The sequence below is a fragment of the Scophthalmus maximus genome, chromosome 14 (genome assembly GCF_022379125.1).
Source record: "Scophthalmus maximus strain ysfricsl-2021 chromosome 14, ASM2237912v1, whole genome shotgun sequence".
Taxonomy (NCBI): Eukaryota; Metazoa; Chordata; class Actinopteri; order Pleuronectiformes; family Scophthalmidae; genus Scophthalmus; species Scophthalmus maximus.
In genome coordinates this window covers 16,217,255-16,275,000 of record NC_061528.1, presented here as the reverse complement: position 1 = coordinate 16,275,000, position 57,746 = coordinate 16,217,255, and the positions used below count along the sequence as shown (strand labels likewise).

Sequence of the window (57,746 nt, the reverse complement as noted above, 5' to 3'; positions counted from 1 at the left end):
TTCGTGCCCTCGCCCCATATTGCGGCACCTTTCGGCAAAAAGCTGGACGAAAAGTTGTGGCTAAGACGTTGTATAAGCACAATTAGCATCATACAATGTAATGGTGGCATTAGGCAATCTGATGAGAGGTCATGAAGGGCAACGTGCGTGGGCGAAGTGATGGGGTGTGGGGGGGGGGGGCATTTCTCTTATTTGGGCCTTGGACACGTAAAAGAGGCCTCGGATGATGAGCGAGTCATTACTGTACAAAGACACAGCATCTCAGCAGTAAATCCGTTACCTATCAGCGACCCGTGCCAAGAGCTTTCCCAGTTGATCTCCCCCTTGTTCATTATTTTCTTTTCCTTTTTTTTTTTTTTTTAGTTGAAGCAAAGAAACCACGTAGCAAGTCACCGGGACTTGTTTGCTCAGCCACTCTTGTGTTTTTACAGTCTATTTCTAGGATGTACAATTAAAGATTGGTGTTTAGTTAATCCCCTCGTATTTTAAGGTCAGTGACCAACGTGATGCATCACGTTGTGTGTGCGTGGTTTCTTTATTTATTTTTGAAATGATTTGAATAAAGCACAGTCGGTGGGTCTCTCAGAGTGGACATATTTTGTTTCAAAAAACAAAGCGATAATGTTGCAATGTCTAACGCGCTTGCGAACACACACACACACACACACACACACACACATACACACACGCGCACACACACACACACACACACACACGCACACACACGCACGCACACGCACACACACACACACACACACACACACACACACACACACACACACACACACACACACACACACACACGCATGGATCCAGAGCTGCAGACTATGTCCATCTATGGTGGGGAGAGTGCACCAGCGTCTCCTCAACGTGATACAAAGGGGTGAATCATCGTTTTCTGCCCCCCCCCCAGACACATACCCCAACCACTGGATACAACAAAGACGAAACATCACATCGTCTGACAAAGAGAAAGAGAAAACCCTTGTACAGTCTTGTTGTCAAACTAACAGGGACAAACCCCATATGAATCCCATATGGTCTAGAACCTTGAAACACCATTAATTCCTCCAGTTTTAGAGGAGAGCGACATGGCGGACGAGACGGGATGCATGATCCGGCTCAACGCTGGCAACAACCAGTCTGACAGTGATCAAATACGACGGTTACACAAACTGTTGCTGGTCTCGCTCTCCTCTCTCCCCCACTTCTCTCCTCTCACCCCAACCGGTCGCGGCATGTTCCCACCCACAACTGAGCCTGGTTTCTTTTTCTGTTGAAAAGCGCAGCTCATTGCGGGCTCTCGAACTCACTACGTAAAGTGTCCTGAGGCCACGTGTGTCGCGATTCAAGGCTGTGCAAACGAAATCGACCTGAATCGAATCGGTTTCAGACACGAGTGGTTTTAGAAAGGGAATCAGTGGCTGTGAGCTTCTGGCCGGAACCGCTGTGAGCTGCGTCAGTGGCAGACGTGACGCGGGAGGTTGTTTGTCGTTTTCGTTGCATTGCCTTTGTTAATTCGTGGGGCACGTCGACATTTCTGTAGAAAATGCTTACTGTAAGTCAAACTACGCAGATAGACTGCAAGACCCTAATGGGTGGACGCACAGGAAACACACGAGGAAATGAATCAGTTTTTGTTGCTCAAGAAGGGACTTTTTTTTGGAGCCACAAAATGGAAAACAAATGACAACCCCCCCCCCCCCCCACCCCCCCTCAACCACTTACTTTAAATTGGCTTGTTATTTGAAATATTGCTTACTTGACTTTAACTGCATGGTTACAACATACTGTACTGGATTTTAGGGAACCACTGGTGTGCAGTTCAAGTCACATCCAGTGAGGGAAAGTGTTAAAACTGGTTAATGTTCACCGGTTAGCATTTTTTTTTGGCCCAGTATAACATGGTTAAGCGAACTAAAACTGTCCATCGCTGGACTTTTAAGACTCAACAAAAATATATATGAGGGCCTTAGAATCTATTAAAGTAATCTGACACATGAGCAGTTTGGGATGTAAACAGCGTCCCTTTTGTTTTTCAAGTTTCCTACATGTTTGCTGCACTGGCTCAAATGTACTATTTGCAGCTGCACTTGACCGTCACATGTATGATGTGGCATTCGTCCCCCTCTCATTTACCCGTCTCTCAGCAGCATGTATCATCGGGCGGATTAATAAAGGGCTTCGCGAGAGCGGGCCGCCCACACCGAGTGAAAACAGTCACTCTTCTGTTCTGACAGCCGCGCAGATATTTCAGGGCGGGTCACTGCACGGCATCAAAAGGAAAGGCCGTGATTTAGCCTGTCCTGGTTCAGTGGACAGGTAGCAGAGGAACAGGGGCTCCTCTAATAATGCAGCCCGCCCAAAGACATGAAAGGAAGTAAAAAGCTTCTCTTGATCTACCTCACATACACGTGCACATTACTTTCACGGTGTGGTTGATTTCAAATCCCCCCCTCCCCAACAAAGACCTGCAGGAATTCAAACAAGTAAGATCTGTTCAATCGCCATGACAACCTGTTATGATATTTATCACAATATTTAGTCCAATTATCGATCTATTCATCACTTCCATCCCACGTCAACCCACTTTCTTTGTGGTGTTGTACTAGTTCTCTTTTTCACTCATTCATTTGTAAAAACAAAAACTTGAAATTGCTCGACGTACTATGATTTTTTTAAATAAGGTGAACAAAGAATATTCAATGGCTTTGTAAACTACTGTACTGTATTTGCTTTAAGTAACTTAGTTTAAAAACTTTAAAACACAATTTAAGGTGGCAAAAGACAAAGTTGCACGTTTTGACCAGAGTGGAGGCCAGGAAGGTTAAATCCGGGGTCTACAGAGCACTTCTGCAGGGGTTCGAGTCCACGGGCTATAAGCCAACATGACCTATTAAAAGGTGAGTGCAGATATCCTGGCAGTACACAGTGCAGGCTGCTGTGGCTCAGGAGGTGGCGCGTGTCGGCCACTAACCAAAAAGTTGGTGGTTCAATCCCCGGCTCTTTCGGCCTCAATGCTGAATCGTCCTGGGGCAAGAGACTGAACCCTAAATAACCCGACAGCTGTGTGTGAGCGATGTGTGAAACGTGCTGTGTATAGAAGCTCTGTATGAATGTGTGCATGAACGGGTGAATGTGACTTTAAGTGTTTTGAATGTCAATAAGACTAGAAAAGTGTTGTATAATACATATTATATATTATATTCTAATATTATAAATATAATTGTGGTGAGTCAACTGGTTGAATCTTCCAGGCCCCTGTGAGCAGTGACACTAGAATTCTTAGAATTTAGAACTCAAAATATATATATTTTTTATAAATATAAAAGATTAATGATCACGACAAAAGAGAATTAGTCGGTTCAACCACAGGTGATTTTCTTCAACCTTTTCATTTATGCAGAGAACTTTTTATGGCATAGTCAACTAACATTTTTTTACAGCCATTTTAAATATATATATAAATACCGTACATGTGCACATCAAGACGAGATTATATATGATATTAAATAGATTCATAGAGAGTCAAACGCATGTGTTAATACACGTTACACACATTACCTCTATCCTCCCATCATTCCCTCATTCACTGGTGCCACTGTAATAACCGTCCAGCTGATGTATTTCCAATACTACTGGAGTGTCCAGTATACTGCTGTAGAGCCTTCTGGAAGCATGCGTGCGTGCGTGTGTGTGTGTGTGTGTGTGTGTGTTTGTGCGCGCGCACATGTCCATGTGTATGCAATTCCCTGTCTGTTTCCATTCACTGGTTTCCACTCAGACCAAACTGACTCATGCAGGTTATGATGTAACACTCAAAATTCAGAAAGCAGTAGAAGGAAAACAAAGCTGGAATTCCACTTTAAACTTCTTTCACAGATGAACCTAATGCATCACATAAACTAAAGCGATGAAACAGTGCCATAATAGCAGACGATGCGAAACTGGTAAGTAAACTGGTGTCTCCAACTTCAACATGATTAAAGAATCCGTTTACTCATATACAGTATATATAATTACCCAGTTACCTCTAGTGGTACTCCTCCATGCAGACAGTTTAGATTTGTGTCAGAGGCCCTGAACAGCCGTCTCGAGTGGTCCGATCAGGAGCGGACAGCACAATGCACTTCACATCATTCATTAGAATGCAGCTCAGCAATGTGTCTTTCCTGCTCTACTTCCAAATAACCACGCAACATTTTTGTTCGCAAAAACACTAAATGCTTTTTTGTGTGTGTGTTTGTGTGTGTGTGTGCGCGCGCGCAAGAATGGGTTTAATCCATACACTGCACAAGTCTACAACAGACCTATTTCATAGCCAGTCAAATCTGAATCCATCAACATGTACAAGTCATTGTCGATTGTGCGGCACCCCCGATGTGTCTCGGGTGTGTTCACGTCTGTACTTGGAACTGTTCACATACCAGGTCGGAACAGGGCCAGTAATTCGGGGGTTGTTTTTAACCTGTGTACAGTGTCCTTGTTAAACTACGAAAAAGTGTATTGTTATCAATATTATTATTCCCCCAAATATATAACGAGATTAAATAAATTTGATTTGTGGCACTCACAATTTGGGAGAAAAACCAACTCAGCATCTCCCGATAATCCACAGAGCTGTCAGATGTTTTTATAGGGACTACTACTAGTACTATTACTACTACTACTACTACTACTACTACTACTTTCTGTAAAGGAGAGAAGTTCCAGAACTGTGGGACTGTGCAATCTAGATATAGACGTAGTATATCTACAGATAATATTTTGGTTAATCTCAAATGGCTGCCACATTGTCAAACTGTCAAACTTGCATGAAATAATCTGTGTTCACTCTCCTCACTCTACACCAGAACTGTGCAATATCATTCATTCATTCCCTCCAGCTACTTTCATAAAGTGTTCAACAAGGGTGAAGGTGCTTCTATGACAAACAAAAACATGTGCACACACACACACAGACACACACACACACACACACACACACACACACACACACACAGGCACACACACACACACAGGCACGCATGCACGCACACACACAATGAAAAAGGAAAATGATGATAGAATAAGATGCTGCCGAAAGAAGTGGAACCAGAAGGTTTCTTTTATTCAGATGTGGCTCCTCACCAGCTCTGTTCTGTTCTGACATCTTCGAACTGTTACAGCTCTGTTTTCCCTCGTGGACGCGGGATGGAAAAAAATGTGATGCGAGAAAGGAAGATATTCCTCAACACTTGGTCCCACATCTCGGGGTATTGCAGCAATACACAATGTAGTAATCATACTTGACTCTGTGGCAGACAATAAAAGCATACAGTACGTGCAAATACACACGCACGCACACACACAAACGCACACACACACACGCACGCACACAGAGCCGTTCCCAAACATCTCCATCTTTAGTTATACAGTAGATACCTCTAATTAGAACAAGACCGTGTGTGTGACTCAGACGTTTCGGGGGAAGTCATCATTTCCCAGCTCTCCCGACTTTCCATGCCCTCTGTGTTTAGCGCCTGTTATTCTAGGATATTATAATGACTCAACCAAACGCATTAGGGCCTGATGCGGTTGCTTCCTTTTCATTCTTCTTCTTACGGTCTCTGTCTCTCTCTCTCATTCTCTTTGTTTTTCTCTTCTTTTCCCATTCACCCGCTCCGTCTGCCCCCCCCCCCCCCCTCTCTTCTTCTCGAAGCTTTCTATTCTGCGACCAAATGATGACTCTGGAATTCCTCACCAGTGTTATGGGGTAACCATGGTAACCCAAATCTGAATCTCCCTTGGTAACGGACATAAGTGTATATGTTTATATACTAGTCTTGACCGGACAATAGTGGCATCTGCGAGGTCCCTACATCTTACTGACATGTTTCACAAATGCATAGATCAAGCCTAATTGTAAGTCATTTTACACTGAGGAAAACGCCATTATTCTCTTGCCTCTTCTTATTTCCTTATTTATTGCAAGAGTCTTCAGAAACATCGCACAGATGCAAATGAGGACGTTGAAGGTTTCCAGGTCAGACCGGGGACAGCGGGGTCAGACGGCCCATTGTCTGGCCTCATGCATCTTTTAAGTTGTCCAAAGACTTTGTCCATTCAACCACCAAATACATGGTAACAATTTCCCATCTGCCAAGTTGTTGCCTAAACAAGCCCGGCCTTGGAGATTACCACAACAAACAAAGGCAGGAAAAGTAAATTACCGACATCTAGTCGACACTTTCACTGTGAACCAACACCGAAGGTTGATTCGTGTTCCCAGACCGCTGCCCAAATTTCAGACACGGGCCCCGACTTATGAAAACAAGTACCTCAGCCATATATAGTGATGGCCCATCGGAGAGGCCTTTTAACTCCTTTTCAGCCTGTGCACATAAATTAACAAAGTGTTTTTCCAGAGTCTGGGTCTGAACTATTACCAGGGCATGGTTAAGATTAGCCCCAATTTTTCTGTGTATTTAAGGAACAGCATGCACAGCATATGATCCCGCTCTAATGACATTGTGTCCCCAGGTGAAAATGTCATCAAACTGGTGTCGTCCTGAGTTTCACAGTAACTTTTCTCCGTAAACATTAGCATCGCACTCAAGCAGAAGCACAATAAAGATCGTAACATCTAAAGACTGACATCTATATTCTATTCATGCAATGTACGATCGTGAATTAGTCATACAAATAGGCATTGGGTATATTGCAGGGTATATTGCAGGTTGAAATAGAAATTGATTCATACTTTGCCGGACTTAATACTGTCATGCATGAATATCCAAACAAATTTAAATATCCATTATTAAATGCTTTTTCATATTGACCTTTTATGTTTATGTTATGTTTAACCTACATTTCACATTGTTGCTATGTTAACAATCAAAACCCCTTCTGGAAAGATGTCCTTCCATAATCAATTTGGTCAGAAATTGCCTAACATTCATAGTTAAAATAAATTTAAAAAAGGAATATTTTTCTACATTCTTAATTAACAAATAGTTATGCAAAGCCAATAAATGTCAAACACACGGGAAAACAAAAAGAAAAGTAATTATCATTCAGTTAACAATTATTTTACAAGGGTTTTTCCACAGTGGTAGCTCACTTCGTCACAAGAGGAACATTGTAGACTGCTGCTTCAAGAGGCTGTGTTGTATTTGGTTATTATTCGTTAAAGGTGTGTTCAATAACCCATAGGCTGCGTCCGCACTAATACGTTTTAGTGTTTGCAATGACGTCCACACTACTCCGGAGTTTATTTAACTGCCTATAACAGAGAACTTTTTGTAAAACGCTGACGCAAACGAGCAAACGACTGCAGGGCAGACAATCTTCTTCCACTTTACACCGGAACGCGCATTGTACGCGCGTACGCAGATGATCGCGCGTGACGGATTGAAACACAACCAATGGATGGAGTCTGGGAAAGTGGCTTGAAGAATATACGTTTATGGTGCTGTTAGGGCACAGCACAATTCACATCAGTCTGAGATGTACTGGCTGTATCCCACACACACACACACACACACACACACACACACACACACACACACACACACACACACACACAAACGACCACGCCCACTACCACGCCCCCTCGGGTGTCCACTAGCTTCCTCCCCTCCAGCTCGGGCCCCCTGCGGGCGTCGACAGCCCGCTGCACTGAGCTCCGTCACTAGGAGATAAACCAAATGTTGCGGCGATGACGTCATGCGCGTGTGTGTTTATTTACAGTGGGGAGGGTGAAGGAAGAGGCGGGGACCAGGGACAACTGAGGAAAGGGTAGAGAAAGGTGCAGAGAGAGAAAGGCAGCCTGAAGCCGCAGCAGAAAAAGAACGCAACAGGACGCATCCATAAGCCCGGAATAATCGAATTGAACCCCCCTCGCCCGCTCAGTTTGTTTAACGCGCAGCACGTTCGCTGAACAATCAAACACTCGCAGCCTGCACTCGCTGGCTGTTTGCTTTCACAACCCGGCTGCTTAGTCTACGGATGAGCTTTTCAATTAAGTGCAGCTTACGTCCGTGTATTATTCTTCGGCGTTAACAGATACAGACGCATCGCCACGTGGGGGTTTTTTTCCGCGCGTTTCGCGATTTGTGGCCACGCTCATGAACACGAGCACGTGGGCTGGCAAGTTTCGACAGCAGTAAAAAATGGATATATGACTTTTTAAGGAATTGCAGGTAACTATTTTTTCACCGGCATTCGATTGGTAGTCGCCCATCACAATGCATGACCTCGTCAAAGACTCAATTCGAGGGGCTCAACGTTAGCACTTGTCGCTGCTCCGGTCACGCTCAAAAGAGGGACACGACGGCTCAAATTAGGGCATCCGCAAAAGGTTATTCGACAGTCTTGCGTCAAACACATTCATGGTGTTGCACTTTTGTGTGTGACAGAAATGGAAAACAAGTGAGCTCGGGAGAGAAGCTCAAATCCTGCACGCGTCGACCCCCGGCCGAGCGTCGCACGCAGCAGGGATCACTCTCAGACTGACAGTTTCAGGAAGTTACACAAAATGAAAAAGAGGCATATTCCCCAAATAACCATTTCTGAAACAGCTGTTTGGCTTTTGATTTTAAGTCACTGAACAGTTAGGGAACTCATAAGTTGTCTTTCGATTTCCGCACATTTGTTTTTTGGACAGGCACCAAAACGCTGCCCACTCCCATGACGGTGCCAGTGGAAGTGGTCCGTGTGGCGTCCAGTACGTGACACATTTGGAAGTTCCCCCGTCTGGCCAAAAGAATTCATTGGCGAGCCATGTGATTCACTCATATCGGGGGTTGTTCTGCAGCCAACGGCTGTGGAGGTGGTTAGGGGTCACGTTGCTCCCGCAACAACTCTCCTGCACGTCTCCGACACCGAGTGGCCATGAGTGACGTCACACAGATGGGGCAGATATATCAGAACCTCCCGGGGGGGGGGGCAGGGGGCCATTTGTTTGTTTGAATGGAGATCTGAATCATATATATAAGCTGCAAAAAATAAGCACCAATCCATACCTCTGTGTTAAAGGCCACATCTAGTATCCGTGAAACAGCGAGACAAATGTCCACAGTAGCCACGTCAGAGCGGTCACTAAAGGGATGAAGAATTGCGGAACAATATGTTTTGCACGATGATTTATGCTGCACTTCAAACCGGCTCTGAACTGTTAGAAATACTGAGGAGCTTTTGAAGATGCCCAGAGCTAATCCGACCGTGCAAAGTGTGGAGTTTGAACTCCTAATCACTCCATCTTTCCTCAGACTGTGACCTCATCTCCCTTGAGGAGAGGGAGCCTGGTGGAGGAGGAGGAGGAGGAGGAGGAGGAAGAAGCACAGAGGAGGGCAGGGGGGAAGGAAATTAGAAGGGGGTTTTGTTTCATTTTGTGCTATTCCATTTCTTTCCTTCTAAGGCTCATGTAAGAATTCCTCGTTGTACATTGTGTGCACCTAGTGTGGAATGATAATGAGGATCTGTTTGCGGCTAAATAAGTAAAAGCCGATTAAAAACCAGAGAATAAATGACTAAACACACACAAACTCAGGTGGAGCACAGGGGTTGGTCGCAAACACTGAAGCATGTGCTCCATTTCATGGACTTGCAAAGTTGAAGGCGTCGCAGAAGTGAATGTTTCATAAGCACCCCTCTCCTCTTTCGCCCCTTTCCCTCTTCCAAATGGAGGTTCCCACCCCTTTTCCCCCCCACAGGGACAGAATCATGGTACAGCCTGTGGTGCCTCATAAAGTCCTCATAAACTCTATATTTCTAATTTTACTACCAGGAATTTGCTCCTGCATTCGACAGCGTGAGTTGACAAGTGGAGATGTCTTACTGGCGGAACAACTGGTAGTCGATTTGACTTTCGAAATCTAGTCCAGACCAGAGGGACGACGCGTCTCCACTTCCTGCCATCGGAGAAAATATCCAGGATACCGGCGCAGCCATCTTGCGTGGGTGACGCCTTCGGGAGACAGCGACTGCAAAGTAGTGAAGCCACAGTTTCAAAATTCCTGCTGATACACCCACCCGACCATTGGCAGTGCAATCCCGGCTATCAACAATGGCGTCTCATGAATTGAAACCGAAAATATCTGAAAACAATAGCACCTAAATCAGCGTGAGAAGAACCACCTAAAGTCAACTTCAACTTTTCAGTTTGGCCCATGTCCCATCTGCTAACATGGAGGTTTATCACTTACCAGCAGAGAGTGAACATGGTGTTTTGGGGAGCTGTCATTGGTCCCGACTGCTTACAGGAACAGTACGTGTTTACGTCTGTCTTCAAGTCTCCATCATCCAGTTGTGACTTTTGCATCTCTTGATTTAATCAGGATGTATTGAGTAGAAAATAGACTTCATTAAACACAGAGACATACAAGGACATTCAAGATGGGGGGGGGGGGGCGGGGGGGGTGTCATATAGAAGGTCACAAGTTATTTTAAAAGTGGGAAATAGTGTGTAAAAGAAAGTCAGGAAAGAGAGAGAGAGAGAGGGAGAGAGAGAGAGAGAGAGAGGGACTCCTCTGGGATGTTACAGTAACATGTGAGGAATGACCAGTTGTTCGGTGCCGGGACAAGACACTTCACGATGCCAGACCGCAGTACAAAAAAAAAAAAAAACAGGGCGGGAGAAGAAAGAAAGGCAGAAAGCAAGAACAGGCAAACTCCTGACCGAGAAACAGAAGATCAGTGAGTAAATGAGAGTAACATTCGAGAGGGCCGGGGAGGAGGGCTCGGGCCGAAGACGCCGGGTGCAACTGTGCAGCGGTCGTACAGAGGCTTTGCAGCTGTGACCTCTTCCTCCACCTCTCTCCCTCTTTCTCAGGATTCTGACGCAATCTCAAAGTCACAATGTGATTTCCCCACATCAGCATAATGCCTGGCTAACCGCCCGAATTTCTCAACTCTCCGATCACTCTCAGGATCTCCCCTCCCTTTTCACTCGCTTCTCCCACTGTCTGTTAATTCAGACCCAAAAGTCTCCTACAGAGACTGTCACACTTTCTTTCCACTCTCAGCTTTACAACTCGTTTGCTCCTGTAGTTCATGCACCTTTCCCGTCCTCTCTATTTTGTCTCTGTTTTCGTCCCCTATCCATTCAGACTTTTTCCAAACAAGGATGTAAATTGTACCGTCATGAATAATCTAGACCATGGTCTTTCTGCTGAAACCCGGTGGTAACATTCTTACCATAATTCATAACATACTGCGACATGGAGCGTTTGCGAGCCATTTGATTCCGTGACCATCTTTTCCTGTGGCTCATGATGCCGTTACTGCTATTCGATACCCAAGTTGCACACTGGAAATAATGCCCCCCCCCCCCCCCCGCCCCCAGCGTGATTTGCTTTTAATGGCCAATTACTATTTAAAACCTATTTAACCATAGGGACGTTGGTATATTTACGCATGAAGCCACAGCAGGCAGTTAGCTCGCACATTAACCCGATAATGGCTTTAACGTGGGATCTCCAGCTCCATCACCACTCATCACGTCGCTGCACTGGCAGGAGGGGGTTTATGGATGTTAGCCACAGCGGGGAAGTGATTTCAGTTTGAGGTTCCGAGGAGGGGGGGGGGGGGGGGGGGGGGGGGGGAGACAAGGTGAGACACTACGGGCAGATTGCTTTTTCTCATGCACTGATTTTTGTCTATTTTGCTTCCATAACATGTTTTCCCTCAGGCTAGTGGATGAAAACGTCCAAAGGTGTTCATTTTACTGAGTTTTGTCTATTTGCATCTATAGAGTTCAAGTACAGCAGATCTTTAAAGCTACAGGGTGTCACATTTAGGATAACTTTTATTCACAGAAATTGAATATATTGTCCATAACTATGTGTTCATATATGTATAATCCCCTGCAACAAAGAACCAATGTCTTTTCGTCAACTTTGAATGAGCTAAATATGGCTACATGAGATGGACCCGACCTCCGTGTGAGTCGCCATGTTTGCTACGTCGCGTTGAATTCGCTTGTTGCACAAAACGGTCCAGAATACGTTGCATTCACGTCGAATATTCAGCGCTGCCGGGATTGGAATTAGCGGTGTGCCACCATGAAGGGGGTCCCCTGTCGCGAGCTCAGTTGGTTGCAGTTTGCAACTTTACCACCAGATGCCGCCAGAAAAAGTACAAAAATTACACACTGGGGCTTACAAGGTTGTTGTCTCAAACAAGACAGAAATCTCCACTTCATTAGCATTGCACACACCCAACTTCTCCAGTTTTATTGGTTTTTTTCCACATGGTTTCGTTCGTATATCATTGAATTATGTATGTATATGTATACGTAAAAGAAATATCCTTGCGCAAAAATGAAACAAGAACTTTTACTTGTCTTGTCTTGATTATTTGGACACACCGTGAATCACAACGTATGAAATTCTTGTTGATAAAAGATTCAAAAAGAAGAAGAAGAAGAAGAAGAAGCCTCCACCCAGTGGAAGGAATGCACTCGGCTGGTCGGCACTTAGGGTTAGCGTCATTATCTCAGTACGTCCGACTGATAGAACCATGGCTACCTCATCACTGCAACCGCTCGTCTGCTACGAGGCCCTGCAGTTGACCGTCCCTCCGCCGCACAAGCCTCCCCCTGTCCTGTGGTCACGAGTTCGGGGGTCCCGAGTTCGGCACAGAAACATTTGAGGTGTAACATTGCTGACAGTAGCTCATCTGATGGCCTTTTCACCTCTTCACCTTTGACTGACATCGGCGTTCGACAAACACGTCAAGCACGGCCGAGTGTGTTTCTGTTATGTATGCTCACAGACAATCAGAATGCATTTACACCGAAGGTCCGCAACTCGAAACATATGTGGAGCCCCGTCTCCTCAGAAGTGGCCTTCCCCCCGGTTATTGCGCTGGATCCTGTTCGCACTACCTCATAAAAAGTGAATGCAGTGCTTCATAGAAAATCCTTTTACATAACAAGATTACAGGAATTTACAGTGGTTGAATCTGGTAAGCATGTATGTATTAGCTGCAGCAGAATGTTCGAGAGAAAATCCCGGATAGCCTGTGTTACAGCATGTGAGCAAGCCCCGTCGGCAGATTTACAGGATGTGTTGGGATATTTATAAATAATAAGATTGTTGTCTATTTGTGTGGAGCAAATGTGCAATAGTCATGGTTGAGCCGAGTCTACCATCTCTCTTTGACAGCTCACAAAATACGTCAGTGCACCGCACACTTCCTGACAAACGTAAAATGACCCACGGTGGTTTAAGTTATAACGTCTGCCCTCACATCCAATCAGGCTTTGATTCGTTCGATTAAGATGACTGACGATGAATCGCTTCTGCTGCTGAGCTCATGGCACTGCAGAGGAAATAGTCCTTTTCTTTCATCTTTGTTCAGGGTCGGATCACTCTTTGTAAAAAGAAAATGGTTTTACGATGTGAACCGCACGTCACGTATTGATGACAGCCCATGCCCACTATCTCTAATCCCCCTGCCTCAAAGGGAATTCACACAATGTTTTGACTTTGTTGGTCACTTCTTGCAGTGACATTTACTGTAAATTCAAACTCTGCTGATGCATCCATTGATTTAAAAGACGGTCTTACCAAGTACCAAGACCCCCGTTTCTGTTACCGAAAAGAAAATCCAGGGACTCACCCTGCATGACTGTAAATCACCTGGGGATGATGATAACGCCATGGAGAGAAGTTACCGCTCATTGGGAACACAAACAAATGTGTAAGTTTGGCAAACGCAGGAGCATCACCGGAGGTTTCTGTTTACAAAGTGGTCACTATTTACAGGGTTTTACGGCACAAAATGCAGCCAACGCGGAGGGAAAAGTCAATTCTATTCCAAATAATTACACCGTAAACACATTTCTAACTGACTTCAAAGGACTTTGCTTCAAAAAAATGTGTACACCTTAAATGAACCCCGTGCTTTCCCCACTATGTAATGCCGTGAAGCGCAGAAACAAGCCGTCACAAGAAACGAGCAGACTCGGGAGATGGAGTGCCCTCCTCTTTCTTTATATGGCGCCAAAGACTTAAACTGCACAACCAGGTGAGAGAGTGAAAAAATTATAGAAGACCTCTTGACTTGGACATCACAGAAGTTAAGTTTGTATCATGGAAGGAATCATTTCAATAAACTCCCCTCCCATACAAAACACTTTCCAGACATTGACACTTTAGGCTACTGGAGATTTTCCAGACGCTGACGCCATGTGACCTAATTCCCGCAGATGGTTGCGAGGGCCGTGTAACACCTATAGGCCGGTACGCTGCACAGCATCAGTGTCGTGCAGCGAGGGGCTGTCCGACTGGAATGAACACGAGCCAACAATAAGGCAACGTCATGTCAATATCACTCAGCAGTCGGGGTTACTGATGCTCGGTATGAACTTGTTGCAAAACGAAGTGGGAAATAAAGGCTTGCGGCCTTTCACACTCTGACTTTGTGGGATATCAGGGGGCACGGGCCCCTTTGGAAGGATAGAATGAAGCAACGCGGGGGGCTCAACATATATTAATAGAGTTTTTTAGCACAAAATAGTCACAGTTTCACACCAGAGAACTGGGGTAGAATCTCTTGAGTCTCTATCAGGCCACAGTGTGGAGCTGCAGCAGTTAATCGGTTAGTAATGGATTACCAAATTAATCGCCAACTATTTTGATCATCGATTTAAATTGGCACTGTGTTTTTTTATGGGGGGGGAAAGTCAAAATTCTCTGATTTCTGCTTCCTACAACTTTTTCTGGTTTCTTTGCTCCTCTGTGACAGTAAACTAAAAATCTTTTGGGGTGTGGAGAAAACAAATCATCATGTTTGGGTTTTGGGAAACTACGGTGGACACTTTTTAGTTTTTAGTGTTTTTTTTTTACCATTTTATGACATTTTCCGTCGCGAACAACTAGTCGATTAATCGAGAGACTAATCGACAGATTAATCGATTATGAAAACAATCTTTAGTTGCAGACCCTGCAACGGTGTTTATATATATTATATTACAGATGGTGGGTTGATTGCATAGTTGATTGCAGGGCTGCGCCCCCCATCGGCCTCCATGGTGCCAAAGACCGAGACATTGGAGAGGGTGCGCCAAATGTCGAGGTGCTCACAATCCTCTCAATGGGCCTTTGCCTCTGCATCCCGATTCCAGAGACGGTTTGTTTTCCTCCCCGTGTTGCGGGTCGCATGGATACAGCCACGGCGCATCCGCATTACATACAGCTCGTCTTACCTCATAGCGAGGGAAATGAGTTAGTGTGCGTAACCGTCTCCGTGTCGTAAAAAAAAAAAAAAAGTGTGTCTGGCCCCCCGGCTCCTGGTCGGGCTCTCTTCTGCCGGGACCTCCCACCTCCGGCTGAAAGCCAAGCCCGGATAAATCACAACCCCCAGACTGCGGAGCGGCACACTTGGGGCTGCAGCGCACCGGAGAGGAGCGGACTTTCCAAAGAGCTGCGGGGGGGGCAGGTCGAAGCGCAGCGCGGAAAAACCAAGAGTTGCACCGGAGCCCAATTGCCTCCGTCCCCGGAGACGATACAAAGAAGCCCGCACCTGTAACCGCAGCCTGCAGCAGTCGGCTGGAAGCCCTCGCCATTAGACAGTATGCCCGGCAGCACCATAGCCAGGGTGCTTGTTGCGCTCTGCCTCGGGAGCGCGGTGAACTGCATGCCCAAAGGGACGCACAGGAGTCGGAGGCAGGCGCGGCAGCATCACGTCCCCTCAGTGTCTCAGGGTAAGTGTTTTTTGATTTCAGCTTTGCTTTTTTTTTTAAAAATGTCTCCCTCCCAAGATGTTAGGTTGCCAAAGGCCCACCAGAGGATCCCTGTGCGTAAAATGGCATTCGCGATGGAATCGTTTTCCATTGTTGAGATGGGAAACCAATCAGTCGGGACATGTCATGGGTCCCCAAAGTAATGTGGGTCAAGATTGTGATCCCAGTTAATTCAGCTAACGCCCCGTGGGTTCATAATCGCCACACAAAAAAGTCCTCAATCAGTTGTTCAATCAGTAAATCCTCGACTGCTCCTTTAACTGTTTCCGTGTGTGAAAGTTCCAGTGATCAAATCTCCAGAGAGAGAAAAGAACCCCCAAATAAATAAATACAATTTCCTTCCACATGTAAACTGGAGGGGGGGGGGGGGACAAATTACAAAAAAAAGATGTTTTGGGCATGTGAGGTCATGAGATGTGAACAAAGACCACGCCTGGTGGTGGGGAGAGAAGAAAAAGAATATGTGTATATTATTCTCCATGTCTGTGCAGCAGATTTATTGCTCAGCCCAAGGGGCCCTTTGAAGTCAAGTTAACACACCCAGAGTTCAGTCTCACAGACTCTGGTGAAAACCTTGTGCCGCAACACGATGCACAATTCCCATTTTAGGCCCTTTGCTTATTTGTGGTACACGTTTGTGTTTGTGTCTGTCATCCCATCATGCTTATCACTGTGTTTCGGAGGGTTCTACTTATGGCGTCAGCATTTTTTTTCCAGTGGCTGCATTCGTCTGTCTATGTTTAAAAATAGGGACATGGTAAGCAGGTACAGCGTTTGTGGGTGGAGTGCGTGTGTTGTTTTTTTTCCACCCTCACATTTTCCATTTACTGTGTGTTTTGGAGTAAGAGCAAAGGCAGGGGGTGTGTTTTTTTCTTCTCCCTATTTCACCTCCTGCTGCTAGAATCCAGTTTAAACCAAAGTTCCATCAGCTGTGTTATCTTCCTCTAATCCCCTGCTCTCCTGTCAGATGGTTGTTTAGAGAATGGCAACGTCTATGGCATCAACGACCAATGGGAGCGGCCGTACTTGGGCAGCACGCTGGTCTGTACCTGCCACGGAGTCGCTGGCATCAAGTGTAAAAGCAAACCCGAAGGTGAGTTTTTTTTGTTTCCCGTGTTTTCTTGCATGGTTTCTGCGTCATTCGCCACGTCGGTCCTTGGCCTGCAAGAAAACGCACGTGCGGCACACACATTTTTCCCCCGCTTTGCTCTCTTTGCGCAGCCGAGGAAAGGTGCTTTGACAAGATCAACCAGCAGTACTACACCGTGGGGGTGACCTACGAGAGACCCAAGGACGGCATGATCTGGGACTGTACCTGCATCGGCTCTGGCAGGGGCAAGATCAGCTGCACCATTGCCAGTAAGTGTGTTTCCTTCATTAGCTGTCACTCACTGTACCGCAGACCACACCGCCCCCCCCAGCTCATGTGCGTATATCCCGGTCTGCCAGACTGATGCCATTAAACCGGTTGATCTGCATATCCTCCGCAGCCGATTAACAACCGGTGCCATGCGGCTGTTTGCGGTTAGCTGGGTGGTTAGATAATTGGATGAATGTCTGTGTGCGTTTCTTAGTTTGAGGTTGTGTTTTTTTTTCCTTTGCTTTCTCACTGTGAAAACACACACATGGTCATATCTCTCTCTCTCTCTCTCTCACACACTTATCTCCTTTTCCCCTCGTCTACTCAGATCGCTGTCATGAGGGTGGGGCTTCATATAAGATAGGTGACACCTGGAGGAGACCCCACGAAACAGGAGGCTACATGTTGGAGTGCGTCTGTCTGGGTAACGGCAAAGGAGAGTGGACCTGCAAACCTATCGGTGAGTCATCCAGACAGTCACTGACTAGCAGACGGCTGTGTGTGTACCTGGCCAATGACCGGCTGATTTGCTCTACTGGTTTGACTTAAAGGTCAGGATACTTTTACAGTATGCTTAGATTATTTCAAGGGTATCGTTTTGTTTTCGGGGTTGTACGGAAGAGTTCAATTGTGTCAAATATTAAATTTCATTTTGAATTGATTCAGCAGTTTACGAGTTTGTGTGTTCTTTTCCTGCAGCCGAGCGTTGCTACGACAACTCGGCGGGCACGTCCTATGTTGTCGGGGAGACGTGGGAGAAGCCGTACCAGGGGTGGATGGTGGTGGACTGCACCTGTCTGGGAGAGGGCAGTGGACGCATCACATGCACCTCCAGAAGTACGAAACCCTTTATTTTTTATTTCTTTTCATCAAATCTTCACCTCCCCATTAAAAAAAAAAAAAAGAAATCCTCCTTTTCTTAATTGACGTTGTGTCTTTTATTAATCTATTTCTTGCCACATTGTATCATGTGTTTAATACACAAGCGTGATTGTACTTCTCAAGAATATTCGATTCTTTGCTGCTCTTTTTGAACAAGTCACATGTGTCTGTAGACATGCAGCTAGAGATACAAGTCTCTAGCCTTTCTGGCAGGACTAAACCTAAAATGTAGCTCCTTTTGTTGGAGGAAATGTTTATCATATGTGTTTCTATTTGGAACCAATATTCAAGTCCATAATGAAATTGGCTGATGCAACAGATGATGACGGATGTTATTCCCCTTCGGCTTGTTGTCACATGCGACACTTCAGGGTGGCCTTGCAGGAATCCCCCCCCCCTGGAGATTTCCACCAAGAAAGCCACAGTGCAGCCTCAACTGTACGTTTGTATGTGTTTCATAATTGATCCCAGTCATTCCCTCCTCTCTCTAGATCGCTGCAATGACCAGGACACGCTGACCTCCTACCGCATCGGAGATACCTGGACCAAGACAGATGCCCGGGGCCACCTGCTCCAGTGTCTGTGCACAGGAAACGGCCGAGGGGAGTGGAAGTGTGAGCGACATGCCTCACTTCACACCACTGGCCTGGGTGAGAACTGATAACGTCCCTAACCATCCCCGACGCCCCCCCACCCCCTTCGCACGCCGTGTGGAGAGAGGAACGTACACCAGAGACAGATGCTTGTGGGGGGGGGGATAAGAGGTGCCAAGTGTCCAAGTGTTGAAGTGAGACAGAAACGGCATAAGGGAATGAAGCGAGGAATGAGACGCAGGAGAGTTGGGAGGGAGAAATGTGCCTGAAGTGGCGTTAGTTGATTACGGGGTGCGAGACGAACGCGTTTGCTCGTTGTGAGTCGGACAGTAAAATGAAACTTCTTTCACTAATGTTTGGTGGTTTTAGTTAACTTTTACCAAAAGTGACTGGCTGATTCTGAAAGAATATATTTTTTTTCAGTTGAATTTTTTGCATAGAGCTGTATTGCAGTTGCAGGTGTTCATTCAAAGGTGTTTTTTCTGGTGTATTATTGTTTGTAACTTCAGTACTTTTCCGTACATAACTGAAATAATTAGCTATTTTGTCGCCGCTTCGCTTTCTCTCAGATCACCTACATTTTAAACGGAACCAATTGTGTTGTTTGAGCATCAGCGTCACTCAAAACCAGCGTGGTGCAATTAATAGCCGAAACTTGAATTTGTATCCTTTCCTGTTTTTGCCGTATCTGACTTGCCTCCCGTGTGATGTTTTAGGCACCGGCTCCCGCGTGATCACTAACATCCAGCCCGCGGTCTACCAGCCTGCCGGCGTGCCCGAGCCTTCTCAGGAGGGTCCCTGTCGGACAGACGCAGGGCTGTCGTACTTCGTGGGCCAGCGCTGGATTAAGAGCCAGGGAGCCAAGCAGATGATCTGTACCTGTCTTGGGAGCGGAGTCAGTTGTGAGCAGTGGGGTAAGAGATGCTCTTTCGCTTTTTACACCCTTCAGAGAAGGTAATCCGGGGCACAGTCACCAATAATACAACTCAGCAGGGGAACGCAACGGTGTGAAGTGGTCCTACCTGTGTGTGATATTCACCTGTTTTCCTGTGTTCCTGTCCCGGTCCAGATGGACCAGCTCCAGTGTATGGCGGCAACTCCGGGGGCCAGCCCTGTGTGTTCCCCTTCGTCTACAAGGGGAAGACCTACCACTCCTGCATCTCCGACGGACGCAGTGACGGACAGCTGTGGTGTTCCACCTCCTCCGACTTTGAGACGGAGCAGAAGTATTCCTTCTGCACAGAGAAGAATGGTGAGCAGACGTAACAAATATTATTAAAGGTGGGAATTGTGTTGGGAACTCGGATTGTTGAGAAAGGGCGGAGAGCTGTTTTGTCTATGGCAAAACTGGAACTTTATGCGGCTGTAATGTGAGCCAATTGATGTTACCCCTGTTAATGCTCAGATGTTCTGTACGCAACATTATCATTTTGAAGTTTGAAGATAAGCTTTGTCTCATTTCTGGTCAGAACGACAGGCAATGGCATGGTTATTTAGGAATATTACACAGCAAGATATGTAACCTATTGTCATTGTGTGAGCTAAATTAGTCAATATCTGTACAATAAGTTTGCTGACTGACTAGTTAAAAGCGAAACCCTGGAAGAGTCTCAAGAAGCAGCTGCTCCGTATCTTCTTTAATACTATATACACGGGCCACTTACAGTGGAGTTGTGCTGTGGTTTGTATATTGATATAAGTCAAAGTGACAGCAAGTTTTTCTTCTTTGAACAGCGATGGTGACGACGCGAGGCGGCAATTCTAACGGGGCTCTGTGCCAGTTCCCCTACCTCTACAACGGCCGTAACTACACCGACTGCACTGCGGATGGACGCCGAGATGGCATGAAGTGGTGTGGCACCACGACCAACTATGACGGAGAACAGCATTTTGGCTTCTGTCCCATGGCTGGTAAGTGTGTGTGTGTGTGTGTGTGTGTGTGTGTGGACACTGAGACATACAACATATATCATACCCTCATTAAACAATTGATGGTCAGAGTGGATTCTTGAGATGGATTCATTTCTCCTAGCATAGCGATTTTTGTCCCGGGACATTGATATTTTCACTCAAATCTTCTCGCTTGTAGCGCAGGCATCCCATCAATGACGCATGTGAACCGAACTTGTCCAAACTTGGAACGTGTAAACTCTTAATAACAACAATCAGATGTCGTCATTATACAGTAGAGGCCTGAATAAGAGAGAGGTGTTTTAAGATCCGTTTAATGTAGTGTTTTTCAAAATGGTTCATTTTCACGGGTTAACAGATGACAACTTAACGTGGATAAATGGCCAAAATATAAGGAATTAAACTGGTGTTGAAGTGTGTCTGCGTTACTGTGGACACGCTCTCTCAGGCCCGGCAAACTTACCAACCGCAGATCAGCTCATCAGGGGGTGTGTGGGGGGGGGGGGGCAACTAATGTGATTAGCGCAACTAATTGCAAAGTCTCTCCCAGTCTTAAGTGAAACGCATCTCCGCCCCGTCTGAATCGCGGAGTTAACTTGGCCCTTTGTGCTCTCGCGATCCTTCCCGTCAGCAGTGAAAAGATTTTGACGGGTGATCTCATTCAATTTGCATAAAAGCTATTATCAGAGTGACGTTAAAAAGAAGGAAAAAAAAGGAGCCAGAGCTGATGGAACAGACACGATCTAGTTTACAGTTCTCACGCCTTGTTCTTTTTTTTTTTTTAGTGCTGCCAAATTCACATTGAAGTCACTGTTGCCCTCAGAGAAGACGTGCTGTTGTGTTGCATAGGTGTTAATTAGGTCCGCATGGTTAACAAAAGAGGCCGAAGCCATTAAAGCACCAGGGGGTCCCTGACGCTACACTAACGTCTGTGACGCAGTGGTGTCATGGTAATGATGGCACCATCAAGCTGGAAAGAGAGAACAAACGATGACAATCTACGGGAACGCTTTAGATGTTGCTGTTAATGCATGATCGAATCTAAGTCTAATTTAGAAAAAAAAAGGCCTAATTCAAAGATAAAGTTCATCGTAGATGCCACAGCCACTCGTAATACAAACACCATCACGACAAGCCAGCATATTTCCACCACCGTGTGTGATGTGCAGATTGCACGCTGGGCGTCTGCGACCTGTCCCGTCATGCCTGGCTGTGCCTTTTTGCGCAGATGCAGACCCCACCCCACACACCCGCATTGCCATGTTCGTACTTTTTATAAAAAAAAAAAAAAAAAAAGGTGAAGTGGAATGAAGGTGTGACATTCCCGCGCTGAGGTCTACGATGGCAGATCCAAGCTCGCAAAAGTCGCGGATGTGTAATTCTAGAGGAACATGGAGGCTTTTCTTCTCAGGCATTGCTTCAGTTCAGTAGCTGAAGGGTTCCAGTACGTCATCCCAGGGCAGGTTGATGTTCTGAAGAAGAAAGATTATGAGTCACACCTGCTTAAAGGGCCAGGCTCGGCTCGCGACACTGCGCTGAGCTTGTGACCTTTGAAAGAGTGACGGTGACAAGTACAAGATATAAAGTGAGGTTGACCACCGGCTCACTGGCGACCGTGCTTTCTGTGGTCTACTACACTGCTCTTCTTCTTTGCTTTACGGCGCGCGCCGCTCTCTGCCGCCCTCTATGGCCGCCAACTGTCACTGCACGTCCATCAGACCCTGGTCTGCTCGCAGTGTGAAAGACGCGGGTCGACCCGCGTTTAAAAAACCCGGGTCTACGTGGTTATTTTTATTGTGAAAGGGGTATTATCTTTTGTGAAAGACAGATAGGTGATCCTTTTAGGGAGTCAGGGGACCTGGTGTCGTGACCCACGGACGTGACCGCCTTGAGATTAGTCATCTTTTTATTTATTTTTTTGCCATTGCTAAATCAATTTTTTTTTTCTTTTGCTAACCTTTCTTCAGAATTTCTTTCTACGTCTGCGTCCGTCCCGGGGGGCGGGGGGCACCTTTTGAGCCAACGCCCTGTCGTTAGAAAACACTCCCTGTCAAGATTTCAACAAGGACCAAAAAAAAAAAAAGGAGCGTCCGTGCCCTTTAGCCAGTGTCGGAGCAGGTTGTCTTGTCGGTGCAGCGGTCAAAGCGGCAGGGGGTCTTTCATATTGACATTAATGACTTTCACAGGGATTGTCAAAACAAACATGCCAGTTGAGATGTTAATGGCGAAGTTAAACCCTGGTGTCTGCCGTGATGTGCTCTCGGCTCGGTAGACCAACGGCCTCCGGCTGTGAGCCGACAGCCGTGGGTACGCCTCCATTATGCAAAGTGCACCGTTTGCACAATTACAGCCACTGTTTTTTCTCCCCCTCAAACATAAAAAAAAATGACTTGTATATAAGAATCCCTCTACCATATCATGGCCCCAGATCTTTTGGTGCCTTCCCTTTCTAACATACCGTCAGGTAGTCATGAAGCTGTTTTGCCGCGGGGGTTGACTCCCACAGCTGTTGTCTGCTCCGTCCAAACAGCCAGTAAAATTTTAAAAGGCCACTTTAAAGGGCAATTAAATTAGCGGTTAAATTGCCCTTAGAAAGTATCGATTGCTTCTAAACAACGTGGACGGATTTGTAGGTTCAAAAAAAAAAAAAAAAAGGTGTTTCTCGACCCAAATACTTTCAGACCCTAGACAGCCCTTTGTACCTGGGACAGACGGATCACACGTGGGAAGATATTCCAGGGAACCGAAGGATTTCTGCGCCAGAACACAAGGGTTCAAGTTATATCTGACACGAGAGAAGCAATGAACAGCAACGAGCGAGGAGGATTTTTTCACTTGTGAAATCACGACCTAACATTCGGTGAAAAATGTTCACAGATATATTTAAAAGAAAATAACGCATGAGTGTTAAAGTGAACATTTCAGATAAAAACTTTTGTTTTTGTTTTTCATAGGCCGAGGTATTCACGAATATACACGTTTTAACTTCAGTTTAGGGTCTGCAACTAACGGTTATTTTCATAATCGATTGATTTGTCGATTATTTTCTCGATTAATCGATGACATGTTTGGTCCGGAAAATGTCATAAAATGGTAAAAGAAATGTTGATGTTTTGTTTTGTCCACACACCAAAGATATTTAGTTTACTGTCTTAGAGGAGCAAAGAAACCAGAAAATATTCACATTTAAGAAGCAGAAATCGGAGAATTTTGACTTTCCCCCCCATGAAAAACAGCTTGAACCGATTAATCCATTATCAAAATAGTTGGCGATTCATTTAGTAATCGATTACTAATCGATTAACTGTTGCAGCTCTACTTCGGCCTTAAGGTGCCTTCAGACATGCACTGAAGTCCGGACATTTCACGGAACTTTTCCAGAGGAGGTGTATGTGAGAAAGCAAATGTTTTTCCCACCAGCCCACTTGTAAAATGTGCGTAAAATGTCCGCGCGAGCCCGGGTGAGAGTACAGCAGGGAAAAATCTCTGGAAGCTTCGACTGTCCTAGACATCTCGAGTCACTGTATTTCTGTGCACGGCTATCAAACCGAGTCCAAGGGCCCTCTCACTTCTAGGAAAGCAGATGTCTGGCTCTGCTCCAGATTCTTCCTGACGTAGAAAAGGCCTGGATTGGCGCCCAGACAGCAGATCTGCCCCCCCCCCCCCCCTCTGTGCAGAGATACATAGATGCGTTCGCGGGGCATGCGTTCATATCAGTTTCGTCTGCTGCTGCTGCTCCATTAGCTCAACTGCGACAAGACCGAAGCAACGCGTCAGTCCTGTGATCTGCGAATAACTCCTTGAACCTTCGTCAACACTTTTTAGCTCGAGGACTTCATTGCAAGAGCTGCTTCAGCCCCTCACACATAACGTTAAAATCTGCTCTAATATATTATTATTTTCTACTCTGGGGGGTCTGGGGAGAATACGTGAGGCATGTACTTTCCCCACACACACACTCTCTGTCACGCTGCCGGGTCTCTGCTTGTCCACCTTTGTAATCATTCTCCGTTTCACTCTCTTTTAATTACCGGAGGACACACGGTGAACAAACAGTCGTTCATTCTCACAAGCAACAGCTGTTTCCGGTGTCAAAATTATAGGGTGGGATCGGTGATCATTCATTATAATGTGTCCCTTGGTTTTTTTTTTTTATTCCGATGCATGCCTGTGCGTGTGGATAAGATTATTTTGAGCGGGGTGTTTTGGTCTGTGTCGTGTACGAGTTAGCTGTAGTTTTCACAGAGCATTTTCAGGCACATTTAAAAAACTAAAAAACAAGAGAGGATCTTGGCGTCGGGCTGAATGAATGGCCCGGCACGTTCGTCCGTGCTTGTCTAACAGTTTTTTTTGTCTCCGGCGTGTGTTCTAGCCCACGAGGAGGTGTGCACGGCGAACGAGGGGGTGATGTACCGCGTGGGGGACGAGTGGGACAAACGCCACGACGTCCTCGACCACATGATGCGGTGCACCTGCGTCGGCAACGGTCGAGGGGAATGGAGCTGCGTCGCCTACTCCCAGCTCAAAGGTGTGTATCTGTGGCCAGGTGCGTGGCGTGATGACGATCGCCTGGGTAGCATTCGAATTCACCGAGTGACGGGGTGAAAGGTCGCGCGCGATACAATCCCTCAGCTGCCAAAAGGTCACGAGTGAGTCTGCACACCTGCACTTTACGGGGCTTTAGTTGCACCTGCAACTCATGCATACAGAGACGCAGGCGCACGCACGCGCACGCACACTCAGAAGAGCAGATGTGCAAATGCGCTGACGTATTCGGTTTCTTTTCGGGATACGCTGTGCCAGGTCTTAACATGTCTTGCAATATCCGCGTCTGTGTTTGGTTGCAGACCAGTGCATTGTGGACGGTCTCACCTACGAGGTGAACCAGACCTTCACCAAACAACACGAAGAGGGATACATGATGAACTGCTCCTGCTTCGGACAGGGACGTGGCCGCTGGAAGTGTGACGCCATCGGTGGGTTAACGCGCTACATAGGGTGCAAAACATAAATGGACTAAACTAAACTTTTTTTTTGGTCTTTCACCTACTCGAAGTCCACTTCATGCATGCAAGTTTATGCAATGCAAACAGCAGAGAGAAAAGTTGTGTACAGATTCATTTCTGTAAGCTTGCTGGTTGGACTAGTGATTCATTCTGTTTGTGTAAGAATGACATTTCAGGGGAGCAGCGGTCGCGCCAGCTCCGAAGCTCCTGTCGGTGACCTGGTTTCCGTGTCACTCTGCCCTCAGATCAGTGCCAGGAGCCCGAGACGAGAGCTTTCTATCAGATCGGCGAGTCTTGGGACAAAGTCATCCACGGAATCATGTACAAGTGCTACTGCCATGGCAACGGTCTGGGAGAGCTCAGCTGCGAGCCCCAGCAGTCGTACCCTGGTAAGATGTCGACCATAAAATACCTCATATACTGTAGGAGACAGATTTTTTGCTGTAACATAGACGTGTGCTCTCGGCTGCTGTTACTGCTGAGGGGGAAATGAGTTCACTTTTACAAACTGTGCTTCATTTTCTTGCCGGTGGAAAATGTTTGCTTAAGTCACCTCAAAAAATGAGGCCCACGACTTTGATGTGAAACAGACAGGGATGGGATGGGATGGGAGGGGGGGGGGGGGCGGGGCGGGGGGTGTGATTTCCTCTTTTACAAATACACCCCCCACCCAGGGGCCTTTGTTCTTGCGCGCATGTGGCACATCCCCTGTGCCGTTGCCACAGCTGTACCAAACACCACACGGCGCTGTGTGTGTGTGTGTGTGTGTGTGTGTGTGTGCATACTTCTCCCAGACACGTACACCCGACTACCCTTTGAAGCTCTCTGAGAAGCAGTTTTATAATTTTGTGGATTTTAGCAATCGTCCAGAACAGTAACCATATATGCCTCATTTGGAAACCAAACACGGCTTTAGGTCACGTCATGCCAACTTATTGCAACATCCTCTGTCTTACAGTTTTGTATCAACTTTAAGTTTCCTCCTCCGTACGTCTGTGTTCCTTCAAAGCCCGTTCAGATAGTCTGGCTTTTGTTTTCTCGTTGGACTTTTCCATTTGTTAGGTGTAGATACAACCCATGTTGAGATCTACAGTAAACTACTGTTTACTTTCTTGGTGTCTTGTGTTCTATGGAAACTCAAGTCCAACCTCCCCATTTTCTCTGAATCGTGATAGAAACTGATTCATGATGTTTGTTTGTGGGCGTGCTCTATTGAGTCAAAAACATTTTTTATCATATGGCACAGTGAACACGAATGTGTCGGTGTAGCTCAAGGCTCAGCTTCGGCTTTGACTGGTCTTCAGGAAAGGAACATTCAAACTAATACTTGTTTGTGAATTGCTGTGTGTGAAACAGGTTGATACAAAATGTAGGGCACTGCTCTCTGCCATAAGTGGCCGTAATAGCAACCAGCTGTGAACTTGGTGTGTGTGTGTGTGTGTGTGTGTGTGTGTGTGTGTGTGCGCGCGCGCACGTGCCTAGCCATACAAAATGCAGCAACACTAAGATTTAAGGGCAGCGAGGAGCAGATCCAGACGCCAAATCTCTTGGCTCGCTCGGTAAAACACCATAAAAGGTATTAAAAAAAAAAAATGGCACGGTCCGATTTAGCCCCACATTGATAAGATCTTTCCTTTTCTGCCGCCCGTGTTATCTTCTACTTGTTTGGGTTTTAATTTAATCTTTTGGGCCATTTCCTATTGTTAGGATGGCTCTCAATATTGCTTCCCTCCACTGGGGCCCTTATCACCGTCTAGTCATGCAGCCACCTTTATCGAGAATGAATGTTGTGTCTATATGGTTGCAAAGTAAAGGGGGCGTGCGTGCGTGCATGCATGAGACGTATGTGCGCATGAAGTACCGTGAGAGAGTGTGTGTGTGTGCGCGCACACGCATCCACTCTGCAAAGCGTGCTTCCGTTTTCATGCGCGTCGCACATCTGATTCTATGTAACCCTTACACTCGCCAGTGGCCTGCGGGTCTGTAATAAGACAGTAATTGGTCCCAGATTGTTTTTGAGGTTTGTGTATCTGCTCGCAACTTCTGGTTAACCAAGCCACTTGCTCTGATTACAGGTCTGCTATTTGGAAAAGTGGTTAGAAAACCTCAGTTCCTTTATGGAGGGCTACCAGTTTCTATCAGCACAGCTTATATGTCGGGATCCCGCTCGCCAAATGACTTCTGTTTGCATTAGAGCTGATTTGACACCCTCTCTTTGTTTCTGAACCCTGTACCGGGGACTGCAACTGTCAGCTAGTGCTGATCAGTTCCTTTTGTACATTCTAACTCGTACTGTCGGATGCTCACGCTTGAGCTCCAGTCCGCTGCAGAACTCTCCACAGCAAGGTTTTCCCAGGAATCCACTAACAGACGTGCCCAGATGTTAAAGACAGCTGTTAAACGTTTGGCAGCCTGTCGCGAGGCCTTGAGGAGATTAATTAAGCACCGAAACCCTCGCCTCTACAAGCAAAAAAGACTTTATCCCGCACAATGAATTCCTTGATGTTCTGTTTCGATGTTGTTTTTTTGCCTTAATTCCTTTCAACGACTCATGTCTCGACGTACTCCTCTCATTGGGTGCTCCTCGTTTCTAATGTCGTCACGTTCTTTTGCATAATGCGTCTGCGAGCGTTCGATCAAACCAATCCATCTTTATCACATGAGGCCATTCAAATATTTCATATTTGTAGGGTTCATTTGACAGAGGATTGAAATGCGTTGTACATTTTGTTAGCATTTATTTTTTTAACTATTATCTGTTAGATTCCTACAATGAAACCAAGTTTCTTCATCATAGGACTGCTAAACTGTTCTGATAACCAACTCCCTTGAGTTCCGTGTTTGCATTACTATCCAAAGCAGAGGAAAACCAACAGAGGTTAGACATCGCAATAAAAGGGCAGAGAATTATAGGAGCATTAATATGGGGAGCTTTTATTTTACCATCATGTGACCACTAAATGCTGCCTTGCGTAACAACAAACTATTTCTGCAGCAACATTTTAGTTCCAACAGAACAGGGGTGTGTTAGGAAACACGGTTTAATACAGAGAAGGTCAGCGAGTAGAGAAGGACGTGGGAAGAGGTGGTGAAATCTGCGCTGGAATCTCACGGGGATGTGCTATTTTTTCGTCCCCCGCGCTTTCTGCGTTCTGCTCGGCAAAATGCTGCTGCACACACTGACCTGGCATTAAGTCGGATTATGTTAAAGTGCAGGTGTATGAAATTTTCGTTTATAGAGAAATACATGATTTGCCTTTATGTTAGAGTTGGTGATGGTTTGGCACTTATCGTCATCATGATTTAACTCAAGATGTTGTCCGTTTTTCAGTTCATCCTAAATGATCACAATATCGGAAGATACAAGGTACAGAACAATGAGACTGATGTGCTCACCTATCACTCTCTCTCTCTCAGGTGGTACCCGTCCCGTCCAGGTGATCATAACGGAATCGGGAAACCAACCCAACTCCCACCCCATCCAGTGGAACGCCCCCGCGTCTGCTCACATCAGCCAGTACATCCTCAAGTGGAGAGTGGTGAGTTTTTTCTCATAGTTTGCAAAGACGGGACTTCTCTTCTTGCCCATCGCTCCCGTGGATGTTGAGATTTAAAAAAAAAAAAAAAGAAGCCCCACACGCCTCCCTTTAACGAACGCCCTTCATCGCATTTGACAGAAAAACACCCCCAGCCCTTGGAGGGAGGTGTTGATCCCGGGCCATCTCAACTCCTACACCATCTCTGGCCTGAAGCCGGGCATCACCTACGAGGGTCAGCTGGTCAGCGTTCTGCGGTTTGGACGCCGAGAGGTCACGCGCTTTGACTTCACCACCAACTATGGATCACGTGAGTTGAGGGAGTCGTCAGATGTCGGGGCTGGCCGAGCTGCAGGGCGCAGCTCGTGGCGACAGTATGAACCGCGTCCAGTTGATTTGGCTACTTTTTCCGCGTTGGGCTTTTTAGGCGTGGATGTTTTTCTTCGGCGTGGTCACTGCAAAAATATTTGTCCAATCCTGTCCACTGTCACTGGTTTGCCAAATATGGAAGGTGATACTGAAGACGGGGGGCCTGGGAAAGTGCTTGCAGCATCATAAAAGCGCAATAGTTTCTATTGGAGATTTAAAGACAGTGTGCTGTGTCCCGGCCAGTGTTGCCAACTAGTCAACTCTCGTTGTTTTTCCCCTTACCTTTCTCCTGTAGTGGCGACGTCCCAAGGGGAGACCACCCAGCCTCCACCCATGGTCGACATCTCCGAGTCGGTGACCGAGATCACCTCCAGCAGCTTCGTCATCTCCTGGGTCTCCGCCTCCGACACGGTTTCTGGTTTCAGAGTGGAGTATGAGCTCAGTGAGCAGGGGCATAGCACCGGGCAGCCCATTGTGCTAGGTAAGTGCATGTGCATACGTATACGTAAATACATTTTCATAGTTTTGGATTGGTTACAGTTTGCATAAGTATCACACATATTGTGCTTTATAATTTGTCTCAAATTAATACGTTATCTCCCCGCTGTCAGACCTTCCCCGCACAGCTACCTCAGTGAACATTAATGAGCTTCTTCCCGGGAGGAAGTACACCGTCAACGTCTATGAGGTTACAGATACAGGAGATGACAACCTCATTCTTACCACTTCACAAACCACTGGTGAATAGACACTCTCTCCTACTTCATATTCCCATGCACAAACAATGACTGCCGCTAAAACTGAAATATAGTTTTGCATCTGCAAGCAATCCAGCAAACGTGTGCCAGTGACCACAAATCAAGTCATCCGGAAAAACCCCTCTAATATCTCATTTGTTCCACAGCACCTGATGCTCCCGTGGAGCATGAGGTGGAGGAGGTGGGAGAAACGTCCATTCTGATCAGCTGGGACAAACCACTGGCTCCAATCACAGGCTATCGCGTCGTCTACACGCCATCGCTGGAAGGTGAAAGCACGGAGCTGACGCTCCCCGACACGGCGACGTCCGTGACCCTGAGCGACCTCCGCCCCGGGAGGCTGTACAACATCAGCATCTACGCCGTGGAGGACAGCCTGGAGAGCGAGCCTGTCTTTGTGCAGGTCAACACCGCCGGAGATCCACTGCCAGGTAAAGGACTTGAGATGTGATCTGCGTGCGAAAAAGGCTCAACGCTGTTCATTATAGTTTGTGGGGGAGAGAGTGAGACAGGGCCAGGGATAGATTGCTGAGTTAAGTCATTGGTTGGGAGGGATTTCTGGAGAAGCTTGTTTCTTCTTTTTCTCTGTACTTGCTTCAGTGTCTATATAACCAGTTGTCCGTCCAGCCACCTATCCTCTTCCGCTTATCCGTGATCTAGTTGTATTGACTAATATTTACCAAACCAATTGTCCTGGTTCAAATCGTCATTTGCTGGCTCTTTAGCTGTGGGTGTTTTTTAAAGGTGTAAAGATTAATGAGCTCCGGGAGACTCGTCCCTTTGTTATGTTAGTGCCAGGAGTTGCAAACATCTGCCCATTTGGGGATTTTTGATCGGTAAATGTCCTCTTCACATTCCGTGCCCCCACCGCGCCGCTGCGTGTTCGTACGGACTGCACTTGGTGCTCTGGTCCTACCCGAAGCGCGGCCTCCAGAATCAAACCCGCACGTCATCCTGTGGCCTATTCAGTGATTTAACGTAGATCGGTCGACTCCCCGATACTCGAAGTAAACGCGTTTTCCAATGGAAAGTGAAGTCATTGAGTTCACAGCTGGCGTGTGTGCTCTGATTCTGCTCGACCGGAGTTATGTAAAACGTCTCCGTTTGCCAGGACGAAACATGCTGTTGTGTCAGTCAAGCAGATGTTGGAGAAGTGTGTGTGTGTTATAACCTGGTTAAGAGTTTGTGCTACTATCTTTGGAAAGACTAGAAAATGCCCCTGTGCTGTGGCAGACGGGGACGATGACAGATGGGCTACGTCTCCTCTTTACATACAAGTTGTCTGGGCTGCACTTGCCACCGAGTTGGCTGCATTGTCATATGACAGTTAGTATATCATTCATATTATTTATACATTGTTCACCTCAGAGAATGGCTCAACCCAGAGCAAAGCATAGTGAGGTACAGTAGTTGAGTTACATTGAGCTTTGCATCGGCACCTCTGTGCATCAAGGCTTAGTATGACTAAAGGTTAAACGGTCCGGACATTTCCATGTAATCATTTTTGACTTTTCTTTCTCTCTTTGAGCTCTGTCCAACTTTTCATCACTTCTGTTTACCATAGAGATACTTGTGCCGACCAGTCCGCCCAGAATATGAAGCAGTGGAATGATTTGGCCCGGTCTTTGCAGACGTTTAGTCATGCACCTGATATGATTTTGTATACAGTATGTTAACCGGAGTGTGCTTTGGCGATATGCGGCAGAAATGCAAATAAATATCAAAGAGTCATTTTAAATGATGTCGTGACACACAGCCGTGAAGTCATGGTATTTAATCAAAATTCCACATATCTTACTCTCTCTCCTATTGTCTGCTTAAGGTCTTAAAAGGGATCAACTTTTCTGTTCCGGACACAAACGCTGTGATAAATTTGAACTTTGTCTCCACGGGATCAAAACATTATGCTCTTATCTAAACTTAAAGTTACGTGTTGGGCTGTGGCCAGTTTTGGGCCCTTCCCCCCGTGCAGTAAATGCCACGTTTCTCCACAGAACCACCAGCTTTATTTCTAACAGCTGCATGAGAGTTCATTCCAGCTACTCAATGAGAAACCAGCCGTCATTCCCAGTTGGGATTTGGACTCAACGCGGCGCTAAAATGAATCTACCCAGATGCCTGTTTGGATGGGCCACAGAAAGGGGAAGGCATTAATACACATGAATTATAGCGAGTTTATGGGAAGTCTGGACTTATTATCTGTTGATGAATACCGTACGTGAATGCTTTTGCTTTTCAGTTCTGAATGTTAGGTGCAGGACAGTTGTGCCATGGCCTTAGAATAACATTTGACATCTGAGAATGATCTAAATGGTTATTAAAGAACGAAACCTTTTAAGGCAAGTACATTTTGCTCTCCGTCCACAGATGAAGTGGTTTCCCCCACAGACCTGCAGTTCTTCGAGGTGTCCGACAAGAAGATTGTCCTGACCTGGTCGGGCCCGGGCAGCGGCGTCTCCGGCTACCGCGTCACCGCCGTGCCCGTCGACGAGTCTGGCTCCAACCAGAGGGAGATGACCCTGCCCGTCAGTCAAAACTCCTACATCGAATTGTCGCACCTGGAGCCTGGGACACTGTACCGCTTCAACGTCTACACCATTCGCAACGGAGAGGAGAGCTTGCCACTCATTGGGGAGCAAACTACCAGTGAGTGCTACGGATACGAGGTCACCGACACAAAAAAAAAATCTGTTCCACAGTAAACGTCATTGAAACTAGCACTTGTGTGGAAGCGTGGACACCATGTAGAAACATATGGTCTGCTATGTTATGTTTATGGACTGTTCCACATCTAACGGTGTTTACCGACGTCTCCCTTGTCAGAGCCCGACGCTCCCACAGACATCCATTTCACCAACGTGACCGAGGACAGTGTCGTCATGCTGTGGTTCGCCCCCCGGGCCAAGATCACCGGCTACCGTCTCTTCCTCACCGTTGAGGGCTCCAACCCCAAGCAGCTGCGCCTGCCCGCTCGCCTCTCTCAGTACACGATCCTCAACCTGCAGCCCGACACGGAGTACACCGCCACGCTGCACGCAGAGCAGGACAACACGCTGAGTGAAGGGGAGACCGTGGCGTTCACCACCAGTGAGTGTCCGATGCATGTGCGAACGAGTATGACAAATGCAGAAACTGTTGCCTGAGATAGAAATGTACACACTATATGATGCTACACAAAAATTGAACGGGACACGCTTGTTTTTTCTGTGTGTGTTCCCAGACCCGCCGATGGGCAACGCTCCGCAATTCAGCACCGACGTGACCGACACCTCCATAATAATATCCTGGTCTCCCGTTCCCCGCATTGAATACAAGGTACAGTCACTACGAAAATATTACATTCATTTAAAAAAAATATATATATATATTTACATGTATATGTAGACTGGTTTGTGCGATTGTGCTTATATGAATATTAGTTCCCTCTTGTTTTCTGTTGAACGAACATCAGTTATACTTGGTTTCAGTTTTCTGACATGGAAAGTCCAAAAACCTCAAGGATAAATGTGATCGGTCAAAATATGTCACACCAGAGATGAGAATGTTCTCCTGGCGTCCATGGTTCTTGTGAAAACATTGACCCCTTGACCCGTACCTCCTGTAGCCCACCCCCTGCCCATCCGTGTCCCCCTGTCCGCTGCCTCTCTGACTCTGTGCTCATTCGTCTCCCAGTTGACGGTACGTCCCAGTCAGGGCGGCGAAGCCCCAAGAGACGTGACCTCTGACTCGGGAAGCATTTACGTCTCCGGTCTGACGCCCGGAGTGGAGTACACCTACAGCGTCCAGCCAATCGTTAACGGCCAGGAACAGGGAGCCCCAATAACACGCCGCGTTGTCACACGTAAATATGAAGCAACAAATGATGACTCTTATCACCGTTCATGACCTTGTTTTGGGGCTTTTATTGCCTCCTGTTTGTGCTCCTCCTCTGACTCCTCTTTCTTCTCCTCATCCTCTGCAGCGCTGTCTCCTCCTACTGATCTCAACCTGGAGTCTAACCCCAACACCGGGGAGCTCACTGTGCTGTGGAATGGAGCCAGTACACCAGGTACACACACCAGGATGTGCATAACAACACAACTCATTATGAATGATCAAAACCGCTGCTAAATATCTCCGTCCCCCGTCCCCCTCAAGACATCACCGGTTACAGAGTGACATGCACCCCCACCAATGGCCAGCAAGGAAACAGTGTGGAGGAGTTTGTGGAGGCGGGACAGAACTCCTGCACCTTGGAGAACCTCAGTCCCGGAGTGGAGTACAACGTCAGCGTTGTCACCGTGAAGGACGACATGGAGAGCACGCCTGTGTCCACTGTTATCACACCAGGTGAGTTATGAACAGCTGAGTGACAGGTCAAGGTGGAGACTAGATAGTGATACATCTATATGCGTGCCGCGTTTGTAATTGTTCATATAATTTTGTTTGAAGAACTTCTCCGTGAACAGGTAAGAGCAAGCTGCCGTTCATGTTCGCAACATCTTTCTGCAGATAATAGCTCCGTTAGCATCGCCGCTCTAACTTATCACCAGCAGCCGAGGGTCTTTGCAAACAGCACTCATACTGCTTTGCAACGCCATTGCTTTATGTCCCGGGTATATATATATATACATATTTTTTTTTAAGTCAATGGAGAAGCTTCATTGAATAACAGCTAAAATTTCACTAGATTATAATATATACCAGGAGAAGCAGCCCTTGCCGTTGGCTCTTCCATTGGTGTGATATATTGAATATCTCAACCTACTGGAAGTGAAAAGTTTCTCATCGCTTCTCTCAACCTCTGCTTCTACATGTTTGTCTGTCTGCCTTTTTTTTCTTTTCTTCTGGTGACTGCCACTTTCCTTCCACTTTCGCCTCTGGTTTGGATGTCCCTGCTCTCTTCTCGCTTTCCTTCCTCCTCCCTCCTCCCCCACCTCCAGAAGTCCCACAGCTGACGGACCTCAGCTTCGAGGACGTGAGCGACACCACCATCAGTCTGCGCTGGTCGCCGCACAGCACCACGGCCGTCACCGGCTACAGGATCACGGTGGTGGCCGCCGGCGAGAGCGTGCCCATCTTTGAGGACATGGTGCATTCGACCACCGGCCATTACACGGTCTACGGACTGGAGCCCGGCATCGACTACGACATCAGCGTGATCACCGTGACGGAGAGCGGCGAGAGCGAACCCACCACGCTCACCCAACAGACCTGTAAGATCCACGTTTCCACTTGGACAAAACTCTGCTGCAGTACATGTATATTTTTTTAATACCAAGCTGTGAGAAGGGCTTTGACCTTTCGGTTGTGGGATTTGTGTTGTCTCTGAGGGAGTCATAAATCACACTGTGTGTGATGAGATAATATAATGTAATGTGAGTCTTATTAACCCAAAGACATGGCTCTTAGAGCAAAGCTTTTAAGTTGCTGATGTGATTGCTGTGCATGCTGTGTTACCAATTTAATAATACTGTGTGTGTGTGTGTGTGTGTGTGTGTGTGTGTGTGTGTGTGTGTGTGTGTGTGTGTGTGTGTGTGTGTGTGTGAAACATCTGGTTTTAGTTAAGGGGATTTATCATACTGAGGCTCGTTTTGCCCCCCAATGCAAACACTGCTTGCTCTCTCACTTTTAAGATGTCGTAATTCTTCGGACACGCATTTACACACACGAATAGGCACATAAAACTGGCTCCCCTTTTAAGGATGAAAGTGTGGATATGTATTTTTTTTGCTGAAAACACTTTGAATCATGCCGCTCTCTGTTTTCTTTAGCTGTACCAGCCCCCAGCGATCTGAACTTTGGCCAGGTCGGGCCCGACAGCATGGAAGTCACCTGGGTCTCTCCCCTCGTCCCAAACTCTGCAGACATCAACAGCTTCCTCATCAGGTATGACAAGAAACAAGCTCAACAGATTTCATCTCTGGTGCATGTCGAATTTTCTTGTTCCTAAGATTACAAAAAAGCAAGTCCACCCTCACATAAAACCAGATTAATACAACAGAAATGACGATAACAGACCCTTTTCCTCTAATTATTCAGGTACCATCCCATCGACGACGAAGATGACAACACTGAAACCAATGTGGGAGGCAGGGCTAACAACGTGGTGCTGAGGAGTAAGTTATAGCGCAGACAAAGAATTGAGAGCCGTGCACCGACACGGGGACGACTACATTTGAGTTTGTGTCTTCTCCGCTGTCCACAGACCTGCTGCCTAACACGGAGTATCTGGTCAGCGTGGTGTGTGTTTATGAGCAGAGAGAGAGCTCGCCCCTTGTCGGCACCCAGAAAACCGGTAGGTCTTATTAAATCTGGTTTCACGACAAGATTATATCAGTTTAGAAATTTGGCACAAATATCTAAAAGCAAATGAGATCCTTTGTAGTGATGCAAAGGTTTTTTTCCCCAACCCTCCTCAGCTCTGGATTCGCCGGTTGGCCTGCGTTTCTCCGAGATCTTGACCAACTCCTTCACTATGCACTGGCTCGCCCCCCAGAGCAAAATCACCGGCTACCGCATCCGTTACCAGATGGTCACCGGCGGGAGGGCTAAGGACGAGAGGCTGCCGCCCTCCAGGAACCACTTCACCCTGACGGGACTCGCCCCGGACACCGAGTACCTGGTCAACGTCTACGCGGTGAGCGGGACCCAGGAGAGCCTGCCGCTCAACGGGAAACAGAAGACGAGTATGAAATCCCTATTTGATACTTTATTCATGCCATTTTTTTAAAAATAATTTTCTCATAATTTAGTTGTTTGTGTAAAAAATTAATCTGGACTCTCTCTCTCCAGTCTCTGATGCTCCCACAGACCTGGAAGTGCTAGACTCCTCCCCGACCAGTATCACCGTCCGCTGGGACGCCCCCCCTGTCACTGTGCGCTACTATAGGATCACTCACGGAGAGTCAGGTGAGCTCCTTTCCCTTTCCCCTTCTATTGTTCATACAGCCTTCATTGATTGTGTGAATTGTGTTTGTATTTTTGGGACTTGCAAGGTCTTAGTGTTCACCAGTCTACTGATTTTTACAATGCAGTAATGGTTTCTTTAACATTGCCAATCCTCATCCAGGAGGTCACAGTAACCCCAAGGAGTTCACGGTGCCCGGCTCGCAGTCCACGGCCACAATCTCTAACCTGAAGCCCGGTACCGACTACACTGTCACCGTCTACGCCGTGACCGGTAGAGGAGACAGCCCCGCATCCAGCACGCCAATCTACGTCACACACAAAACAGGTACACACGGACAAACACTGCGCTCTGTCAGTTGCAAAACGCATCCATTCCACCCATTTCTAGCGATTGTGCGTCTTCCCTTTTGGGTCCGCCCTCATCTTTCTCCTCTTCCTCTCTCCCCTGCAAGGCGTCGACTCTCCCTCTGAAATGGAGGTGACGGATTTGAAGGACAACAGTGTCACAGTGAGGTGGAGCCCTGCACAGGGCCCGATCAAGGGCTACAGGGTGACTGGGGTCCCCAGGAACGGACAGGGGCCGTCTTTCACAGAGGTGGTGGCTCCAGGTACGTTCTCTGACCGAGATTCCCAGTTGATTGGGCTCGATTAAACGAGGCACTTGGGGTCTCGTAGCTGGATTTTTCATTGTAAGAAAATGTTATCCCTTCTGTCCTTTGTTACCCCTTTTTATATTCTTTTGCGTCTCCTCTCTAGACCAAACTGAGATGACCTTCTCAGGCCTAATGCCGACAGTAGAGTACGTTCTGAGTGTGTACGCCCTGGGACAAGATGGAGAGAGCTCTCCGCTGGTGGTGAATGCTTTAACAAGTGAGGGTTTTACACTTTCTAGAGAGATATTTATGGAATATTGTGTCCCAAACTTTCCCAAATATAAAAAAAACAACTTCCTAACTCCCCCCCCCCCCCTCCTCCTCCTCACCTTTTAGACGTGGACCGCCCCAAAGACCTGGGCTTCTCAGAGATCGACTCCAACTCACTGCAGATCTCCTGGGACAGTCCCGATGGAATTGTTACGTCCTACCGGGTCTTGTATTCCAGTCCGGAGGAGGGCGAGCGAGAGCTGCATCCTGCCCCCCGAGGCGATGCCGAGTCCACCGTCATCTATGGTCTGCAGCCTGGCACCGAATACACCGTGAAGGTCATCGCCCTGCACGACGACACAGCCAGCACACCACTGGTCGGGACACAAGCTACAGGTATGGTTGGAAATTAGTTCTCGCTGTTTAATATTTGAGATAAATGACATATTACAGAGGAGAAAACGTGAAAAATATAATTCAGAAACCAAATGATTTTTGGCTCCCTCTAACCATCTTTTACGTTTTTTTTTTCTTTCCTCTCCCCAGCCATCTCTCCCCCCACCAACCTCCAGTTCTCCCAGGTTGGCCCCACCTCTTTCACAATGCGCTGGGACATCCCGGGTCAGCAAAACCGACTGAATGGCCTCAAGGGCCTCACGGGCTACCGAGTGGTGGTGAACCCGAAGAACAAGAGCGGGCCGACCAAAGAGATCAACCTGGCCCCGGACGCCGCTCAGGCGCACATCTCTGGACTCATGGTGAGTGTGGCTCTGTGAGGGTAGGAGTGAAGAACACCATGTTCTTTGTCTTCTATTAGAAACAAGTTATCCATGTACCTGAAGTCTAGACGGAAAGTCAAGTTGTAGGGACATCCATTGTGGATAATCTCGAATTTCCATTTCCTTACAACAATATCAAAAATAAAATGTTAACTAACTGATTATAAATTTCAGGTATTTGCAAGCTGATTTTATGCTGTAGTGAAATTAATGGGGGAAATTGGTACCCTGAACAAAGTTTAGGCGTAAAATTTATATATATATATATATATATATATATATATATATATATATAAAAGAAGACATTTAACCCAGCTTCAGCTTTAGTACACACACACACACACAGACAGACACACACACACAGACACACACACACACACACACACACACACACAGACACACACAGACACACACACACACACACACACACACGGAGGCATGCAATCTCACTGATCATTACTCACAGACAAAAAGTAATACAGAGACATGCTCGCACATGCATATCAAAATGCGCAAACATGCACAGTTATATTAAGCCAGCTTACTTCAGCTCCGTTCTGTGGAGATTGTGCAACACTGGGTCAGACCGATGTCTTGATTTTCTCTCTTTTCTCCGTCTCTCTCAGATTGCGACGACCTATGAGGTCCACGTTTATGCCTTGAAAAACTCCCTGACCAGCAGGCCGGTCCAGGCGGAGGTCACCACTTTGGAGAGTGAGTCTCTAACTCCTACACTCTGACACGTTCTGACAAATGTACTGTTGATACATGGCGACAACGAGGAGGCATTGCTGTTACACTAACTCTTTATCATTGTTTTAACTATATTCACGCTCTCTCAATGTCTCTCTCCCTTGGTTTTGTTACTGGCCTGCCCATTCTCACTCTTCACTTTCTCTCTGCTCACACCTCAAGATATCAGCCCGCCTCGTCGCGTGCGGATCTCCGACGTCAACGACTCCTCCATCACTCTGACCTGGCGCTCCAAGACGGAGACCATCTCCGGCTTCTTGGTGGAGGCCACACCCACCTCCTCCGCAACGGGCTACATACCCATCCAGAGGACCATCGGGCCGGAGTCGCGCTCGTTCGCGATTACAGGTACGCAGATATGAGGATGTGAATGCACATTATAACATTGCATATGATAAAAATACAACGAATCACTTTGGGTTCTTAATGTTCCGACACGCAGTCCCTCACGAAGTTGTCTCTTGTCTTCACTTCAGGCCTGGAGCCTGGAACTAGTTACAAGATCAACATATACACGCTGAAAGGGAACGGACGCAGCGCGCCTCTCACACTCACTGCCACCACAGGTAACCGTCACGCTCCCTCTCAGTGTTTTGCTGAGCGGCGGATAGTGTGCAATGATTGAGTAGTAGGTGTAGTTAGCACGGAGCGTGGAATCTGACAATTATCCCAAGCTGCTGCCCAAACATGTTTTGGAAAAGGGGTTGTTATGCGTTTTTTTTAATTTCACGTCCGTCTCTTCCAGCTAAACCCGTGGTCATACCGCCCACCAGCATCCGCTTCACCTCCCTGAACCCCGGCAGCATCTCATTCACCTGGGAGCCGTCGCGCAGCCCCGGGGTCACTGGGTATTACGTCACCTGTGAGGAGGCCGGGGGTTTGCCTCGAGAAGTCCTCCCCAGACCCCACGCAAGCCAGAGCTACGCCAACGTCAATGGTGAGTGCACGGGACAAACAATACATGCGCAAGTAATTTGATTTTGAAATATCACAAACAAACCTTTTGGTGTGTATTTATTGTTCCGTCATAGGTCTGAAACCAGGAACCGAGTATGTCATTAAGATCGTTGCACTACAAAATGCTTTGAGGAGCACACCTCTTGTGGGCAAAGCCAGAACACGTAAGTACAAATGTTACAATTAATTGTGTGTGCAGACTCTAAATCTTTTGAGTTTTGTTTTCCCCTCTATTTAATTGTGAATTGCTCTGAGGTTAAAATCTCCTGAGTTCATAAACTGTTGCAACCAAACACAGAAACTTAACCTTTCACCCCTTCTATCATGTCATTGTAAAGATGTTAAGTCCTCAGCATCTATTCAGACGTGCCACAAAAATGTTGACAAAACCATAAAATACAACATTAAAGGCTGCTTTTATAAGTTATCAAATTTTTCCATTGGATGTGATTATATTTATTTGTCATAGCTGGGGCTTTTGTTTAAGCCCTTCTGGTTTAAATACATCATCACAATAAAATAGACAGGATTATTTCTGTCAGCAAAAACATTCTTAAGGGAACAAGTCATGCAGTTTGAGAGCTACGCTATGCTGTCCCCTGCTGGCTTTATCCGCTCTAGAATTACAGAATTCTGCCTTTGGCTGGCGCTTTTGTTCTCAAGCAGAGGATCAAAGTGGTGATTACAGTGTTGTCATAGCCAGGCAACACCTTTCAGATTATGAAGAAATTTGATGCATCCGTCCCAGATGCTAACTATGATTTTATTCCTATGATAAAATACAAATCCACTTGCATCAATTTGTGTCACTTATTTACTGCAGCTTGTATGGATTCACCATATGCATTTTGAATATTATATTTCTCATATAATTTGTCTTTTCCTTAATAGAGAATGTAACAGCAACTGTTATGAGTATTAGAGCAAAACAGATGGGCATGTTTCTTTGGTTTCCTCTCAGTGGAAACACTTTTGACCTGCTTGTAGATCTCTGCATTTGCTTTGCCTTGTTTGCTTCTAACAGCTGCCGTACATATGTCTGTCCAATCAGAGCCAGCCACAGATCATCAGCTGTTGGTCCCCGAGCTGCCTCGGCTACCGGTTCCTCACCGACCCAGCACGGACATCCTGGACGTCCCGGAGTCGTTCAATGACAAGACGTAAGAACCTGTATAATCAAAAGAAATTATTAACTAGGCTTAAGAAAGAAAAAATGAAACTGCACTTTTTGGAGCCCTTTTAAAATTCCTCATCTTTTCTCTTTTTCTGTGTCTAGCTTCAACTCCAACCATGTGCACTTGTCTGGGACTAGTGGCCAAACCCAACCAGGCCAGCAGGGCCAGCACATCTACACAGAGTACCAGAACCTGGGCCCCAATAATGGAGTCCATGGCCCCTACACGGGACCCAAAGAAGGCCAGAGACCCACTCTCAGGGAACCCCTCATCTATATCCCTGTAGCAGGCCCTGATGGAAACAGAGTACCCTTAGTCAAGGTGAGTGAACCTCAAATTAAATCTGATCTAGAACATTACCTGTTGAACCTATAAAATTGACTTAGTATTTTACAATGTCCCGGTTTTTCGCTTGTTATGATTTTATGAACTCACTCTGTTCAAAATGCTGCGCGTTTGATCTTGTAGGTGAGCGATGGTCCTCTGCCTGGTCTCGCGTTTGGTTTCCCTGACAACGAGACAGAGTTGCCTCAGGAAGCACAGACGATCACAGCCATCTCGTGGCAACCCATTCCGCAGACTTCAGAGTACGAGGTGTCCTGTAATCCCATTACACACCTGGAGGAACAGGGCTTCCAGGTACGGGCGCTCTCTCTCACTCTCAAACAAACAAACAAACACACAAACACACAGTCACACACACACACACACACACACACACACACACACACACACACACACACACACACACACACACACACACACACACACACACACACACACACACACACACACACACACACACACACACACACACACACACACACACACACACACACTCTCAAATTGACTGCAGGAAATGTAAAAGACCCCTTTGTCCTCCTCCATGTAGATGCGTCTTCCTGGCACGTCTAACAGCGCCACACTGATCGGACTGACGTCCGGGGCGTCCTATAATGTCGTAGTGGAGGCCATGAGGGGCGGGGCTAAAGAGAAAGTTCTGGAGGAAGTTGTAACCGTCGGCAATGCTGGTAAAGTTGCCAACAATCTGAGAATTTTCTTTCACCACAATGAGTCTGTGTTTTTGGTTTATATTATATGTATTGTAAGAAACTTAGTAACCACATAGAGACACTTAACGAATAATACATGTTATTAAAAATGTATATGAATATGACATTTCGCAAGTTAAACCACATCTTCTGATCCTATTATAATGTATTATTTTTTTCTAATTTCATTTCTCCTCCATCCCCTAGTTCCAGGTGACATCCCCGTTACGGCCAACCAGGATCTGTGCTATGACACATTCACACACACCTATCACGAGCTGGGCTCCGAGTGGGAGCGCATGTCGGAGACGGGTTTCAAGCTGTGGTGCCGCTGCCTTGGCCTGGGCAGTGGTCACTTTAGGTGTGATTCATCCAGTGAGTGGCTTTATTAACCCCATCCCTGCATGCTTTGCACACACCCAACAACAACCCATGGAATTAGAAGTCGAATAATTCTATGTGATTCACTCAAAAGGAATTTATAAGAGGGAAATGTAAAATGAACGCAAACTTATAACATCTTGCATAATGTCATAAGCTGGACCAAATTGGCTTCAGAATGACTCAAGGTTAATTACTTGAATTGAGAACTTTTTGAATTTGCTTAATTTACATTATACATGTCATAAATTCCTTAGCTATTGCTGCGCTAAAGCCATAGAATTGTTCAGTTCATGTGCCGCAATAAAAATCTAATACTATATTCTACATAAATACATTGTAAAGATAATTATTGTACAATGTATTACATGCGACAACCAGTGAGACTGCTTCATGAATGAAGCGGTCGTGCTTGTTAAGCTGAGCTAACAAGCCATCATCGGTCTCAGTTGTTTGTATTGTCTATATCTAACAGTGACGATACCAGAAACTGAGATCATCATTCATCAGCGTATTCTTGAGGTCATCACACTGTCTGTACGTCTCCCTACTGTGAAAATCTGTATATTCAGGGGGACACCGAGGAAACTTTTGTTCTTTTTATGCTGTCTGAACCACAAATATATTTCGCATTTGAATTTTTTTTGCAGCGCATGATTGTTGTTTTATAGACACTGGAATTTTGACTGTGAATGTGTGAAAATGTGAATCTTACACTCCAACCTTCAATTCTATTCACCCTTTGCTCTACTCTTCATCTCCATTTCAACACGACTCCCTTCTACATCTCCCCCTCTCCCCTCTGCCTGCTTCCTCTCCTCCTCCTCCTCCTCCAGAGTGGTGTCACAACAGCGGCAACAACTATCGAATCGGTGAAAAGTGGGATAGCCAAGCTGAAAATGGTCACATGCTGAGCTGCACCTGCCTGGGAAACGGCAAGGGGGAGTTCAAATGCGAGCCCCGTGAGTAAACAGAGCTGGACGCACGGAAAATGGGAGTGCGCATGCAAAAACACTTTCTGAACATCCCGGCAGGCATTGACCGCTTGCTGGTCCACACACGGACCGAACACACCTCATGGTTTACATGAACTTACTCTACTCTCACACTTTGTTAAAACATGACTCAGAGTAACATTAATGATATATTAACATCACGCACCGTTGATCTTTACTGTGTAACTGTAACCCTCCAGATGAGTCGACATGTTATGATGATGGGAAAATGTACCAGTTGGGGAACCAGTGGCAGAAAGAGTATCTGGGCGCCATCTGTACCTGTACCTGCCATGGAGGACAACAGGTGGGTGACACTGTGTGTGTCTGAGTGCACAGACCTCTTGGGGCCCGAATGTGTGTGTGTGTGTGTGTGTGTGTGTGTGTGTGTGTGTGTGTGTGTGCGTGTACATTAAACTTTCCCTCTGCTTCTTTAGGGCTGGCGCTGTGAGAACTGCAGAAGGCCAGGCGTGCAGACCGACGTGGACGCCGACCTCCTGCAACCCGTGGCCTCCGACGTCTTCGACCGCTACAGAGAAAACGCTCTACGCAAACTGGTCAGTGTCTCTATTGCGCTTAAAATTGTACCTCAAATATTGTAGCCTTCTCTTTTTGTTTCATTGCATATTTTTCACCTTCAAAATGTAGTTAATTAAGGGGGGGGAAATCCCTGATAAGTTATATTAATTTTAGTCAAATATCAACACAATCTATGCATGTGTAAGGATACACACAAACCATTGACAGGGATATCAATTTAATTTATTTAAGTTTATAAATGTATGATTTTGATTAGCAGGCCCAGGAAATGTTGTACTGTGGATTAAAATGTGTTCAATTCCTTCACCCACTGTCAATTGAGTTGAGATCTACACCACACAATCTCGCACACGCGAGAGGAAAAAAGATGTTGCTGTAAATCCAGTCAAAACCTATAATCCTATTCTCTTGTCTCCTGTCCTTCTCTTCCCTGCCGTCCAGAACATCCAGTGTCCAATTGAATGCTTGCGGCCCGAGCTGCTGGCAGATGCTCAAAGCCCCCCAGAGTAGAGAGGAGGAGGAGGAGGAACGCGAGTAAACGAGGAAGACGCGAGAACCCTTTCAGGGAGGAACTCTCCTCCTGCGTTCTTGAAAAGAAGACCTTTTCATTAAATTTGTGCCTTGATGGCCCCCCCGCCCCACACCGATTCTTAGTGCCTTGAGAAAGACTTTTCTACACCGACCTGTGCCTATTCAAAGACCTGTCCAACTTTTCCTGTTTGTCATCCACTTCACTTCCAACAACAACAGAGATGACGTCATCAAATTCATTTTTGATGCGTGTCTATCAGAGCACGAGTCCTGCTGCTTTATCACTTGGAACCTGCCTAACACACACACAGACACACACACACATGCACAAGATGCAATATTGTTGTTCACTTTTACTGTTGCGTTGGGACTTTTTTCGGTTTCAGAACATTCCAGTACAATTCTCTTCCTTTGAAAAAAGACAAAATGCATCGCTACAAATGTCCACCCCTGACAAAAACCTGTATCCACATTTCATTGAGTCTCACCGTGAGTAATATGTATGCAGATGACATTTATGTAATGATAGAATGCATTTTGTGGGTCTTTATACATGTTAAATTCAGGAAAGAAAGTCGTTTTGCAAAGCCATACATTTCATTAATTTTTACAGTTCCTGTCTCAGCTTGATTGACCTAGACGGACATGACAGTCTGTCCGATTTGAAATCACATTGATCAGGCCGTTTTCATCAACCTGAATCAGCATCATCTGTGTAGTCAGGGGGATTACAGATGTAAAGTCTGTCCTATCTGTATCTCTGTGGTCAGTCGCCTTCGATTTGGGTGAGCAGAACAACTGGTCACTAATATTTCTCTTTGAAATATTACAAATGTATCATTTTGATTAACAGGCCCAGGAAATGAATTACACAAAAAAAAAATCTAAACTTCACGTTTCCTTAAAAAATAAGCACTGAGTTTGTGTTAAAAACAAAAAACGCGGCCTTATAATTTGCCTTATTGCAGCGTAGGCTGTTGAAGTAGCCGTGTAGACGTAAGCCTGTGATCTGCATGTGGTGTTTTTAAAAGTACATCAGATATAGCACATCGAAAAAATCTATAAAGCCAAAGCTGATTGACCAAAAGTTGAACTCTTATTTCAAAAATGAATGGGGAAAATTCACCATTATTTCCAAGTGAAATGCATTTTAATTACATAAATGTTTGTATTTTTTTTTTTTATTTATCCCTTTTTATTCAGGCATTTTGTTCAATGCTACTTTGGGTTGTACACTTTATTTTTTGATTAACATGTTTTTTATATTGTTGGTGCCAAACTCTGAACTACTGTGGACTGAATCTTTTTAATAAACTGAAAAAAATCCAAGCAGTTTTTTTTCTTCAATTATGCAATGTTACACTGACTTATGTTTTGTAACATTACTCTACGAACCAAAGGCCTGCAAACAATGGACCAGACATAGATGGTTTTGTATATAATAAACACGTATACAGTACAAATGGGGGATAAAGTGGTGTGGGGAAGAGTGAAAGAGGGGGTGGTCAATTTCATGAATCAAGACTCAAGCACCAATGCGTAAAAAGGATTTCTGACACCACAGAGTTGATTGTGATTATTTAGACATTAAGTTTGAAGAATTGCTTTGAAAGTCTTGAGATCTTTGATAAGAGTTCAGGAGATGTCCTGAGTACAGCCTGCATACTCTGATTGTAGTATGAACAGCTGTAGTATGAAACCATTGAGGAAATACATTACATTAAGAAATATATTCAAACACCTGTTACTGTAGTATGGCTGAGGTGTTCAATGCAGGGAATGAAGCACTGTACACTCTGCAAACAGTATTTGATGTCAGTGTTGGTGACAGTCGATCTTTGTTTTAGTCCCACACAGAGTAGTTGTATTTTAAGTGAAACTTTGGTGGGGAAAAAAGCTCAACAAACTAGTTTGAGGCAATCACACTAACCTAAAGTGTTTTTAGGCTACAGTTTAATGTTGCTGTTATTTCCACCAACTAGGGTAGTGGCTTATTGGGTATCTGATCATCATGGAATTGAATCAGAAAGTTCTTTATTGTCAATATACTCGAATGAACCTGTTTCCGCTTCCTCACTTTCCGACAAAGATAAATATATAAAAGTGTAAAAAATATGGAAAGATATAAAGGCATGTAAATAAAAACAGTAATAGCAAGAAAAATTTGACATTAACTTAGATAGCTATATAAAGTGGCCGGGCCATAGTCCGGGAGCTCCATCCCGATAACGCGTTGGGTCGCCTTCACCACACTGTAACGCAGTTACCGCAGAAATGCTCAGCTAATCAACTCATGTCTACAGTCTCGTGGTCTTAGTGAACGGTGAGTGTCTTTCTCTGATCACAATCTCCGATCAATTAAATGACGATCAGAACACGTGGAAGGTCCGGTTTTATTCTGAAAAAAAAACTAAACCGGAAATTGTCAGCTCTCTCCCCTCTGCCCTTCAGAATAAATTGCGTCAAATCGTACGGATGAACATTTTCTGTATTCACTCGTGCACTAAAGCTCAGATTAATAAAACTGTTCGAAACAATATATAACCAAACAAACCAACTTAGACGTGAAATTATTAGATGATCAATCAAATAGACGACTGACAGAAAGCTCATCCATAACGGTTTTGATTATTGATTAACCATTTCGGTCACGCCATAACAGTCACTTGTGCCAGTATCTCATATGTGATGTTCAGGTAATAATAACAATGAGTTTTGTTTGCTGATATTCTAATGATTGGCCTTGAGGGTTCGCCTGCGTCCCGTAGGGAATGTTAAAATGTGTACGTCGAGACGCTTTTATTGTGAAGATTCCCTGGGCGGAAGTGTCGTTTCTACACCCGCCGCCGAGGAAGCACCGATTGGGATACAAGAAGTTAGAGAGCGAGAGAATCTACGAGAAAGATGGCAAACATTTGCATCGACAGTTTGATCCTGAAGCTCCACGATGTGGACGGGGTGAAGTTCGGGGAGTACAAGCTGAAGAGCGGCCTGCTGACGCCCATTTACATCGACCTGAGGGTCCTCGTGTCGCACCCTGCGCTCATGAACCAGGTGAAACCACGTGCCGCTGCCGTGACTTTTGAAAAAAGAACATGCAGAAATCAAATCAAATGACGTGGCAGACACTTTGAGACAGCGCGCAGGCCAACTCCCGTGAAGGCACCGTGGTGTTTTTTTTTTCATTTCCGCGTTGACGTTTATATCCGTGCTGGACGCGATACGGGGGACGTGGCTGTTGATCAGCCTTATCAGCATGTCGTCACCGAAATCCCCAAATCTCCTCATACACACAAAAAACTGTTAGAATTCTGCAAAAAAATAAATAAATAAATCAAAACATTGCAACAAATCTTTACAGTGCAGTGCTGAGAGCTCACACACACCGAGTCCACTGTTGAATCGTCCTGTGTCAACAGCATCGGCCATGATCATCTTCATATGTACATATGTACACAGTTGTGTGGAGTTTGACCATGATCAGGAGCTTACAATGCACTGCAGCTCACAAGAATGCTGTTAAAAATGTCAACTTTCCTGCAAAACATATGGAGGTACATTGAATGTTCATGTCTTCTGCAACACTGCCCCTTTAAAAAAAAAAAAAAAAAAAAAAAAATCTGAGGTGATTGTCAAATTGGTTTAGGAAGTTTCCTAAATCTTGACGTGACCCGGAAGTATTTGATCGGCAGTCACGATAAGAGCTGTTCGGATTCTCTAAATGCGTAGGAAAGGAGCTTCAATGCTTCCTTTCCTATCTCCTTAATCATAGGGTACACTGGAGCTTCCTATGTGAAGGGAAAGGAGATATAGACGTCCCACAATTCATTGCGGCAGCGATATTTAACGTGACGCGCCATGCTCGCACGTAGACGATTCAATTCAAGTAGAAGGAGAAGAAGTAAAGAGTATGAATATGAACCAAGAAGAGACGCACGTCATCATGTAAGTTACCGTTGCATATGAATAATTTACATCTGATGTCACGTTGCGTTTTTTGTAGTCCCATCTTCGGAAAATTTGTAATTTTACCACGGCAGACACAGGTCAACAACATCCGCCGTCGCGTGACGACGTAGTTCAGTGAAAGTCGAGTCCGACTCCCTGAGCACCGCTGTCGGCTTTCCTAAGTCCTATCAGTCCTCCTTTACACCTTCCCTTGACCTCATGACGTTTTCCACTGAGGTCATGGAATAGTAGATAGGAAGGACAATTTGACCTCACCCCTGGACTTGTCTGCTACCGTAACTCCTTTTTATTTTCCCTTTTCTATCACCAGGTGTCAAGTCTCATGTACCAGCGTGTGCAAGACGAGGGGCTGCAGTTTGACTCCGTGTGTGGGGTTCCGTACACGGCCCTGCCCCTGGCCACGATCATCTGCTCCAGACACGAACTGCCCATGCTCATCAGACGCAAGGAGGCCAAGGACTACGGTGGGTGCTGAGAGGGAGCGGTAGTCGGGCTCGTTCGCCTGGGTTTCTTTTTTAAAGGTGCAGTGCGTGGGATTCAGGTGTTGGACAAGGAGCATTCGGCTGATTGTAACATGCAACTTTGCCGCCATATGCCATTAAATTCCACACACTGCACCTTTGCGTTTGCCCAGTGAAAGCACTGAAAGCGGCTTATGTGGCCAAAGTAAGTTTTTCATAACCTGATGACTGATCAGCTTCCTCGTGTCACCCTCCTAGGGACCAAGCGTCTGGTGGAGGGGTCGATCCGTGCCGGGGACACGTGTCTGATCATCGAGGACACCGTGACCAGCGGCGCCAGCATCTTGGAGACTGCCGAAGTGCTATACAAAGAGGGACTTAAGGTTCAGTATCAAATTCCATTGGTGATGATAGTGAATAAGTAATAGATCACTGTGAAGGTTATAGAAGGTTATCAACAGTGATGATTTTAGCGAGGGCAGCGACACACAAGAGTCTTTTTTCTTAATAAACCCGAGAGCCCGGCCTTTTTTTTATGGAATATCTGTTCCTTTGGTGAAGGTGACGGATGCCATCGTCCTCATGGACCGAGAGCAAGGTGCCGCGAAGATGTTGGCCTCTAAGGGGATCCGGCTCCATCCAATCATCTCCATGTTCAAGCTGCTCAATGTGCTGCAGGCCGCCGAGCGCATCGACAGCCAAACTGCCCAGAGTGTCCGCAAGTTCATCCTGGACAACGACACTTTCAGGTACGGTTGTGTAGCTTTTCCCTTTTTATAGGGACAGTGTGTGTGTTTTCAAAGCATACTGTCCATGTGCTCAAACGTCCCAAAGTGACATTTTGGACTTGCCTGTTTCAGGCCCGGCGAGGAGAACGGCAACGGAGCCCCCGCCACCAAGAAGCCATGTGTGCAGCAGAACCCGGAGCTGAGCTATGCAGACAGAGCTGAACTACCAAGTAACTGTTTAGCAGTTTTTTTTTAAGACATTAAGTCCGGAGGATGTGGGCAAAATTGCGTCCGGTTGTCCTCTGGGGTTTGCCGTTCACATGTGACGAACGCAAAGGGAGATTGTCTGAGTCAAGACGCGTTCACAACAGTGGGATAATCGCCGGAAAACATTCTGTGGCGTCTGGGTAGAGCGCCAGGGGGCAGGACATGACCATAACTGCACTGCGGGAAGCCGAGTTTTTGTTGACAGTCATCAACTGGCCCACTCTCTCGCTGGGAATCCTCCGGAGATTCTCCTGTTGTATTCTCACACGGGCTCACTCACAGGACATTCTCCTGAGGCCTTGACTAGAGGCCTGGCTGGAATGTGTCCAGAGCAACATCTGCGCTTCTCCGGAGAAGTTCAGGACAATGTCTGGACTTCTTTCAATGTAGTCAATGTACTGACAATATGTATTCATGAGGCTGCATCCGATTTGAGAATGTTATTCTACTCAACATATCATTTTGAAATGACACCCCCCCCTTTGGTCTGCAGACGTTCACCCTCTGGCATCGAAGCTGCTCAGGCTCATGGAGGAGAAGCAGTCGAACCTCTGCCTGTCCGCCGACGTGACCAGCAGTGAGGAGCTTCTCCAGCTGGCCGACTCTCTGGGTCCCAAGATCTGCGTGCTGAAGACGCACGTGGACATCCTCAAGGTACTGTGGGAGTGGAACCAGTCCGTTTGTTACAGAGGAGAACTTACTTTTGCCGGGGCAAAATAGACTGATCTTGTCGTGTCCGCTGACAGGACTACACTGTGGCCCTCAGCCAGAAACTGCAGGCTTTGGCCGAGAAACACAACTTCCTCATCTTTGAAGATCGCAAGTTTGCTGACATCGGGAACACAGTCAGGCATCAGTACGAAGGTGAGAAGATTAATCCCAGTCCCATGTTTATACTGGGCTTTTATTTAACGGCTTTAAAAAAACGTGAACTTATAATAATAATAATTAAGTAGCCTTACAGTGAGCTCATGTGTCCCCGCTCTCCAGGTGGTTTGTACCAGATCTCCTCTTGGTCTCACATCGTGAATGCCCACGCGGTGCCGGGGCCCGGGGTGGTCAAGGGTCTGAGCGCCGTCGGAAAGGCTCTGGGTCGCGGCTGTTTGCTCATTGCGCAAATGAGCTCCAAGGGATCGTTGGCAACCGGCGAGTACACAAAGGCCACGGTACGCATGTCTCTCCTCAGGCCTCAGTCCAAGGCCGCTCAAAACGCGCCGTCCGTGATTTGTGGCTCCCAGGTCAACGGCTGTTTTATCTCTTTCTATCTGCGCCCTCAGCTGAAGATGGCAGAGGAGCAGTCGGACTTCGTGATCGGCTTCATCTGTGGATCCAAGATCGCCAACAGGCCAGAGTTCATTCACATGACCCCCGGGGTGCAGATGCTGGCTGGAGGTAAACTGTTAACTTCTCTTTCAACTTCCCCTATATTTTTTAAAAATTACGTTTTGGGGGAAATTGTATGTACTTTCGATTCTGAGTATTTCAAAAGGAAGCCGTGAAATCATGTGTTTTTACTATACGCACACCCTTAAAGGGATAGTTCAGTGATTTTGAAGTGGGGTTGTAGCGAAAGTCGGAGCTCTACTGTTGCAGAGGGAACCAAGGAAAACGTCTTTTTTGCCACATTTTTAAACGTTACCTAAAAATATATATATATCCGTTCAATTGTACGCTAAAGGATGTATTTTTTTCACTGCTTTAGTTTGCCCTCAGACATCCCTTTAAGTTTGCACTTTTTTTTCAAGCGTACTTCGGCCAACTGAGTATCACTCTGCAAATCAGCTGTTGGGCGCTGCCGTGGCGAGTTGGTGCAGTAATAATATATAAAAATGTGGCGAAAAAGGCGTTTTTCAGCGCTCCCCTCTGCAACAGTAGAGCTACGACTACTTCTGCTCTAAACTCTGTAACATGACATCGCTGATCACCATCTCCATAAGGTAAAATATAAACTATGCATAAGTACCTCGTACAACCCCACTTCAAAATCACTGAACCACCCCTTTGAACTTTGATGTTATTAATCTGATGTTCAGGAGTTTCACTCTGATGAGTTTTGTTTTGTACATTTGTTCTTGACTTGAAGAACTGCAACAGTAAAACAAACCAACAAACCATATACAGTGTAATCCACTGACATGCTAATAACAGTTATAGGATAATGTCTTTGCCATTAAGGTTAATTATCTGATGCCTTAAACATAAACCCCTTTGACTTTTGGCTTTTTACTGTTTTGGTGTTGTGGCTCACCTCAAACACAAGGTGGTGCTGCGGTGCAAGAAATTACTACTGGCCCTAGTTTGCAGTAACCTAACAAAATCCACAACAAGCTCCCCCCCCCCCTCACCCGTCTCTGCTGTGTCTCTCTTTTCCTATAAAGGTGATGGGCTGGGCCAGCAGTACACCACCCCAGAGGAAGTTATCAACAACAAAGGCTCTGATGTCATTATCGTGGGACGGGGTGTCTTGGAGGCTCCCAATAGGCTAAAAGCTGCCGAGTCATACAGAAAGTCAGGCTGGGATGCTTATGCAAAGCGACTGGGCCGGAGCGGCCAATAGGAGCTCAGGAGTGGCAACCGCAACATTACATCTAATTACAAGTGTGAATTACAACTTTGGAAGTATTTTTTTTACATTGTCCAGATAAAGCGGTTCTCACAGGATTGTGTACATAGAAACACAGATACATGTGCATCTGTACTATATACCACACTTTCACATTGAAATGCAATACATGTCCCTACACATGTGGACAGTGTGATTCTCTTCTGTTAATAAGCTGCAAGACCTGACATCTGATCTGTTGAGTGAATTTCTGACTGGTTTTAAAACATATTTGCTCACGAAAAAAAAAAACTACAATCTATATCAATCATGGTTCCGTTCCTTTGACAAAGATGACCACTTCCAGTGTGTGGGGGGGAAGCCATACTTTGTCTGCGTATGCTTCTTGTTCTGTTGCTGAAACACTAAACCAGGATTTGAGGTACAAATGCTAGTACTTTTTAATCACTTTCTTTTAAAATTTGGGGCTTTATTTTTTTCAGCACAGAGTTGAGCATCGAGATCTGTGCTAGTTACGGAGGCTTTTATTTTGAACTCCAGCTTCACTATATATCAGTATTAAGCTGATTTATCAAACATAGGCCAAACATAAAGATTTATTTATTTTGTGAAAAGGGAAAAACGCCCTATGTTATGAATTTACAGGTGAACTGCTAAAGGATGGCTGTCGATATACTGTACCTTGAAGAGAACACGACAGAACGGCCCGCTCGAGAAGATGTCAGGCTTTTCCAGCAGTTGTATGATCAGTGTACTCCCTCCGATCTACTGTGAACCACAAAATGAGAGTTTGCTGACTGGGGCCAGATTCCTCTCATCGTAACTGTCCCTCCAACGTCCTTAATGTAAAATGATAAGACATTTAGTTGAGGGAATCCTCAACTAAATGTCACGTGATGTATTATAGTGTCTAGATTAGAAGTTGTTAGCCATTGGTTATTACTCAAGTTGATGAACACCTGCAGTGTGACCCCTCCCTTTAAAAGAAAGAAACTTGTAGACAGAGTCCTGGGGACATGACCGTTGTGCAGTTACAACTGTACATGCAACGAAAGGGCTTTGCGGTATAAACTGGAGGTATCCTTCATTTAATGCATGTGAAGTGTCTTGTCCTACAGAACCTTGTTTGGCTTTTGATGCAGTGTCTATTTTCTTTTGTAAAGTGAAATTAATACTTCAATAAATCTTGTTATAAAGACAGTTTTCTTAATTGATGGTAAATAATGTTAATGTATTTCTAAAGATAGACTAGATTATCCAGGAGTGTAATAATACAGATTTTTTTTAAATCTCTTCATGAATAACAATGAGCCAAAAAATAATGCTCCATTTGCTCAAGGCACACTGAAATAAACTAGCTGTTATTGGACAGAAGTCCATTTGAATCTCAAGGCTCACATAACCATAGGTTTGGGTAGTTTGCCATGATCTTGAGATTTGAGATTATATTCACAAAGACATTTTGCCCTTTGTCATTCAATTTGACAAAATAACGCAACTTTGTTTGTAATCAAATATTATTTAAATTTGTAATCCATGGCAAAATGTTTAAAGATACCATCAAATGTGCAAATGAATTCCATGTAATAATCATCATCTTTAAATATGGGTTTGCAAGAATCATATCTCTTTCTATGCAGTTGGCTTTCTTTCCATATATCATATCTCGTAGTGAATATATTGTTTCTTATAATGTTCTCTTGCATTCTCTTTGTTGTGCCTCCTATAAAGTTGGGGGACCGCAGATTTAAAAAACAAAAAACAAAACTGAAGCAGCAGAGGTTATGATATACTGACCTCCAGTCTATATGTATGAACAACCATACTTCAAGAACAGGATCCTACACTTTCCATGATGCAAAACTCTGACATGTAGACCTACTTTGCCTGTTAAATGCTTTTATCTTTCAAACGCCATACTCTGTTTAGATTTTAATGTTGGTCTGCCACCCTCAGTTAAATTAACTCTGGTGAGTTAAGGTCCTCCACAGCCTCAATAGACACGGTACAAGCTGAGTGATGCTAACCGTGGTTCATTAAAGAGACAGGTTTATGACTTTTCAACCTGAAGACATGCAGCAATGACCTCTGACCTGCCCTCTGGACACAAAAGAACATGACTGACAATTGATTGACAATTAACCGACAATTTGACAGTCTTTTTTGACATATTGTTTAATATTTGTGTTCTTATTTTTAGGACGCTCCAAAATATCTAAACTGGATCTATGTATTCAGAAGCCTTTCCGACAGAAAATAACTTGCCAGGTCAAATGGCTTGTCTCAAGGCAGATTTTTCCCATCATTAACACGTCCAGTTTGAACGTCCTCAAGGCTTCCCACAGCTTTCCCCAACAAACTTGTTGGGTGAGGTGCTTCACCCAGCCGGACAAAGTCATTTGCAAGGTATATGACATGGAAATGATGCCCGGGCCGAGAAGGCAGCTGCTTGGGACGAATGGAGTCGGCAGGTAGCTACGTTACAATGAGCCTGTTTACAGGCACAAAGGTCACACACGTTGCCTGGCACAGAAGAGGAAGAGAAGGAGGAGGAGGGGGAGGTGCGCTTTGGTTGGAGGGCAGGGGTTTGGTAAGAATAATTCAAATCGCGCGTGTGCGTGTGTGTGTGTATGTGTGTGTGAGAGAGAGAGAGAGAGAGAAAGGGAGAGTGACTGCATCTCCAACACACACACACACACACACACACACACCTCCCCCTTATGTCAATATTGGATCAGAGCAACGCACCGTGCGACAGGTGTCTGTGCGCGCCCTGAGGAGATCCTCTCACCGGTTTTCATCCAGGACGGGTGGGGAGAAGGGGGGAGGGGGAGTGGGGGAGTGTGTGTGGGGGGAGGGAGGAGAGAGAGAGAGAGAGAGAGAGAGAGAGAGAGAGAGGTATATAAGGTGTATACTTGTCACAACCATCACACATTCAGCGCGCGTAAAAGGTGAGCCAAACCTGTCCAAGGTTGCGCGCGTTGCTTCCAAGGTTGCTTCTTCTGAAGGTAGGCTAAATTTCTTTTCACTCATTTAAAAGAAACATTTTCCTCCAGAGTATCTTTCTTGCACAGCTTTACTTTTGCTTGGTGTTCTAACTTTTTTCTAACTTTTTCCCTCCCTAAAGGTTGCCTGACTACAGAGGAGCCAGATGCCAGGCGCGCAGCACCCCCCCCCCCCCCCTCTCTCTCTCTCCGGACCGTCGTCACACACTGTGATCGCATCTGAGACTCGTTCATGTCTGTATTTGCTTCACGTTGAGCCTCACGTACAATACCTGAAGATGAAGTTTTGTTCGTTCGGCTCGCGTTACGCAGGTACAGGTGGGCAACTGGAAAAAGGGAACGAGGGGCAACGGTTCTTTGCGTTAATGGATGGCGATCGCCGCTGTTTGCACTGCCAAGCCTCAATTTGTACAAATGATGGAAAAAATAGTTTGAAAGACTTTTTTTCTTTCTGGGTTTCACACTGTGTTTCTAAGAATGGCGACAAATTAGGTGAGGCCAGATGTTGCTGCCATAAACTACAGCACTAACTTTGGCAATGAAAAACGGAGGTGGACTTAAAATCTTCAGAAATGTATTTCGTCGAAAATGCATCAGCCCATTGCTCCATCTAAGAGAACTAAAGAACTATGCTATTAAATAGACGCAGCTCAACATGGTTATTGAGTATAGTTTCAGCAACTGACGCACCAGGTGTGTGTTGGACATGTGACCTGATTTGCATACAGGTGGAATGGAATCGGGCAAGGCTCTAAAAAAAAGAAAAAGAAAAGCAATTGTATAGCCTCGGATCAGAATGGTGCCTGGCACATGGAGCCAAAAAAACATTTATCTCAACTAAAATTGAAACAGAACTAATAAATAAAATTTCATTTAAAGGATTGCTGGACTCATTTGAGTAGATTCTTGTTGAATACTGTGTGTGTGTGTGTGTGTGTGTGTGTGTGTGTGTGTGTGATTGATGCGTTGAAAAGTGAGAAGGGGCGAAGGAACAGGAACAGCAGGTGAACTCGATCGAATCAGAGACGTTATCGAGGCAGGAAGTTACAGCTCGAAATCCAACATGATTTGTTTTTTCTTGTTACTCAAAAGGTCAAATAAGAGAAAAGTAAGACTATGAGTACCAGTCTGACATCAACCCATATGTCCATGTAAAAACACCCGCTGGGTTTGAACCCGTCTGTTCAGCTCAGCCATGATACGATCACTATACTGATAAACCTGTAACCGACGCTGGGAAAGTGTCCAAGTGATGGTCTGTCACCGTGTAGGTTGTGCTCATCTTTATCTTGCCCATTTGAATTGCCCCTGGACGATACCGTATCATATGTAGAGCCTATTCTGAAAAGACTGACATTTACAACGGCAGGGGTGATAATCTTCCTCTCCCCGTGGAGCTTTTTTCATAATCATTTTCCTAGTTGGCACAGTCATGGGTGACGGCGTGTATTTTCCACTGGGGGCCTATTCATTACTGTCGTTCGCTTACGTCATGAGCCGAGGCTGCAGGCGAGCACCAGGGAGCGGAGAGATGGGCTTAATGGGTGGTTATGTTAATCATTAACTAAACATTAACCGCACGCACACACACACACGCACACACACACACACACACACACACGGCAGACATCTGATATGGGCCAGCTGTCATTTAAATGCTATTAGACGTCAAATTCAGCCACTGCCCTTTT

The 57,746-nt window shown here is 45.9% G+C and overlaps 2 protein-coding genes and 1 long non-coding RNA gene across 3 annotated transcripts; all 3 read left to right on the top strand.

Moving 5' to 3' along the window:
- Positions 1-15,313: 15,313 nt before the first annotated feature.
- Positions 15,314-46,391, top strand: fn1a (fibronectin 1a). Its single transcript, XM_035651411.2, has 48 exons — positions 15,314-15,691; positions 16,698-16,823; positions 16,952-17,089; positions 17,419-17,550; positions 17,790-17,927; positions 18,464-18,622; positions 19,282-19,479; positions 19,635-19,817; positions 20,300-20,476; positions 24,849-25,004; positions 25,324-25,452; positions 25,728-25,871; positions 28,900-29,021; positions 29,160-29,328; positions 29,683-29,868; positions 29,999-30,127; positions 30,292-30,576; positions 32,513-32,791; positions 32,969-33,232; positions 33,366-33,460; positions 33,818-33,986; positions 34,107-34,193; positions 34,283-34,474; positions 35,068-35,340; positions 35,899-36,013; positions 36,167-36,243; positions 36,333-36,422; positions 36,547-36,813; positions 36,920-37,036; positions 37,197-37,361; positions 37,489-37,644; positions 37,793-37,906; positions 38,026-38,295; positions 38,446-38,657; positions 39,305-39,392; positions 39,594-39,779; positions 39,908-39,997; positions 40,177-40,368; positions 40,463-40,552; positions 41,440-41,548; positions 41,665-41,884; positions 42,032-42,202; positions 42,456-42,594; positions 42,823-42,990; positions 43,833-43,958; positions 44,192-44,298; positions 44,429-44,548; positions 44,973-46,391. Exons 1-48 carry the CDS (start codon positions 15,562-15,564, stop codon positions 45,039-45,041), a joined length of 7,518 nt encoding a protein of 2,505 aa, XP_035507304.2. The 5' UTR covers positions 15,314-15,561; the 3' UTR covers positions 45,042-46,391.
- A 1,489-nt stretch (positions 46,392-47,880) lies between these two features.
- On the top strand, positions 47,881-54,250 carry umps (uridine monophosphate synthetase). The gene is made up of 10 exons (XM_035651412.2): positions 47,881-48,116; positions 49,342-49,495; positions 49,751-49,875; positions 50,054-50,241; positions 50,353-50,450; positions 50,981-51,141; positions 51,234-51,351; positions 51,478-51,653; positions 51,765-51,879; positions 52,866-54,250. Exons 1-10 carry the CDS (start codon positions 47,967-47,969, stop codon positions 53,042-53,044), a joined length of 1,464 nt encoding a protein of 487 aa, XP_035507305.1. The 5' UTR covers positions 47,881-47,966; the 3' UTR covers positions 53,045-54,250.
- Positions 54,251-55,989: 1,739 nt separating this feature from the next.
- On the top strand, positions 55,990-56,936 carry LOC124850995. Its single transcript, XR_007032119.1, has 2 exons — positions 55,990-56,058; positions 56,178-56,936. It is a non-coding gene; the product is annotated as an uncharacterized LOC124850995 (long non-coding RNA).
- The last annotated feature ends 810 nt before the right edge of the window (positions 56,937-57,746 follow it).

Coding starts and splice junctions, on each gene's coding strand:
- umps (XM_035651412.2), top strand. CDS start 47,967: ATGGCAAACATTTGCATCGACAGTTTGATCCTGAAGCTCCACGATGTG. Junction 50,242..50,352: donor CTGGACAACGACACTTTCAG/GTACGGTTGTGT, acceptor TGCCTGTTTCAG/GCCCGGCGAGGAGAACGGCA. Junction 51,880..52,865: donor GGTGCAGATGCTGGCTGGAG/GTAAACTGTTAA, acceptor TTTCCTATAAAG/GTGATGGGCTGGGCCAGCAG.
- fn1a (XM_035651411.2), top strand. CDS start 15,562: ATGCCCGGCAGCACCATAGCCAGGGTGCTTGTTGCGCTCTGCCTCGGG. Junction 19,480..19,634: donor AGTCAGTTGTGAGCAGTGGG/GTAAGAGATGCT, acceptor GTCCCGGTCCAG/ATGGACCAGCTCCAGTGTAT. Junction 38,658..39,304: donor CGCACATCTCTGGACTCATG/GTGAGTGTGGCT, acceptor CGTCTCTCTCAG/ATTGCGACGACCTATGAGGT.